This window comes from Osmerus mordax, chromosome 9 (assembly GCF_038355195.1).
Source record: "Osmerus mordax isolate fOsmMor3 chromosome 9, fOsmMor3.pri, whole genome shotgun sequence".
NCBI classification, from domain to species: Eukaryota; Metazoa; Chordata; class Actinopteri; order Osmeriformes; family Osmeridae; genus Osmerus; species Osmerus mordax.
The window spans coordinates 11,689,863-11,761,951 of NC_090058.1; the positions used below are offsets into that span (position 1 = coordinate 11,689,863).

At 39.6% G+C, this 72,089-nt stretch overlaps 1 pseudogene; it reads left to right on the plus strand.

Annotated features, from left to right (window-relative positions):
• The first annotated feature begins 30,781 nt into the window (after nucleotides 1-30,781).
• On the plus strand, nucleotides 30,782-57,300 carry LOC136949119 (uncharacterized; annotated as a pseudogene).
• Nucleotides 57,301-72,089: the final 14,789 nt, after the last annotated feature.

Here is a 72,089-nt window from a genome sequence, read left to right on the forward strand (position 1 = left end):
GTCAGGAGAAAGTAGGCCTACTGTGTAAACGTCTCTTGTGATGACGATGGGGAGAGCTCCACCTATGATCTCTCTCTGCCCTGAGAGTGGTCACGGGCTGGGAGCTGTGAATCTCTTTTTCCGTGACTGTTGTGAGACCATTTCTGCCTGGCTGTCACTATCTATGTTTACATTCTTGTGCCCTATAATAGATGGTCCTCCGGCCTTCAGATCTGAGAAAGACACGATTGAGACCTAAGCCTGGTGTTGTGTTGTCATTTCTTGTTAGAGGTCTGGATTTCTCTCCCAATTTGCAGATTGAACTAAGTCACTCCATTAATGAAGAGACGGACAAAACACTTTTTTCTTCAATACATAGACACAGAAAGAGAGAGAGAGAGAAAGAGAGAGAGAGAGGGAGTAGGGGGGTTGTAGGAGGATTCTTGCAATATGAAGAGAACCCTCAAAGTGCCTCGTTTATCCATCAGTCATAACATATTTTCTGTGTATGGCAATTGTATGGTTAAATAGGCTTTTATGTGACACAGCAGATGGCCAAAGTGTATTTCTAACAGCTTAAGAAGAGACAACTTTGCATCAATTGAGGTTGACACCCACTGTTTGTTTAGTGCACAATTGCCAGTCAAATGTGTCTGTTCTTCTGTGTGTTCACAATGTCCACATACAGTCTTTTAGGTTACATTAACACAAATGGGAAGAGCTGGGAATAGATGTGTTATATTTTTTTTGATTAACTGATAAATATGGACATTGTAAGGACTCAATATGTCACTGCAGGTGAAAATCCAAGGATAATATCAACATCTATTTAGAGTCTGAACACGGCATACACCAGGACTCCTTTCACATTTTATGCTACAAGATACAAGTCATGTATCTCTGCGTGTTGCTTGAGCAAAGAGCGGGCCTCCTGTTGCTACATAAACAGGAGGTGGTATCAGCATTTAGAGCCCCAAGAATCATCTAGCATCACTTGCTGAACAGACACAACTCTGCTGTATATCCTGGGGTTTGAGCTATTCTGCACTCAGAGAGATCATGCATGGGTTGTACAGACATTTATTTAACATTGAACATAGAAACTATAAATTTATATGTTTAATTCATTCAACCAATGAACCAAGGTCCTTCAAGGACCAACTATATATTTATCATGTTCACAATTGTGGCACAGTGTCTGCAAAGTCTGCTTATTTCCAGATACTAAACCGTCTTGTGTTTAATTTGTTATAAAAAAGTAAACTTTGGTTTAAAAGCATTTTCCATTGTACTATTATGTAATGCAATCAATGTCACACTGTATTTTTTATATACAATATTCAAACATGAATTTTATATTTTCTCTTATTGAAACAAAAACATAAACTACTACACAACACAATGTGTTGTGAATTGGCATATTTTATCTTCAAGAAGCACTCAAATCTTTTTCTCAAATCTATTGTTATGTTGTTATCACAGAACCTGCATACCTGCCTTCAACAATACGTTCTTTAGTTGTCAGTTAATCTTTTGTCTACATATGCACATTGCCAACGAGACTATGGTTTGAAGGCGCTTTTCCAGATAATGTTTAAATTTTTATTTATAAGAATTTCATTTCCTTCATGCTGCAGTAATTACTTCTTCAGGTTCGGAGGCAAACATTGCTGACATAGACATTGTGCAATGGGCGTAGGTGACAAATATTTCATATGCATGGATATCAAACAGCCGTTATTGAGGAATGCAGGAAATGTAATGAGCATTGAACATCTGTGTTTCGTTGGTGATAAGACTTTGTAACCACTGGCGGGTGAGTTGTAGAGTAGTAAACGGTTAATTGATGAGGAGGTATTTTATTGTTGCCAGTATGAGCCTCTCCGATAAGACGGCAAAAGTGTTTTAAATTGAATATATACAGAGTATAATACTAAAGGCCACTGGTAAGAGTGATATAAGGTACATTGGAAAACATGTTTAAATTGAACTAACTGTTTTATTTTAGCACTGGCCACATCTGAACTTAACATTTACATTTAGTCATTTTGCAGACGCACTTATCCAGAGCAACTTACAGTAAGTACAGGGACATTCCCCTTGAGGCAAGTAAGGTGAAGTACCTTGCCCAAGGACAAAACGTATTTTTGCACGGCCGGGAATCAAACTGGCAACCTTCTGATTAATACCCGATTCCCTAACTGCTCAGCCATCTGACCCCTCTAATTAAAATTACAAAAATAATTTTGTCTGTGGAACACAGTGTGGACAAGGCCAGGTCATTAACATAAAATATTTTGGGATTTTGGACAGTGATGGTGTTCTGTCAGATCAATACTGTCCATTATTATTGGACTTTACTCCTTGCTCTTGAGGATTCAGCTCAGCCCACTGTCCTTGCTCTCCCCTAAAAAAACATTCTCAAACAAACTAGGAAAAGTGAAAGACTGTAATGGAAAATGTTAAATGGCCATTGGGGTTGCCATTACTAGACTAGAAACAATTACATCATGTAATCACTGTTTATGCTGAGCAGCGGTGTAATGATACACTCAGCTTGTGATTCAATACAAATCATGATATCGGTTTCACAATATGATATGTATTACAATGTTTTTGACAGCATTTTTTAATTAAACAGAAATTCAAATATGAGATTTATTTCTAAACCATTAACAATATTCAATAACTTTCCTTGTTGTACATACAACTTAGTTAACTCATTTGCATCTTCAGCAGACCCTGCTGATTCAGACAAGCTTAGATATCAGTATATATGTCAGAACATAAATAGGAGATAGATAAACTGTAAATACAAAGCACACACACACCCCAATCCCTAAATTGCATGAAACGTTCTCTCTCACACACACTGATGCACAACGCAAGTTCACTGACAATCCATACCGATTCAACACCTGCCGACACCGTTGACAATCCTTAAACTTTTGATCAATACATAATTACCAGGCAATTAATTGCCCATTTTAAGTGTGGATCAGCTTCCTTTTAAGCAGTAATCAATATGCATGCTTTATGTATGTGGGTACTTGTGAGGATATTCAAAGCAAAGTGTAATTGCATTAAATGCCATCATGAACTTTTAAATGGTCTTTTATCATGCTGAAAGGGAAAGTTGTGTTTCTTGCTATGAAATTGTTTTCTTATGCTGTTACACAACTGAGCCAAATGACTTGATGTGTGTAAAGAACAACGCATTTGGACCAGCTTTCTAAACAAAGTGCAGGTAAATGTGGTTTGATTTTAGAAGATTGTACTGGCTCTCTATGGTATATAAAGTACAGTATACCATTTGGATTTTGCATAAATTATGGCATTGGGGGCCAGTGACATGGACAGCTTTGGACTCCAATATTCACACTCACTTCAACTAAATCAAATGTTGTTGACATAAGAAAGTCTTCCTATGTAACAGACTTCCGTTTCTTGGTGGTGAGAAGGAGACAAATTTTTCTGTGAACCCTCTGTCTCAATTTTTATCCTGCACTTTCACTCAAGGGAGTTTTGAAATGACTTCATCTGGGCTCTGGAATTGGTTCATGATGGCACAATGATGACGGGATCCCAGAGGGACCAAAAGATGTTGAACGTGGCTTAAAGTCCCAGACCAATTTCAGCTGGCACTCGTCCCCAACCCTCGCCCCGTCGCCGTCCCCTCCCCCTCCCCCTCCCCCCTCTGCCAGTCCATCAGGCTTTTAGGTAAAATTAGAGCCGGCAGCCACCATTTTTTCGGATCACTTATGTCCACCAATGACCACCTTTTTTTAACCATAACATTTTAATACGTAGTTCCCTACAGCTAGAAGAAGCTTTCATAGAAAAGGATTTTGATCTAATGTGTGCATGAGCACCAATCTGTTTTTAAGTAAGAGTAACAATCAAGATTGTTAGTGTCCTATAATCACGCTTTTTCCTTACTTTGCCTTTACTTTGTGTTTTAAATGTCTGTCGTTGCTTTTTTGTTGATTGTTTTCTTTTGTTTTTTTCATGGTCTTATTTATCACTATTTTATTAAATGTTTTGTGAAATACCTGTGACAGTGACCTGTTTCTACGAAAGGTGCTACACCACATAAGCTTTAGTTATTCAAGAAAACCGATAGAGCTTGCGAAACGGAGAAGCCTGATAAGGTGGAATTTTCACATGACTAAATACCACTCGCCCCTTGAGAAGGATCTCCGTCTAACAACACTGTGATCAAAGTATAATTGGGTGTGTAATATCAGAGCTTAAAGGGTCTTTAATTCGATCACAATCTTTAATCACGAGGGTTTGTGCAAGTTATCACTAGCTTGTTATTCTTGATGGTGATGGATGGAAAAGGTTTGAGGTATTTCAGAGAGCTGGTGGTAATGACTAGAGCTGGCAAAGGTTGTGGTCTGGTCATGGGGGGAGGGGTTGGAAGGGTTGCCTGAGTGAATCAAAATGCATTAGGTCTCGTGTTGCTTTTCTCAGATGTTCAGTTGAAAGCCAGAGTGACAGGGTCTTGTAGGAGCACTTTAGATGAAAGAGAGATTAGCTGGGATGTTGGGATGTAAGGTGGCCAGCAAGGTCTGAGAAGATCACAGGATCAAAGCTTGATCCTTTCAAGGTGATTCAGGTTATGTGCTCTGTATGCATGGCACCTCCTTGTGAGGGTGTTGTGACACTCAGAAAGTGAAGACAACACAGACACCAGATACAACTGTTAAGTCTATAAAATAAGATGATACATTTTGTATACCTGAGAACACTAGCCCATTGAATTCACTTGCCCTGTATAAAAGCATGTTTAATTTATCCACGTGATAATTATTACTACACTTTATGACACTCCATGTGTGTCCCACTGTGCTGCATGAATAATTCCCAAGTAAACCATCAATCCGACTGTGAGGTTGTGTTCAAACTATATGTCGGCGTTGTTTTCCAACAGTCCCTCGGTCAACAAATATGCGGCACTTGACAAACAGCACTTGATGGTGCACGGAGCAGCAATTCACTGCACTGTCATGTTCTTAAGGGTTCAGTTTTGATGTTACTGGAAAACATGAGTTTTTACACTTTTGCTGGTGCACTGCTTCAAAGAGTCAATCTACCGTGTTGCATGCCTTAGATACACTAGACTTTTGAGACATCTCTGTGACAAATGATGCAGTTTTGTAGAGCAACTGTATCATGTGTGTGTGCTGAGGGTTTAGAGCTTGGATCAAAGAACTTTGTTGTCCCATCACTGTTGTTTTCTTTGACAGATATATATATATATAAAAAAACTCTGACACTGACATCAGTATACAAAAGCACTTTAGTCTGTATTCTAGCATGTAGTTTTGGCACTGGGCAAAAACTGCCCTGTGGGCATAGGGCTGTCCCCTATGTTACCATAACTGCTTGGGTGTTCAAAACAGGAGTGTTGATCTATCTATTAGTACCAATCAACCAAACCCCTCATTAGAAATTCTAAAAGGGAGCAAAACATAGGGAAATTAGATTCAAATGAAATGAATGATGAACAGCCATATGAAAGTAATTTGACCCATGACAAGGTGATTCTTAGCAACGTGTCACACAAGGTTATTTAGACCATATAACTTGCATAACAAGGTGTTTTTGACTTCAGGCATTGGACACTGGAGTTTAAAATAGGAAAGAATGCAGGTGTGTGACTTGGCATCCATGGGGAATCCTGACCGCTGTGGAAGAAATTGGGATTTCCTGTGTGCTTACATTAATCCCTAATCAATAGAAATAGTCATTGGATACTAGTTAGTACGTTTATCATGTAAGCTTGCTATTAATAACAGTATATTGTGTCTATGTGTCAGGTTAATAGATGTTCGGGGTCAGGAGAAAGTACTGGCTAAACGGTCCTTGTCATGACTACAAGGAGAGCTCCAACTATGAACTCTCTAGTGTGAGAGTTGTCATGTGTTGGGAGCAGTGAATCTTTTTCTCTGAGACTGTTGTAACGTCATTCCTGCCTGACTGTCACAATCTATGTTTACATTCTTGTGCCCTATAAAAGATGGTCCTCCGGCTTTCGGAGCGGAGAGAGACCTGGTTGAGACCTAAACTTGGTGTTGTGTTGTCATTTATGGTCAGAAGACTGGTTTTCTCTCCCAATCTGCAGATTGATAAATACGTATTAAAATCCAGAACTTAACTGAACTTAGTCACTCCGTTTATGAAGAGACAGACAAAACACTTTCTTCATCACCGCCACACTTATGCTTCTGGTCATGCTTTCTTGGTGTAACACAAGTATAACAGACTAAACCACAGCCATAGCAAGACTACAAATGAAATATACGTCATGCGCATCCCCAGGTTGATTATCTTTGCAGTGTAATCAAGTGTATTCTCATTAACAGCTAATCAACACATCATTGACCTAAATAATATCACAGAGATGTAAACAGAACTTTGATCTCATAGTCTCCACCCCACTCCGAAAACAATTGGAACACAGCCCTGAGTTTACGGGCCCCTGCAAGTCAAACTTCAGATAAGGTGAATGGACAAAAGCCAAATCAACATGCCAGTGCACGCCATGGAAAACATAGAGTCACATTTGCGTCTTCCTCTCCCTCGGCCCAGTCTCCTCGATAATGGGGCAGAAATGTGCCGAGGCACTTGTGAGTGCACTGTGCGCATCTCGGGCTCCTTGAACACTTTACTTGAAACTTATTGACAATCAAGAGTGCTGCTCGCTCTGCGCTGGAAGCTCAGCAGAGGGTGTGAGGGAAAAAAAGACTTACACGCAAAGAGGCAAAGAGAGAGAAAAGGAGTGGAAGAGGGGGTCATCTTTGTGAATGCTAATGCTCCTGCACTCCAGTTAACCTGACAAAGGACCGTTTTCTGTTCTGGCTCCATCTCCAGCTGTTTCTCGACTGCTACAACTCTCGTGTCCCTTTTAAATACCATTCAAAATGCATGCTTGCCTCATTATGAATTACATTTGAAGCTTCCACTATAGATCTACCTCTGTGCTTATCAGAGCAATACAAATATACTACACTCATGAGTTGCAATGCAGTGCACATTAATAGCACTAGCATATGAGTCACTATACAGCTACTCTGTGTGTCACTAGACATGAAATTGCTACGTATGAATTTCATGGGCATTTATGAAGAAGTAAACTGTTAAATATAATCAATGATTTATTCAGTTATGTCCTTATGGTGATCATTATGTTTACTAATGCAATAGCAAGAACATGTCAAGGTGTTAGAATCTTTTTCCTGGACCCATGAATTATGGCATGTCTTTAATGTATCCCTTGTTAAATATGAGGATATTCTCAGATTTTCCTTGTACTGTCCAACATAATTAATTTATCCTATTTAAATGTTGTTAGCTATCTCTGGTTGGCCAGGACGTTTTTTCCAGGACACATTGTGACAGTTATTGCACAGTGCCTGTTTTCTGTTGTTCGCTTTCTTGTCGCGTAGGCTTTAATTTCAATTCAAGGCTGCCGGGGTTCACATTGAATATGAATAATGAATAATCCATTACACAGACAGTGTGTTGTGTAATTGTTTTCAGAAGGGTTCCCGGAGCAGAGACAACTCTGTTTTGTTATCTTGTTACTCTTTGTGTGGCCAAAGGAAAAGAGCAAGGAGCATGATGAGTCGTGAATACAGAATGACTCTCTGGTGCCTTCTCGTAATACAGATTGACTCTAATGGCAAAGTGAGGCAGATGGATGGGAGGGCAGGTGGTAAAGGTAAATCTGCACATCCTTGTGTACCCTTTTCAGGTCACATTTGGGGTCAAAGTTTAAATAATACAGTAAGTAAATGTTGATGCAGAGTATGGCAGTCTGTTTCATTGAACACCTAAGTTGTGCGACAGTAGAATGAAACGTCATGTTCTGAATCATACAGTTTGTTACTGTCAATATACACTTATGATGTGTGCAAACATTTTGTTTACCATTTAACTATATTTGATACCGCTTAAATGGCAGGGTCAAGAAACACTACTGATCTCTACTACCACTGCTAAGTTATTAGTGACACCATGTGCAACCTAACAGCAAACAGCAAAGAAAGCAGTAATCTGGTGTATACTTGAGCAGAAGTTATCAGTCTCTATTAACTCAAACAACTGCAACCAAAACAAACTAAAAGTCTTCATTCCATTGAACTTGATCCTCTTTGTATAACAAAACACACTAGAGCTACAGATTTAGATCAGACGGACTCAAAAATGACATTACTCACTTTTTCACCCTTCCAACATGCATGGTAACCAATGCTACAACAACAAATGTTTTCAGGTGTAATTCTGTAATTCATAGTAAAAGGTGACTTAATTTTTGTCAAACTCTGTGAATTGCCTAGACTGTAGGACTATTCGGTAAGATGACAATGTGGAGTCCTAGGCCACTAATAGCAGGTGTTGAAGGTTAAGAGTCACATTTAACTTGATCTTTATCATGCTGTGAAGTAGCACAGATGGCAGTCTATTCCCTTTTAACCTCTCTAATGAGTACAGGTGACCTAATGACTTTTACCATCCTCGGAGAGGCCAACATTTGTAATGAGGTTCCTGTGTTTAGGACCTTTACTTCAACACAACATAACCTCATGATTTTATGACCAATTTTGGGTTCAGACCGACTGGAGTGTTAAACAAATCAATAACATTAAGAGGACTATGTAATATATAGCTTTGTATTTTATGTTTTTATGATTCAACATACATGTATTTGTTTGTTTTGCAGTTATACAGTAGTAAATCAGTACTTTTGTATTTGAATGACTCAAAAGCACCTAAATAATCCTGTCAGTCAGATAGTTCATTGTTTAATGAAAGATATTTTAAGGGTGACAATTTCAACATGCAGTACAACTTAAACAAGGTTTTTGTTTACTGAATGTTTTTGTTTTGTTTCCAACCTACTATAGTTTGGAAATCAGAAACAAGGAGGACAAAGCAACATACTGGAAACTGGAAACTGGAAAAAAATAAAAATAATATGAATGTAGTCAGAAGGATTAGAGTGTGGATTTCTATCTTATTTTGTTTTTAGATGGTATCACAGAATCACTGTCAAATCCCATGCCAGATGGTGCATCCACCACACTGTTCATCTGAAACCACTCAGACACAGGGGGTGGCAAACAGTTCACCTTAAACAATTATTTGAAGAGACAACCCATTGTGACCTGAAATACACACTGCTTTATTCTTAGAATAAAACTTGACATCAGGTTCAAACTGAACAATGTCTTGTATTTCCTTCAGCAAGTGTTTTCCAAAAGAAGACATATCTGGAATTTATTTGTAAATTTATTAGTTATTAACAGACAAAAAAAAATGGTGTGTGTAATGTTGTTATGTTGAAGAACTGATCCAACAATTACAGTACTTTTAAAACGTTCCAGCTTTACCATGTGGAATCTTGCAGTTCAGCTCATGGTATGCATTAACCATAGACACTTCCAGAAATAAATAATGTGCTGTGGGCACATGTCTGAATGTCACATTGTCATTCCCTACAAATAGTCATTGGCATGTTCCTTCTGCCAAGGGGCCAGTGAATATGCTAAACATGGATTATGTATTAATTTACACATGTGTTTATTTCCACATTCTGCAAGCACTGGCAAATTAAAAGGCAGAGAGGGGGGACAGACTAAATAATATCAAATGCAACGGGGCTGGCTGTGGGGGAGGGGGAGAGAGAGAGAGAGAGAGAGAGAGAGAGAGAGAGAGAGAGAGAGAGAGAGAGAGAGAGAGAGAGAGAGAGAGAGAGAGAGAGAAAGAAAAAGAAAGAAAGAAAGAAAGAAAGAATGGAAAGGAGGTATAGAGAGACAGTCACATAAGCAAAGAATAATATAATTGTATCTAATGATCCTGATCAGGTAATGTTGTGTCCACCATGGATGCATGTGGTTGACCTGTGGTTGTGCCAGGCTTTGCTGAAGCCAGTCCATACCACACACCATGTCAGCTGAAGTCAGTCCACACCACACACCATGTCAGCTGAAGCTAGTCCAAACCACTCACCATGTCAGCTGAAGCTAGTCCAAACCACACACCATGTCAGCTGAAGCTAGTCCATACCACACACCATGTCAGCTGAAGCTAGTCCACACCACACACCATGTGTGCTGAAGCTAGTCCATACCACACACCATGTCAGCTGAAGTCAGTCCACACCACACACCATGTGTGCTGAAGCTAGTCCATACCACACACCATGTCAGCTGAAGTCAGTCCACACCACACACCATGTCAGCTGAAGCTAGTCCAAACCACACACCATGTCAGCTGAAGCTAGTCCACACCACACACCATGTGTGCTGAAGCTAGTCCATACCACACACCATGTCAGCTGAAGTCAGTCCACACCACACACCATGTGTGCTGAAGCTAGTCCATACCACACACCATGTCAGCTGAAGTCAGTCCAAACCACACACCATGTCAGCTGAAGCTAGTCCACACCACACACCATGTCTGCTGAAGCTAGTCCATACCACACACCATGTCTGCGGAAGAAAACAACTAATCAACACGACAACAAATGAAGTTGCTTTTGAAACATACTGGGGAGCAGTGGGACTATTTATATGCAAATGTTAACCTTTACAGTAACAGAATGTATGCTCAATGTATCAGAACAACGCAGCAGAACGTAATTTCAAAGAGTGTTTTCTTCTGGATAATCATGTTTGCTCATGGACCAACATATCTTTCTGTCTCAGAATAGTTTTCATTATCTAGTCATAGAGATACAGTTTTGACATTGTAGAATATGTGATCAGATTACAAGTTAACGAATAATTACTATATCAAATATTTACTTTATTTCTTACTCAGTCTTTAAGTTATATGTAACATGCACTGTCCAAAAACAACGTTCACATTTTTGGCAACTTTGACACTAGTTACATCTCTCTGCAACCAATGAATCATTTTACATAATAAATTCCGTAAAGCCAGTACCCCCTTGCCAACATGAAGGTTGGACACTCACTGAATAGTTACCCCACAAACATATTCTGCCAAACCTGTATTCCTCCACAACTGTGTCCCACCAAGGATAACATCAAATCATTGCGTTCATCTTTGAGATGAACGCAAGCCGCTCAGCAAGCCGCTCTGTTTCCAGCCCTTTCTTTTGCTTAAACCGCAATTATGTGTTCACAAACCACAATTATCGACTCTGCTTCCAGCAGTGTTTGACCTAACACTAATTGGACAAAACAAAGTGTAGGCTCGAAAAGTTTTTGCAAAGAAGGACAAAGGAAATCTTACTTACATAACATGTTTAGGGGATGTTAATAGTATAAATATTGGTTAGAAGGTTTCTGATGTTTGTATTGCCTATTCTTAACATCATCTATAGACTCATCTCCCACTGTTGTCAGGATTTGGACAGTGCAAGTTGCGTGGGAATACATGAGTGGGTACTCAGCTGCAATTCATTCTGTCTTGGGCTTGAGAGAGATAAAGAGAGATAGAGATAGAATCAATAGCTTCAAACATTACACCATTAGAGCTGTGCCAAGACACACTTGCAATTATTTTGTCTCTTAATTATCCGTTCTAAAACAGCAATTCTTCGTTAAGAAACTGACTAAAAGTAGGTATTTCATTTTTGTTCAAGGGAATGCATCACACTCAGTTGTGTGGAATTGTATTTACGTTTCAGTGAAAGACCCTTAGACTTTCATGTGTCTTTTCATCATATTTTGATCCTACCCTGATAACTCAATTCCAGTTCAGACTTTCTCCAATCCAATCACTTATTTTCACACAACCCCATTTTGTACCGTCCTTATTGAGCCACCTACTCAATTATGCAATGGTTCCACCCACATGGTGGAGCCGTTCTCACTGACTACCCTATTAATTGCGTGAGAATGATATCAATTACTTCAGTTCCCATTGTAAGGCAATACAATTAGACTAAACATCATTGCCTTAGCTGTTTCCCCGGAGCTAGACTGGTAACCCCGAGCCTTTGGGGTTCCTTGTTTGCAGTCATATTCTTTAAATTATGGCAATTCCCTCAATGCATGCTGTTTTATTCAGTGTCACTCACTACAGAGGCCAGCTTGTAAAAGGGGGCAACTGACACCCATGTGGAATAAAAAGGCTCAACCTCCTGCACAACAACCACAACACATACTTCTAAAACCAAAGAGGATTTTCTTTAAAGGTTTAATGGCAATACTTGGACACATCTCAATGGGGGCTATTTATAAACCCCCATTATAATATGTTTTGTTTTGGAATATATTAGACAGTGATGGATCAAAAGGACTCAAACATCATGTTCACAAAGATTTCAGTTCACAAGTTAGTTTTCAAATTGAGTATAGAAATGACTCATGGTGTTGATTCACAACATAACACCCTAACATATATGCTCACCTTCTATTCCACTGGAGAACATTGCAGAACTCAACCAATCCATTTTGGTGACAACAAAAGTTAACAGTAGGTCTCATTAGTGTGGATGGGAAGGCACTTACTAAGCATGGCATGGAGGATAGGGTGACCCATATTCCTGTCCTGTTATCTCTGATTGCTACACAGTGGCAGAGCTTGATTAAGTGTTTCAGCATCCATGCTCCACTTGAAGTAGGGAAAAAAGCAAAGGGGGAACATTTGACTTTTAAATCAGGCTGAGCTAAACTTGGAAGCCTCATATAGGAATCCTATTCTAGAATGCTGGAAAAGGAAGATAGGATGTTGAAAGGGGTGATGTAAACAAAAGAACAAGAAGTTGGAAGGAAAAAGACACTTGAACATCCAAATCTTGGATTGCCTTGAGAAAACTTTTTGTTGTGGTTTTAGTCAACAAGGAATTGAGGTTTTACTCCTACGGGGTAAAACAAAGTCTGGAGGTGAGAGCTGAACTTACAGGCTTGGTGGGTCATTTATCGGTATTATGTCAAACTTTTTTGTTCACAGACTTGTAACAAGAGAAATCATATTTACAATGATTCTAGACAAACATGTCTGAATCTGTGTGTAAGCATACAGATGTCAGCCCTGTCTATCAGGTATTATGTTAATATTCAAGCGTTAAAAAAACACCACTATGTTAATTTCCAACAAATTGATGATCTCTTAAGAAAAAATGCATTCTTTGAATATTTGTAAACTGTATGGTGAAACAGGAGTATAGCATGATGGGACTAGTAGACTATTTCAAGCATTTGCCTTTGGAGACCTCTGCAAAATGACATCAATAAAAAAAAATCTAATTTGTAAGCTTCGCCCTCACTCTAACCTAAACCATTTGGCCATGTGTTTTCATAAACATAATTAGTTGCAGTAGCATAGGTTTTTCTCTTGCAGTGGAAACATACTAACACCAGTTTTCCCTTGGTTAATACCTGTCTGTTAAGACGCCAAAGCGCACTTTAACTTGAGATTTGACTCTGGCATTCTACTATTGCAGATATTACTGCTCCCTAGGCTGCCCATGTTAGATGGATCAGCCATGCAGCTTTCATTACAGACATTCTTAGTTTTAAGGAAACGTGACTCTGAATATGTTATGTTTACTGAACATTGGCTTGGATAGGGGGTTCTGATGGAGTTCATTTGTAAGTCAAAGCGAGCGATCTGCCATGTATCAATTAACATCCTAGTTGTCCTAACTGTCCCTAAATGTTTATCAGCAGACTATAATCCTTCTTCTAATTGAATCTTATGAGACTTTGTGAACTTTTCACATTGTGTGATTTCTACCTGTTTGATAGTCAAACAAAGCCGAACAACCATGTCAACAAAATCCTAAATGTGAATACTGACTGCTATTATAAACAGAGATGCAATGGAACCACTACAACAATTTGAATCAGTAACACTACATGCTGCTATTATGCAATAATGCAATAATTCTGCTTTTAAACAATAGCCAAGTTGCCCATTTCCCAAACATGTGTGTTTCAGTCCATATTGCCATAAAATAATTGTTTTACGTACAGAGACATCTCAAAGGAAACTATGGTGTTCATGTTACAACATCTTCAGGCTCAGGTTCCAGACATTGTGAAACAGTGAGCCACAGTCATTCATGTTTGGGTCAAGCAGGACTATGCACAGTTGTGTCAAGCACATGGGGAGAAGCATCAATACTGAGAGTTTCAAATGAGGTCATCAATTGCTAAGAGATAGTGATAGAAAAAGCAAGAGAAAAAGAAATAGAGAGAGGGAAAGAGAGACCTTGAAGCCACCTTAGAGGTTTTGTTCGTCATCTCCGCAACGGTGTACAACACATCACCAACAAGTTCTAAGTGTCTCTATGTATAAAGGCTGCTGAAACAAGCGGAAATGCACTTTTGCATGTCTGTTCCATTATGGATTGAACCCTTCTTTATAGCGGGTGAAGCCCTTCAGTGGAAGAGAGCTTTCAAATCAGAGAACAGTATTTCAATCAGTGGGATGGCAATCCTTCCCATCCTGATGTCAAGTGATCATGAAGCTACACTTACTTCTGCTTCTTCTTCAAGAACCATCTGATCTTAGGTTAGATTGGTTGTGACTGAGACTGAGGTACAAAAGTTTTGAGGGGGAACGGTTTGACCCTAAAGCATTGTACATCTACAATACTTTCTCATAACTTTAGAATCTTCTTTACTTTCCTTTTCTTAATTAGATTTGTAGATAACTTCATATGTTTAATTTTAAACATTAATCATCAACATTAATCCTTCATTTGTCAACACTAGTGGATATTTAGACAGAACCATTCCTACACAAATGTCATTAAAGTGATATGCAGAGAATGCTCCTTTAGTAGACAACTACATTTGGGATATTTTGATTTGAATCATAAACAATGTAAATCTATTCAATAAACAGTCTGGAAGGATTTTAGTTTAATCTGTTATTGTCTGATTGATTTTTAATTATCCTTTGGACATGGGTTCATGTATTGTTATTGCTGATAGTGGCAAAGGGGGGGGTCAGTTGGCTGAGCGGTGAGGGAGTCGGGCTAGTAATCCGAAGGTTGCCAGTTCGATTCCCGGTCATGCAAACTGACGTTGTGTCCTTGGGCAAGGCACTTCACCCTACTTGCCTCGGGGGAATGTCCCTGTACTTACTGTAAGTCGCTCTGGATAAGAGCGTCTGCTAAATGACTAAATGTAAATGTAAAATAGTGGTATGAATTCAATAAAACATGTCATATTAGTTTAATACATTAAATCTAAGCTAAATAATCGAAATTATTAGCTCTTATGCATGGTCCCTTTGCTTATTTGATAGCAACAGACTCTGCTGCTATCCAAGAGGGACAGAAATGCAAGGTGTATGTAGGTGTATGTGTGCGTCAACTGACACACAGACTTGTGCCAAACACCTGGCTTCCAGCAGTCCACCTGGCCCAGCCTCTGCTAGCATCTGACAGCTTGCTAAGAAATACAAGCTCTCACAACAACGGTGTTCCTGATATGCCATGAACACCTTCCAAATTGTATTTATTATCAGTTTGTTCCTGTTTCTATACACAAGAACAATGATATTTGGTAGAGCCCACTCATTTTATTCTTGTATTATTTGTTGCGGTTGTTCTTTCTGATTGTGTTAAGCATTGACATGCATTCATTAACTTGGTAAAGCTCTGTACAGGTTCTGATAAACAAATCATTTGAAAACCAAGTAAGTTTAGTTGTTAGTTACACACAGCAATATCAACAAAACTACACAAATGATATGGCAAGCCATTTGAGCTTGTGTAAAATGTATTCACTTCAAATGTATTTTAAAATAGGAATATTGTATCCAAATGATAATGCAAAAAAACTATAATAATGATAAAAAACTGAAATACTGTGGTTGATTTTTCGCTTTTCATTAGCATAAAGTAAAACAAAGGTGAAATTGAAATATCCAATTATCAATTTGAATCTGTATCTCCGAAATATTTTTAACCCTCTGTTGGTAATTTTGCATAATTTCTTTAACATGAGAGTTTTACTCGTAAAGTTGCCCTTTGGACTCTGGTTTACAATGATCAGACTCATCTGTTTTTTGAATATTCCAATCCCCAGACCCTTTGAGCTACGCTGGAGATCACTGACAAGGATGAAAGGCAAAAAGATAAGCAGTCTCAAATTCTTCAAAGACTGAATGTTTTTTGAGCCCCCCCCCCCCCCTCCCAAATCAAGACAGCCTATGACAGTTGGCTATGGGAAAAGATAACAGAGAGAAGCAGAAAAAATCATCTCGTAACGACATAAGCAGACACTGTTGAATAGACCAAATTCAGCCCCACTGGATATCAAATTCTATGTCTGACAGAGAGATGAAAGACACACAACAATACCAAAACTCTCACCGAATGTAGCTTCACACCAACACAAAGACAAGGATTTAATCAACACCACCTTCCTCACTCTGCATCCAACGTACTTGAAAGATTAGTCTTGGCTGCTTGCACAAGTGATTGGTCCACAGGGCACAAACAGCTTTGTTTTCATACAAAAGACCATATTTTCATAATCTCTTGATGGCACTGTTACTAAGCAATACAAATATAATAAGTTTCACCAAAGACAAGAGTGACTAATCATCACTAATCAAAGAAACAGTGTCACTTATGCAAAGGTTTAATCTTCAATTTGAAGGGACATGTAGCAATGACAGTTTATTGACATTTATTGGGACACAATGCATTGAAGGGGTTCCCATACTTAAGGTTATGAGCTCTGTGAGATTATTGTATCTATGGTAGATTTACATTTACATTTAGTAATTTAGCAGACGCTCTTATCCAGAGCGACTTACAGTAAGTACAGGGACATTCCCCGAGGCAAGTAGGGCGAAGTGCCTTGCCCAAGGACACAACTTCATTTTGCACGGCCGGGAATCGAACCATTGGATGACTAGCCCAATTCCCTAACCGCTCAGCCACCTGACTCCCTTATAGATAAATTAGACACAGATATCCAGCAAAGTACACTTGAGATATTTAGTTGTGTGGAGCCAGGGATGGCTAACGTGTTTTTCATCGAAATGTGGACGAGAGTTAAGATTGGCAGTGAGAGCCGAAATCCATTAATAAATGGAGGTACTTTTGGTTTAGAGATTGGCAGGTAAATGTTTAAAATGCTGATGAAAACACTGACAGTATAACATGCATCATTTACAAGGCAGGCCAGCTGGCACGTGATATTTGATGAATTGAGGAATGTCTATTGGAGCCAGATTTGTCATACCCTTGCCTTTTTATTAAAATTGTTGTATTCCATTTGTTCCTGTCCAGTCTACAGGTAAAGATTATGCAAAATATTGACCATAATGCACTTATATTTACAGTGAGACAGATACAGAAAGGTGTACCTTACTTACGCTTACTCGCTGTGTTTTACTGTACGGAATCAAATTGATAGCGTTCTAATCGAATAGTTTAGTTAGTTTGTGCCTCCTTAAATCAAAAAATCAAAAAAACAAAGCATTTTTTTAGATGAAGTTACATCCATAAAAGTATGAGTAGGTTTGTGGCAAACAGACAAACAATACCTCACAATGGACAGGGTGTGAACGAGCAGTTAAAATAGTGGTAATAAGTGGCAGAGGGATAACAGGTGAGTGGAATTAGTCATCGGTAACCTGGGGTTACCGATGACTGTGAGGGGTGCTGTGAAGGGTGCGTTCATTAAGTCCGGTGTCGGGGGTACCTTTCCCAGCCCTTTAGGAAGGTTGCGGGAGAGGGGCAGGGACAGGCCTTACAATTAGAGACACAGGCTCTTTTTTTTACATAGGCTACTGTTTGGGCATCAGCATCCTCAATCCTAATCAACTCTCACTCCAGACTTTTTGGATGGCTTGTCCGAAAAATGATAAACAGTTAAATCCCAGATATGTCTTTATACAATTTATACTTGCCTGACCACATTTACAGGCATGGCAAGTAGTAAAAAGCTTTACCGCCATATGTATATTTAATTTAAAAAAACACAGTTACAGTTGTACAGAAATCAAACCTTGTAATGTACAGAATGTACATGTTTTTGTATGTTCATGTATAAAAAAATGGCTGCAGGTTTCTTTTTAGGCATCAAAATCCTTTTGATCTTGTTCCTGAAAAGAGAAGTTGAATTGATGTCAGGGAATATTCAACCATTGCAAATTGAATGAGTCAGACCAACAATTATTTTGAGAATGCTCCCATTGTAATGTAAACAGTGTTATTTGTTGACATAGCCACAAGGAACAACTTTAAATGAAAGTTGAACTTTCATGAAGCAGAAAAGACATCATTAAGTAAAGAGTGTACTAAGAAATTACATAGCACACTCAGAAGACACAGAGTGCTTTCATAGTTTCATGTCACGTAACCAATATTTCCCTAATAAGTGAATCTTCCACAATTGCTGCTCCACGTGTGTACGGACATTAGCTGCCAGCATGCTTTTCTGTTTGTTTCCAGCTGGCTCACACCAAAGACAAATAAATGTATGAATGAAGACATGCCCAATGAAGTGTAACACAAAAGACTGAACCTGATGTTCGTTTGCAATTCCAGAGTGTAAACAGTTGGTTTCCCCAACCGTTCAACCTTGTAGAATCCCACAGCGGAAGAGTGATACATGATTGATGAATCAGGGCAGAAGATCAGCCTAGACCTTCTGACATTTGTTTCTTTATATTTTCATGCATCTATCTGTTCAGAGTATGCGTGTAGAGTACAATTGTTTTGTTCTGCATTTAATGCCATGTCTTGCGCTACACAGAAGACTTTTGAGTCACTGGGTGGGCAATTGCGAATTGGCCTTTATTGGTTGACTAAGTTAGATGGTTATGCTTTATAGACGTTTAATAAGTAGGTTTGTGGAGATCAGAGATCGAGGTCCCTGTTGTTTTTCTTCCTAGTTTGGGGCAGAAGTGATAAATAAACCTTTATTAGGCTTGCCAAGGTGATGCTGTATTGCCTAAGGTGTGGTTTACATTGAGAGTGTGTGTCAAAAAGATAAAGATTTTGAGAGACAAATGTCTCAACATAAATCAAGCCCTAAGATAGTTCTGACGCTTAAAATAACTTTATCCCAGCAAAAATTAACAGGTTATGTTATCGAGAGCAAGTGAGAAATTGCAATGTTCAAAATACAAAAGAAGTCCTGGCTTTAAAGTGACACTGACCATGATAACTGAAAATGTTTGGAAAAAAGTAATCAGGCTTCAGATAAGGTAGACCCTTAAAACATGCTGTTTCACATAAAACAACAATATGCACCCTGAGGTAATATTTGAGCATTTGAACCATATGTACTGTGTCCATAAAAAAAGAAGAAAAAAAGCCTCCCAGTAGATCAGGTTCAAGAGAAACAATCTACAAATTCCTTGGCAAATATTTACTAGTTGTGTACCAGGAAGTAATGGCAGGTCATTTGTCTTCACATTTGTTTTTTATACTTGAATTAATTGGCTTCAGTTTATGTGACAGAATAGTGAAAGACCTTGGCTAACACTACATTTGTTATCATTATTATGCATAATAAAACAAAAGGGAACACAGTCGGTTTTGTAGGATAATGGAAACCATTACTCAGTGCTTTATGTGGTTAAACTGCTTGGCATAACCAATAAACTCTAAGCTGTAGAAAACCAGAATCTGGTTTTAGCATATTATATATGCGCTGTACACAGACTAATTCCAGGGGTTTGTTTAGATAATATTTTGAACATGTGTTGTTGTGTTATTGAATGCACTCACTATCTTTTACTTGTTGTTCATATTGTCTCAATGCTATATATTGTAGTACTTGTTTCTAGTTTTTCCAACAGTAGCATTGAGAGTTAATAGTTTAAGGTGTATTTATGAAAGAACAGAAGTACTACCGTACTCTGTACATGCTTACATATACTTCACTCAAGGGTTATTAATTTTGTAGGACAAGCAGAGCAAGCAACCAAGAATCTATGTTTTCCTGCATTTAATATCACTGACATTGGTTTTGCAGCAGGTTGGCAATTTCTGGACGATTCTTGGAGTCATGTTTATTTCACCTTCATTTAACTTTGACAATTAAAACAACAATGCTGTTTAAAATGCTCTCTGGCTGCAAACTGTAGAACTATCACCATGTGAGTTTAATCTCTACAATTATATTGACACCCAAAGACGATACAACAATGATCAAACAATTACCTACACTACACAAAATCCTCTCAAATACTCAAAATAAATGAAATATTATTTTTTTCAAAAGTTTCAAGCAAAGTTTCGCTGTGTTTGTGGAGACGGAAGAATAACATACTGAACTGCATTCAGGAAGGTAAACGGGTTGTTATGGTTAGGGTTAGGTATTAATATTATCTGGTTTGGGTCTTACTTAGCCATGTTTACATTGACAATCTATTGTTGAACGTTTCACTCTCTGTTTCCCCTTGCTCTCTTGTTTATTTATTTCTTGAACAAGGTCATCTGTCTCAGTGAGAACTTGCCATGGTGCACTGACCTTTCTCTTTGAGCGAAGGCAAAACTGGCACATGTATCCTGTGGTGACGACTGCACATCTAGGATGAAGGGCACAGAGAAGCCTTCTTGGAAAAGGTCAGAGCACAGTACACCTTTCACAGACACACTTGAGTCTCGTCCACTCTTTTCTCCCTCACCCCATTCTACACAAAGAGTAGTGTTGTGTGTGCAAATACTGTTTCCATGATCATACTGTGTCCATGCAAAACCAAGTTTGTGTGTTTAAGCTCAACATGCACCACCATGACCTACCATTGCAGTTCTTTTCACTGTTATTTACATTTGCATTTTGCACCAGACACTGTGAACGATAATATGATCTATAGCTACAGTGCAAAAACAACATCTTAGTGCAGCACAATGTTATATCCGAAGTGCAACATCAAACTATTTATTTTGCTCAGTCATAAAAATATCTCAAATACAACCGAAACAGAAAAGACACAATAAAAAATGTACTACCCTTAGGTCAAGAAAAGAGCAATTAGTTGAGGTGAAGTTTGAAATGGTGCGTCTTGAGACCTCATTGGAGCGACAGTACAAACGGAGAGGTGTGCAGTTGAAACGGTGGAGCATGGAAAAAGAAGCTCTTCAGTCTGAGAGTGCAAGGACCCGACTTTCTTTGCAGTGGGGTCACAAGATGACCCGATGTGGCACACAAATCAATTTGTATGGCTGGATGATTTCCTGTGAGCCGCGGCTTAAGTAAGGGTCAGGGTTTTCTGATCCTCGTGGTGATCAGCAGCTAGTGGAACAACCTCTGCAGGGGAGTTGTGTGAGCGTGTGGTGCACTTGAATATTAGGCAGGCGGCTGTAGTCTGGATGATCTGCAGAGGGTTTATTGCACACTCTGGTAGGCCGGCAAAGGAGGACCGCACAGTAGACAAGACTACTGTGGACTGTGGCCCAGGGTTGACTACTCTGTCAGAAACAGATGGATCCTCTTGATGTTGCGTAGAAAGACCAGCAACTCAGTGGCTTGCACGTTACTTGAGAGGCTGCCACAGAGATGTATTAATGTGTTGTAATAATGTAATAATGTGAGAATGTCATATCTAAGGCATGATTACTTGGTAACACTTGATACAGTGGGGACAGTACCAATTATATATAAAACATTACTTTGAATGTTAAACACATTTATTATCTATTAGCTAGACATATGCACATGTTTCAACGTCTATGGCATGATTTATACACTCAATTTCAATAACATGGGTAAAAAAGTGAATAACTAGATAACTAAATCATTCTTGTTACATGCTTTGTTGGGTTTACTTAGTACTTTGGCAAATGTTTTATACATATTAAATATAGAATACTCAGTGTAACTGTGGGTTAGTATTACTCCGTTTTATTAAAAGAAATATGGCATTGAACTTGTAACATAGAGTAGTATTATATCAAGTGTCAACCCTAACCCTAGTTTATCACAGTACATTATGTGTGTGTACTTGTGTATGTATCTGCGCAATACAGTGACCATTGAGGTAGTATAAACATTGAATGATAATCAGATTGTTGAAACCAAACAATGGCAAAAAAGTTTAGTTGCAAATAACTAAAAGCAAGGCTCTGTTTTCTCAGACTTTTCTTCATGGTCGGCAAGTTCTATTGAAGAGGGCTCCATCTAAAGAAGGATGAAACCTGAGGATGAAATACAGTCCTCTCAATTATAACGTAAATTACGTTCTCAAAAGCTTAAATGTATATCATGACACTAATTGGGTGTTACATGCATCATTGTATCAATCTGGAAGACACATTTTATAACGATGCTCAGAATATATCAGTAATACCTTCCTTCAATCATATTTCCCCTGTCACAATTTCACTATTCTGTCACAGTGGTTAAACACATGAAATTAAACTGCTGTACCATGACAACCCTGTCAAATGCAATGCATTTGCTAATAATTCAATGTAGCAAGACATGTATACGTCAGCATTAATATATCGTCCAGGTATTCTAATACATACAGCTGTCTCACATTTAATCTGCTGACCCTTCATCGTAATAACAGTAACATCTTCTGACGAAAGTTTTGTAAGCAATGTTGTGTGAGGCTGTTTTAGGAAAATGCATTTCTTACATTAGCTCTTTTGCTGCTTGTTGTAAAAAAAAGAAATGTTCCATATCCAGTTCAATGTGTGGAACATATCAGACTGCTAATTAACGTAATAAAGTATTGCTCACCTCCTTTCCAACAAAAGCTCAGTCATCCTGTTATCGTCATTGACGTCTCATTATAAGTTTAATGACCTTCACAGAGGTGTTATTTCACCTGATGATTACAAACATTATCTTGTGAGTGATGATGTGTAAAAGGCCACAAATAGGCAGAAGTTCTTGATTCACCCTAAAGACAAAATTATGGATTCTCATTTAAATATGAGTGTGAAGCAGCAGTAACAGCATGAATACCAAGAGCAACTATTCCTATAATATACAGTAAGTACAGTACATATTGATGTAAAGAAAAACATGTCAGCACATAACATTCTACATGACACAAAAGGTCAAACATGAAAACAGGATGGGGAGCTGTGTGAGGCTTCATTATTGATTGAACCTTCTGTTGTTAATCAACATTTTAGGTTTTGTGGTTTTGTGGTTTTTAGTTATGGTGTTGTTTTAGGTTATAGTTTAGCTCCATCCGAAGGAAAGGTAGCCAGGACTCCACAAGCCTCTTGTTCAAAGTCAGCAGAATCCCTGTTTGATATTCCTCTCCATTGTTTGCCATTTGCTTCATTATACTCCTCATTATGAACTGTTTGAGCAGGAACAACATTGTAACTCATTCATGTTCATGCAGCGTATCCAGGAAGACAACGAGCCAATGGGATCCAATCCAAGAAAAGAATGGTATGCTCACAGATTTTTCCAATGTCTCTAAGACAACTGACAGCCTTTCAGTTACATTGAATGGCATTGTTAGTGTTCGTCAAAGATTGATACCAGGTACCTGATTTGAAGAAAGTGTCAGTGCCTATAAGGAGTTTTCTATTCACTACCCTTGGAAAAAGTCATACAAATGAGAACCCAAATAATGAAGTAAAACCATCCTTAAAGAGCCATGTCAGTCAATCATTTGACTATCTCTCTGACTCTCTTTAAAACATTATTTTAAACAATCTTAATTGTTTTAAACACATAGAACATAGAAAATAACATGATCATTAAGGAAACCTTTCCTTCTACTAAAAAAGGTTTTGTTGAACAACTGAACCGTCCAAAGTTTATTCGGCCCCGAAGGGGTTTGTGCTTGTGGACGTGGCCTGGTCAAATAGACCTCTCCCAGAATAAAAGCCAAAAGCGGCTTCAGATGGTGTGGCTCATTGTTAGTGCTGACCAACACACCCACATTTCCCTCAATGGGTACCATGGAGCCCTCAAGGATTCTGATCCTGTGTTGATAGAGTCCACATCACTGACTTAGGCATTATTGTGATGACTGCGTGGACATGTGCCCTCATGACCTTTCCAGATGGAACGCTCCAGTTCACTTACTCAGCAGTGTGCTTATTCGTTTGACCCAAAGTCACCCTTTGTGCTTGTCAAAATACCATACCATGAGTCTTGAAGATTGTATGATACTCACACGTCAGATACTGGGACAAGTATCTATTAACTGGAAAACAAGCCAAGTGTAGATTCAAGGTTAAAATGTGACATGCTGTTTGCTTTTGTTTGAATAGTAAGTGGACAGTCACTTTTACAAAAATTGTCATGAACTTGTAGCAAGACCAAGAGTTCCATTCCGTTAAACAGTATAGCCCTTTTTATTGTGTTTTTGCGTTTTGATGCATAACCCTATCCATGTCAGCCTAACTCGACCACAAGAGAGTAATACTTAAGCTTAAGCATAGTTGCAAATTTGAATGTGTCTGCAAGGCAAATTATTTAAGTATTTAAAGCATGTAACAATTAATAATTCGATTTTGAAAGGTGAAATCCTCTATTTACCAAACATTAGTAATGCCTTTTAGGTACAGCAATGTTCAGTTTTACTGCCAAATGTTTTGGGGATAAAAGCCTTAGTTTTTGAATAAATTGTACTGTAGGCCTAAACTGTAACTGTCTAAGAGCTTGGCTGTTGAAATGTTCAGTTGAAGGTTAAGTTACGTTGGTCCTTTTGAATGGAATGGATCGTGGGAGGCCTAAGTTGATGGATGGAATTTATGTATGCTGTCAGTTATCATCAGATATAAACAGACAGTACTTTTCACTTAATAAACAGACATGGACTTGAAAGGGTTCATGAAGGCTTTGGATGTTTCTTAAGTTAGAGGAGAGGAAATTGAAGCCTTAGCTGCAGTGATACCCAGACTGGTAGGCTATTTTGTACATGTCTGGTTTCTATGAAGGTGCTCAAGCTGTTTTCTTTCAACTCAATATTGGGATGTGTAAGCCTAGTAAATATTGACTTTGTTTGTGTTTACAGAAAAAGCATGAGCTTGAAGCACACAGCAACCAAACATTGCTAATTTTAATTCATTTATCTGGCACAAAATGTGCCCGAGGTCAATTTGTTTGCAAGACTTTAACATTTTTATTTAGATTTATTGATGTTCACATTATGGGAATAATAAAAATAAAATAAAATATCAACACAAATATGTAAATAAAGTAAACAATGAATTTTTACTAATCTCAATTGATTGGATCACAACTGATTGAATCACGTTCCCGGTCTCATTTGTCAATTGATTTAATAAGCAATGAAAAAATGCCTCTGAAAGCATTTAGTGTCTGAACTGTATTGATGGGAATAATTGCAAGCAACTTTTTTGTCTTGTTTGTCTTGCTATTTCAGAGGCTTGGTGTTCATTTGTGCCAGAGAAGCCAGTTCATGTGAGAAAAAGTCTAAGTTACTAAGCTCCATGGTCCTGAAATTCTCTTCTGAAATTCTTTTAACTGGATTATAGAGTTTACATTTTACATTTAGTCATTTAGCAGACGCTCTTATCCAGAGCGACTTACAGTAAGTACAGGGACAATCCCCCGAAGCAAGTAGGGTGAAGTGTCTTGCCCAAGGACACAACGTCAGTTTGCATGACCGGGAATCGAACTGGCAACCTTCGGATTACTAGCCTGATTCCCTCACCGCTCAGCCACCTGACTCCCCGAGTAGTGCAGAGTTACGTTTGTAAAGTTCAAACAGTTGATGAACGTTAACATTATGCAAGAATGTAATTGCCATCACAGCGGCTGTTTTGTCTCGTTCAAATTTGTGTAAATGTAAATTTGTGTTGTCTAAAGAATTGTTCCCCCTGCTGTGGTTGAACAGGTCTCTTTGAAAATAGATTTATCTCAAGGAGAATAAACTGTGTGAATAAGGATTATATAAAAATACATTTGCAATGTAGTGTGTTGTTTGATCGGAGTAAGATGATTATTGTTTTGTTTAAGCTTGGATGGTAGAAGGTTTGGGTTGGGCGTTGAGGTGGTCTAAAATAGAGGGAAAAAATGCATAATACTAATTAAACACATTTGTACACCAAGCCAATAAAAAATCATTGGACCCACCTATGGAGCTCAGCATGCATCACAATGCTTAATGGCTTTGACATGCATTTGTCAGCCTTGATAGCATTCACATTTGATTACATACACTCTCCTGTCAACTGTCTTGTAGGGGAGGTGGATAGTCATTAATCATGTAATTCCTACATTTGTAATAGACTTCTACCCCACTGTGAATTAACTCACAGGCGGTTGTTGGTGTCATACAGTAGCATCTCTGGAGACAAAAAAATAAGAAAATCAGCACTTAAAAGGATGTTCTTACTTCAAATCATATGTTTAGGTTGGCATTGTAGTTGATAACAGCAACTTGTTGGTGTTGCTTGAGCAGTTGATCTTCATAATCATGAATCAACACTGTAATGAAGACGTTATTGTTGCTGTGGTTGCACTATTGAAGCATTGTAGTAGGATTGTTGTACACAGTAGTATTATTTTCGTTCACTGCTCCTTAGCTGAGATATGGTTACTTTACATTTTATGACATTTGTACACTTCGTGAAGGTGGTAAGCTTGACAGAAAAAGACAAAAAATAAATAAACGTTCAAATATGTGGATGGTATAGCTATTATTGTAAGCAGAGATTTTTAAGGGCATGCTGTAAAACGTGCATACTGTAAAGTATGTGGCTATGAACCATCACAAATGGCAGATAATAGTTCTCCATTCAAGTGTGCATTTTGGGTTATTTTTATCAAAAGTGCTTGGATCATCACTGGATATAAAAGACACTACCCATCAGGTCTGTTGTAATACCTGACTGTCAAATACTGATGTGTCACACCGAGGTCTTCTACACCAGCTGATTGGCTGCTGCTCTCTGCATCACCAGAGTATTAAAGGAATTGGTGGCACCTGTGTCTTTTTTATTGATTTAGTATTTAACTCATTGCTCATTCTTTTGTAAGTTCAGACAGAGCGTTATTCAACCACTCTAAAGTTAATGCCAAACCGTGTCTCAACCTTAACCTGTCTTTACTCTCCTGTGTTAAGATCACTCGTCTCTCCTAGTCTGCCTGTTTATACCGACTGTTGCCTGTATCTTGACCAACACTCTTGGATTTTCTGTAATGCCCTGTTAGCCTGTGAAACAACCTCTTCCTGTCCCTGTGCTTGGATTTACTGCAGGCTAAATTTACTCCACACTGAGAGAAATGTGTCATGGTCTAACCTGGGAAATAGGGAGTTAGCAGGGGCAATGTTTGCGGAGCCAGCTGTGGCTGCGCTCGTGTAGTATTTCAAAGATAATTAGTGTTCCATTTCTTTTGCATTGTTGAGCTTCAGAAGGTCACCGCAAATTGCAAATGATGTCCGTTTGTCGTTCTCCCTCAATTAGTCAAATGAATCATCGTCATCAGAGCACAGATCTACAGAGACTCAGTTTCTTATCAGTAGTTGGAATTATGTGGTTATTTCCCCACATTGGTAACCGTGCAGGAGATAAATGGTTGCATTAGATTTTCCACAACAAGTGAAAAGATTACTCCACAGTGTTTTCATCAAATTGCCATAATTACTTCAAGCTTGTAGAGACTTTATGAATACACACCCACTGACTGAGGAAACTGAAACTGAATTTCATTTATCATTCACATGAGAGATATTGATTACAAAATAACTTTTGCAATGTAATTTAACATGCAATGTTCATATGTATTACTCATTCAATGTCCGCGCGTCTGATGGACCCATGCATATGGCATGACAATTGTGCCTATGGCCGTGCCTTGACACCAACGGCTGTACCTGACCCCGACAAAGTTCCAGTTTTCCCTGCCTTCGTGTCTGTCTCCAGGGGTGATTTCCGGTCCTGGTCTTGTCTCTCTCTCCTCTAGCTCCCTGCACCTCCTGTCTCTGTTCCAATCACCCAGCTGTTGTCCATCTGTGATTACCCGGCCCTGTATATATGTGTGTTCCCCCTTGTCAATCCTTGTGGGTTCCTTGTCGTGTTACATGTGAGTATTCCCACCAGATACCTGTTTTGAGAAATAAATGTTTTGTTTCTGGAAGATGCTACCTTGGCTGCCTCTCTCCTCCTGCACTTACCCTGACAATAATATCCTTAGGGTAACTATACAGCCATACCCATTTCTGTAGACTGTATGTGGCATTCAAAGTCTTACTTTGTCTTTGTCATCCCTGTTGGAGATAAAGATAACGAGGTGAACAGATCTTTCTTTGAGGTTCTCTCCCGCTGGTCTCATTGGGTATCCTTCAGCTTGAGCTTTAGCTTTCCATGGGGAAGAACATCTTCAGGGATACATTTAGCTTTAACCTTACACAGTGATACAAGAATAGTATGGTCTTTAGAAGGTACAACCTCGTGGTCCTCAGCCCCTGCCAGCAAGCACATGTTGCACAAGATGTATCCTCAAGGTGCAGAAGTCGAAAGTCAAAGAGTTAGAAAGTGTGAGTTTGTTGAGAACCCTTTTTGAGAGCCCAACATGTCGTCTTCCATGTATACTGTCTAGACATTTATTTGAAAAGTGTATCTTTTCCACTTTATCTCTCAACTCATCCTGGCTAATAGAACTGTTTCATTTATAAGAAATGGCAAATACTGTCTCATCATAAAAAAATAAATAATAAAATTATGATATTTAACTTGGCAACAAATGTTGCTTTCGAGTACACTGTTGTTGCCTACGCCACTCGACCTCTGGCCTCGTGGCTACGGCCGAACACCACCCATGGGAATATCCCTTACCTACCCCACTCGCATGAGTACTATATTGCTTAAATATACACTGTGTGTATTGTGTATAACATTTAGTAGTGGTGGGTTAGTGCAGTGTTTTTTTTTTTTAAGGGGAATCCATCATATTTAAGAGATGCAAATAAACAAGTAGGGTCTGCATGAATACAAAAACATGCATTTGACTAATTGGCGTACTTGTTTGGTATTTTGGGTGAAAACAAATGTTTATTTTTTGGGGGGACAATAATCAACTACCTATGCCAGCCAGATTCAACAGTTTGAATTAATGATAAGAAATAATCCATCTCCCTTCTTACAAGACTAAGACCTCGCATTCTGTCACAGGGCAACTGCAATGCATATTAATACATTTCCAAGCCAATAAATGTATTATTCAGGCAATATTATGAATGAAGTAATAAGAGTTCTCTAACATTGAACTCCATATTCCCTCCAGACACTTACTGCACAATGAATTATATGATGATGAATAACCGTGGGACTTGCTGAACTAACATTTCTTAATTATCTAAAAAATTGGTCAAATGGGACCAGGTTAAATTGTTTGCCTCATGACATTTTCTATTATTATATTTTCCTAGTCTTCTACATGTGGAACCTGTAGAAATTAACAATTGAACAATCCCTTTTTTATAAATCTTGATACATTCCCAAAGTATTTGGGTCATGGCAAATTTAGCAATAAAAAGTTAGGAAGTACCTGAACTGCACTTCAGAATTGAAATATAATTTTAAAATTACTGCATTTTTATTTGTTGTGCATTGACTTACTAATTAAACCACACACTCAACTAATACACAAGCTGAGCCATGGTTATTCTTTGGTCTTCAGACGGTCAACCAAGGTGCTTAGTCCTCAGGAAAAACAAACAGCAAAGACATTTCACCATGTGTCATCAAAGGTGGAATCTGGTTGATGTGACAAGAAATCAAATAGCCTTGGAGAAATTGAGATAGAGGACCAAAGAGCACATCACCCTTTTTGGAAGAGGTTTCATAAGTCACCTGTCCATCCACACACCTCACACACATACACTGGAGGAGATGTGAAGAAGATGAACATGTAAGACACTGGTCATAGGGAGATCTTGCTTCTAAGAAAGTATGCTTGCACTTTACATTTTGTTCTTAGAAAAAAACTAATAGTGTTTATGGTTAACTGGTTAAATGGTTGACAGTTTCATTCATAGTGACATGAAAAAAGGGAATATAGTAAGTACAGCAGATAATCAATGACAAAAAGTGTGCAATTCTAACAGTTTTTCAGTGGTTAGTGCCAAGGAACAGTCTGTATTGAACCAGACACAGTACAACAATAACAAACTCAAATTAGAAATTACTAAATTCAGATGATGGGACAGTGAATTCAGTATTTCAGTTTTCCAATACCTTTTTAAACAATCGTTAAAGAGTGGGAAACACTTTCCAAGGTACCTTTGTTGCATGTCAATGCAAAGAGCTTTAGTGATCCCTAAAGACCTGCCTTTTCCAATTCCATTTCATTAGTTTGCTTCAGAAGATCACAACCATATTAAACAGGCTAATTAAATCCATGCTTTGTATTCCACTTTAGACCTAGCAAAAAACAGACAAGCAGGTAATTGGAAATAGAGCAGCCTTGTATGGTTGACTAGCTTTGGCATGCCTTTACTAGTGTATTTAATTTTAAACAGAAGTTATTTGTCAACAGACAACAGAACCATTTAAAAGTTGTTGAGAATAAAATATTTTAAGGAGAGTGCATGAACATTTTTATGATTAGAACACCATCCATCCATCCATTTTCTTTCCGCTCATCCAGAGTCGGGGGGCAGGGGCAGCAGGGTAAGCTTCCCTCTCCCCAGCAACGCATTCCAGCTCCTCCTGGGGCATCCCAAGGCATTCTCAGATGAGATGTATAATCCCTCTGGTGATTTCTGGCTTTCGACACAAAGGAATAACGGCTCTGCTCCTTGCTCCCTCTGGACGTCCGAGTTTCCCAACCTGTGTCTAAGGCTGAGCCCAGCCACCCTTTGGAGGAAACTCATTTCAGCCGCTTCTATTTGTGATCTCGTTCTTGACCATAGGTGAGGGTGGGAACGTAGATCCACTGGTATGGAAAGCTTGGCCTTCCAGCTCAGCCTCCTCTTCACCACAACAGACCGGCGTGACACCTGCATCACTGCAGATGCCTCACCAATCCACCTGTGGATCTCACGCTCCTTTCTACTGTCGCTCGGGAGGTACTTCAGCTCTGCTTGGGGCAGCAACTCACTCTCAATTCGGAGGGAGCGTTCCACCGTTCTCCAGCAGAGAACCATGGCCTCAGACATGCTGGTGCTGACCCTCCACCCGGTCCAGTGCATACTGAAGATCATGGTCAGATGAAGCAAACAGAACCAAGATTAGAACACATTCAGTCAACGTTCATCTTCCATTTTGTTATCTTCATATCTTCAAACATTTTAGACTGAAAGTTTAATCACAAATAACAAGACGTTCAATAACTCAAGGTCTCCTCAATAACATTGGCTAACATTTTTCATATTGAAACGACAGGCTATTAGTAACTCCCACACCTCAAATGCTCTGGACAGGTTGCTGATAGGACATAGTGATAATCCTTGAAAGACTTGGCTCATCAGTCATCACGTCATACTGTACATAGTTGCCCTGTTAGACATACTAACATAAAACAATAATAAGATAAGAATGTAATGTGCCATGGGAGGGAGCTCACTGGTGCAGCTCTGTCCCTGATGGCTTGAGTTGCAGGCCGAAACCATAGTGCCTATGGGATCTAAATATAATTTGAGTTTGATTTGAAGTGTTTTCATTATACAGGCAGACTAATTGGCCAATATATCTCATCAGTTGAAGACTTAGTAGACAATTATTGGTGGTTTTGCATATGATCGACTACTGGTTTCACATTGACAGAATATTTACAACATCAAAAATATAATGCCTGCAATACATACCTAAGGTACTTGACGTTCCTCTCTGTGTGAGGTCATTCTACCTAAACCTTGTGAAACAGTTGAATTTGTGAGATCATGACCACTGAGAATCCATTTAACAAAGTTTTTGCCCGAACCAAAGTGGTTTGAACTCATCAGCATTATATGAGGAAGTACTGGCAGCTGTGGGCGTGGTTGATGTTAGCCTGTGATACAGAAATAGACAGATGGTTCACACAATCACCTGCCAAGTATTTCCAAGCACGACTTCCCAGATGGTCATCTGTAACAAATCATCTGGCAAGTGAGGTTTTTTCAACCTGCTTTGCATTGTTGAGGTGTTCTTGAGACCAAGGACTAAGATGCAATGACAGGCGCTGTACGTGGTTCTAGACGAAGTTTGTATGAGCAGTTTGCAAGAAATAAATATGAATGTGTTTGCCATCATGTTGAGCTGCACTAACCGATGGAGCCTTGGATCCCTTCAATATGGTATCCTAGTGGTCTCCACGCCAACTGAGTAACATCTGTATCTGAACTTCAAAGCCCTTTGACTTTGTGCTACAATGTAAACCTAGCTATTGACTTTGACTTTTTCAATGTCACTATCTCGCAATGTGCCACAAACAGTTATGGCATTTTGATCTCTTGATTTGAAGGAACCCTTCAACCCCAGTCATATCAGATTACTGTAATTTTAATAGGTCTCCTTTTCTTACTGACATTACAATAGGGCTAATTTCTATTTAAATACAGGAGCCAGGTGTCCCTCCATTTTAGTCTTAATTATTCATTCAATTTGTCAAGTCAAAACGCAAATTGAGATCATTTTGACCCTCATTACGCTACTGAACTCATGTAATTGCTTAAATAAGATGTATTTAATTACATGCTCAAGTAGTTATATTGTGGATCCAATATGCAATATGTTGAAAAGTACGGGACGTGAAAACTCCATACAGATAAATTCACTAAGAGAAGTGATGTGGTGAACAGCATATTGCAGAATATTGCTGTTCAGTACAAAAGAAACGTTGTTCTTCAAAAAGATAAAGTGACATAAACTTAAGCCTCTATATCTTCACTAGATGTCGAATGCTTGCAAAAATGTTGTCTTTGACAGGAGTGTGTACATTACATTTACATTTATTCATTTAGCAGACGCTTTTATCCAAAGCGACTTCCAAGAGAGAGCTTTACAAAGTGCACAGGTCACTGATCATAACAACGAGATAGCCACAAAACATTGCGAGTAGCCAAAACATGAAGCACACATTGTGAACAACCAAAGTAAGTGCCAAAGGGAAGAACCATAAGAGCATGTAGTTAAACAAGTTACAATTAAACAACATGAACTGCTATAAGTGCAAGTGTACCTGTGGAAAAAAAAGACAAGCAACAATAATAAAAAACAATATATCACAGCGAGTACAAACAATTTGAAATCAGTTACAACTAACCACAAGAGCAACAAGTCTCTGAGCAAGAGTCATTGTGATCCTTGAGGGAACTAACATCGGGTCAAGCGAACCATTCCTAAGTACCGTTGTACTCCCGGAACAAGTGCGTCTTGAGCCTTTTCTTGAAGGTGGAGAGACAGTCAGTGTCATAATTATTTTATCGTTGTCTTTATTGTAAAAGATGTATTTTGCAACCTGTCTCCAATCATCTCTAATCTGTTTGAAATCATACGTGGATACAGTAACATCTTCTGCATAATTAATTATCATAATGGAGATTAGATTTCGCACCACAAATATTTGTGTGTATGTAACAGAGTTTAAAAGGTCAAACAAGCGGTTTTCCATAAAATTCTATCCACACAATAGGATTTTTTATTGTTTTCCAGGTACAGCTTTTATACAGCCATTCAAACGAGGAATCCAATCTCTATTAATCGAAAATGTAAAATGCAAAAAAAAGAGCAAACTTTCATATCTTTGTTGTCAAAAGGTGAACGGGAAGCATTATTTTAAGTGGTTTATTATTATGCTTGCTACTAGTGTTATTAGAGATGCACCCATCCACCACTTCTGCTGGTTACCATGGCGATGAAAATGAACTGCCGTTGTCTCATGAAGGCTGAACTTCTGCGTTGTGGGGACGCCATTTCCTCACGTGATATATTCAGCCTAGTTAACTGGTAATAGTTGTCTTCTGGAATAAATCTAAGATCTTAGCTTTGTGATTTCAGTGTTTCATAATTCCATGCCAAACTAATGCACTCAACTTTACAGTTACACCACTTATGTTTAAATTCTAACTTGTTTACAATGTAAATTGATTAGTTTAAAAACTCTGATGCCTTCAATATGTAAGGCACAATGGTTAATCTTTAGGTCAATTTAGTTTAAAGTAATAGAGCATTATCTGCATAAGCTAAATTGTATATATAATTAGATCATAGCAATATAATTCTTTTTTACATGGCAATGACTATGAATAAAATATTGGTATTTCAAAAATATAATGAAAAGTGGTGGGAGTGTCAAAAAGATACTTTTTATTAGCCTTTTTTTTTATTAAACATCACTTCATTAAGAAATATAGCCACTTAAACAGTCAACGTGTAATTTAACAACTGTTATGAATTCAGCATTGTGCTCATAGATACAGGCTTTCATGTCCAATTTCACATCTCCATTCGAAGCTCTGAAAACGACTCTGAAGATATAATTCTGATGAATTAATGATGACTGGATGCCAAAAATGTCAAATAGGCCACACCAAAGCAAACACATTGATATCAATGGTCTCAAATGGAGATCTAAAACACTGTTACATAACAAGATGACATTCAGATTGCACTGCGTAATTTTCCCCCTATCCGCAATGGGGGCAGAGGGAGCCACCAATTGGATGCATCAAAGTCAAAAGACCTTTAAAAGCTAATTAGTTTGTCCTTTCAGGAAGGATTATGTGCTTGGGTTATTATGTGCTTGGATCTAATATTTGAAGGATTATGAAACAACTTTTGGGGCATGATTCATAGCACATTCTCAGATGGCTGTGATTAACCAATAGTGTGTATGTAATGTTGAGAGTCTTAGATATACCACAAAGCACCAAAACATTATGCAATCACTGTGAATGAGCAGAGACAAAGCATGGATTTAATACAAATAGCTTGACATTTGTTGCTGTTCATTCAAGATAATTTACACACACACATGTACATTTTCAAGTGTGCCTAGCGTTCAGTGAAAGGTACTGTAACGAGTGATTAGGATAACAAATGTCACCAAATTGTTTTAAAGTACAAATATAATACAAAAATTGGTGATTAGAAGTACACTTGTGACAATGGGGTGCAACATGAGAGTTGCGTCCACTCTTGAAAGCAATTCAACAAGGTGAATAAAGCTGATGTGTTTAAAAAAAAATCTATGTGGGCCAAGGCACTCAGTTAAAACACCTAGAAGTGTAAATAGTAGTCTGGTTTAAATGTATGCAGGTACTGAATCTGATTCATCCTTCCCCTTAGGACCAGTTTTCATCAGAGGTTTGTGTTTGACTCGTTCAACACATACAGACAGACCCACCCAAAAAGGTCAGAGGTCAGGAAAGTCAGAGAACAGAGTTTATAGTCGAAAGAAAAAACAAAGATAACATACAGTCACAGATGTTTGTCATTCAATCAGGCGGACACTACATCATAGACACTTGACTGTCATCAGTACATAATACAGGTTACAGTAGGAACACACATGAACGAACAATAAGACAGAATACATGAACAGATAAAAAGGCAATAGCTGGTCTACTGAATTAACATAGGCACATAAGAAATCCCTGATTTCTCCTACACCACTTAGAGATAATGTAACACAGGGGTGGCAACTCTCCTGCTGCTAAATTGGGCTGTGATTTTATCACAGAGCCATTGCATTGTGGGACTGCAACAATGCAGAAAACAGCAATCGCCCTGATTGGTTCTCTCTGTGTGTGTTCATTTGTGGGTCGCCCAGGATTTATGACCTTGCATGCATTCGAGCGTAATGAGCCTTCTGTGAGTCATAACTGTAAGACAGCCAATCAGAAGAGAGAAGGAAGGTGAGTTTGCATAATGAGTTTGATTCCAATTTACTGAAATTGACATCCACATGAACGAAAAAAATTAAGAATTTGAAAGAGGAATTCTTTCTTTTCCAATCTGATGATGAAAAGTTCAACCATCAATATTGACTTTAGTAGGACCAATTCATTTCGGCACAAATTCAATACGATTGAATGGTATTGAGGATTGAGGATACTTTTTGCCAGAATTACTGTAATTACAGGATTCATTATATCAGAAATCAAAATGAACAAATTCCCTTCTGCATTTTTTCTTGTTTCAGAACGCAACTTGTCAGTTAAGATCACAAATGCAGACGTTCAATGTACAGAAACTGACAAAAGAGTCTTGTAATTCAAGATCACATTTTGACATCCAATTAATTCAAATTGGTCTACTCATGAATTAGTTTGAATTGAAGATATTTAATAGGCAAACATGCTTTGATGTTATGGTTCTGCTACGGTTATGTTAGGGTCCTGCTTCAGAACAGCTCTCTGCCTGAGAAGCCTGTCTGTAAGTTTAGGTATAAAGCTACATTATATTTTGTATGTAATTTTGGTGACATTGTCAGATGAGCATATGAGGTTATTCCTCTTAGTCTGCCCTGTTAAGTCTTGGTGAGTGTGATCAAACATTAAATAAATAAAAAAGTGTGGTGCTTCAGCCAATTGTGTAACTGTAGTATTACATACGTGAAAACGCCATTTTAGACAAGTAAAATGTCTAAATGACTATTGTGCGATTGTGTTGCCACTCACACACAACCTCATTTCACCCGAATGTAAAGCAAAAGAGAAAAAAAAGAGAAATATCCTTGGCTATTTTTTAGTCCTGTCTCGTACTTCCCTGGCACAATGTCAGAACAAAATATGATGAATGGATCGAATAAAAACCTTGCCGGGCCCCTGCTCACATCTCTTCTTTGATTTGTACACACTGCTCGAGCTTTCACAGCTGGTTTGCAACTGGGTATCTATATATGTATCTGGGGTGTGTGTCTGTGTGTGGTTTGAGGGACTGCTCTCCCTGGGTTTGGTAGATAATGGCATTTGTGATGGCTGGGGACCACCTGAAGCCCCCCCAACAGAGAGAAGAGCTGCCAAAGCTGGAGTGTGGTGGTGGCCATAGTCCTGTCAGGAAGGAACTGTCTACTCTAGAATTACGACAAGGCATCCACGACGAGAGGGAAATAGCATGCAAAAGTGAGTCGTAAAGAATGAGATAGATTGAAATAGATAGGGGAGAGAGGAAAGAGAGAAATATCAATATTGATTGGGGGCAGAAATGGAGGGCTAAAAAATAGATAGAGAATCCTGTGAAAATAAAAGAGAATACAGTGATGAAAGCCAAGACGTGGATTCGGTTGGGCCAGCTTACAGAGGAGATGCACAGAGGCGCACTGTGCACTCGTTTCTCTAAAGCCTCCATTTTTTACGCCACAGCCATCCATCCCTCTCTCTTCCCAAGATTCTAGAAAAAAGCCCCTCCTTTCTCAGCCTGTCAATCCTAAACATGGTAAGTAGCACTCATAACATCCATCTGCAGCATGAGTACACAGATAAGCCTGATGACTGGGCATTCAAGGCATGTTTTTGTGGTGATACCCAGTTGTTGTGGTGATGCCTTGGCACACAGTAACCTGGCAAAAACTGGTGTGGCATGTAGTGGTCCAGCAGAAATTTCTCTCGCTTGTGTCAACCACAATAGAGCTCCTTTTTGGAGGATAATGATTTTGTGGAAGAAGAGCCTTAGAGAGAAAAAAAATTGCTACCAGTATTATGTAATCGAGAATAAAGGTTTTGAGAAGAGAACATATTGGTTTTTAATGATAAAATACTTGATTGCACTAAAACATATTGAAAACCAACATATAAAGTATGTAACGTTATATGGAGAACAAGTGCTAAAAGTGATCAGTGCCAAGGAATGGTCTGCATTTTACATGCCCCAACAATCCCAACTAAGTTTTTTCTTTGTTTCCCCTGCAGATAAGACTACGAAAACATTGTTTCAAGTATTATATTATAGGGTTAGGATTAGGAGTTAATAATATAAAGCACTGAAAAAATGCAACACGTTTGATATAGAAAGGCTTGACATGTAGAGACCTTGTAATGTTATACCAAAACCTTTGACCTTGGCGACGGCTCATGAGATATTCATCTCCACAACAGTCTTTTTAGGATCTGCAGTATGTCGGTTGTGAACAATGACGGATATATCTTTCCTCCAAAAGGCTATGCTGTCACCTTTCTGAAGGGAGGCTCTTTGTCTTCTAATGACTTCTATCTCAGGATTTCCTCTCTAGGAGAAGGGAGTTGAGGAGACTTTCCATAGTAAATGAGTGCATGGATGACAGTTGACATCTTAATAAAGAAAAGGGGAGGGGTACCATTTGACACGATTAAGGCTAACCTTTAATATTATGGCATTGAGACGAGCACTTTCAACAGTCGTAGGAGGTACTGTAGGTTAGAATCTTTTTATTTCATATTTTCTGCTGAATCACTGATTCTGAATAACTGCCACAATAAAAAAAAAAACAGAATAACCTTCACCTTCACCAGCAGAAGAAAAATGTAACCCTAGGGTTGGATTGAAAAGATATTGACAAAGAAAGAATCAAAGCCCTGCAGAGACTATTTAAGGAAATATCCCCAGACATCCCTCATGTACTTAATAGCCTCACCCAACTCTGGGGAGTGGAAAAACACTGACTAAACCATTCATTAAACTACTATACTGTGGTAGTGAATTTTTAAGCATCATCCACATTTAGGAGGTACACGATTAGTGTCTTAAAACCATCACGGAAAATTGTAACTGCCATTTTTTCTTTTTTTTTTTCTTTTTTTTTGGGGGGGGGGGGGGGGGGGTAATTAACAAAGGGTGCTCCTATGTCCACAGTATTTTATAAATACATTATTTTGTCTTTGACTATACTTCTGTCTGGGTGAGATAATTGCATGAGGGAACAGTACAGTTTAAGGATGAATGTTTCATTCCATTATTTTGGCCAGTGGTGAGGCTAGAAAGCAAGCGCTGAATTTACAATCTCATGCTCAATTTGTAGAGAGACGTCCAGGTTACTGCTCGGAGCCTTGGTAAACTAAAAAGTACGTTTCCATCATACACTACACTTGTTCAGACTAAACCGCACACATTATGTCAGATAGATATGATCTAAACCACTGGTGTGTCGTTTCTCAGACAGAGCAGTCAAACCCCAGTCACAGCAAGTCTGGTTGAGTGACAAGTGGTAGGGATAGTGATTACAACAATATCACAGCCCATTTGACCTTTATTTAGTAGTTAAGTAGTGTTCCTGAAATACATTGGAATTTTGAAATCAAACCAAAGTGATTTGTGATAAACTAAAGGTATGGGTCCAACACATGACATTGTTAATGTTAATGCAGCCAGAGTTTGAGTCCTGATGGGAACTTGTGGTGTCCATCTCAGGGTCATCTCACTAGGCTCTCATAAATGTTTTGGCAGGTCTGGTCAGGCTCGAGGTCGCTGTCACAGAGTAGAGTCTCCAGAGAAACAGACTTGTCTTGCGGGAGCAGCATGAAGAGAATTTATTCCCGCCCTTCCCTGATGATTTGACATGCTGACTTTTCAAAACTGCCAAGATTTCAGAAAGCCCAAAGTATATAAAAAAGATACGTTTGACCTCCAGTTCCCTTTTCAAATTCAAGTTGGTAACATTACAAATGCTCTACCTGATGATACTGTATGTGACATCTGCTGCGGACCATCATTTCAAATGCAATTCGTGGAAGGGTAGGTGCTGCATGCTAGGTATAGATACTTAATCTATGTCATCAAGCTGTGTAAGCATTCTATTAAAAGACTATAATGGATTTTCTTCCCTAAAAACTTTACCTCTCATCACAACACTGACCACTTTGTTCTGTTTTTTTGTTGTTGATTTTTCTGACTATAAAGAGACTCTCCTAGCCACTGTAATTCGGAATTTCTGTCAGTCCCTGGTTTCAATGAATAAAAAAAATAGACGATGCATCAAGATTTCTGGCCCTAGGATAAACACTGCATTACTCCTTGGTTGAAGTGGACTACGTTGGGTCAGGAAACCAAATTTAAATATAATTCTGTCAGCTTATGATAAATGAAGTATTCTGAGCGTCCCACCCATTTCCTTCTGCCAGAAACATTTTTAAAATCTCCTGCAATGTCCTCCATTTACCCTTTTGAAAAGGTAACTGTTGTTGGAGCCATCCAGACTGTCACCCAGTTTATTCAGGAAATACGACCACATGAGTGATGTGGCATTTCAAAATGCTACCAAGCCGGCTGTTTGTAAGAAAGGCACAGGCGAAAACCCTTGTGAAGATTTAACATTATCAGTTGCTTTTTTAACAAGTCGGTACAGAGTATGTCAATTTACCGCCACAGTCGAAACTTTACTGTGAGTGATATGATGTCAGAGCGAAGAAAAAACATATTAGGAGATGAAAAAACACAGCACTGATGTTTCCAGAGCTTTGGGACAGCAACATTTGAAGGAAAAAAGTTACGCAAAAAAGTACATTTGTCCTTAAGTAGAGCCAACTTAATTTCTTTATAAAAAAGATTTTTGAGGTTTTATTTACTATATTAGGACTGAACAGTACAATTCAAAGTACATTAACAATAACATGTGAAGGACAACCAATATGTGCATGCATGTCCACAGTATGTGTGAGTAAGAAACAAAAAGTGGTTTGCATTATGTGTGTGTGCTTTGAGAGTGTGGGGTGGTTCTGGCAGATACTGCCAAAGCTGAATTATGTAAGGACATGAACATGTTTCAAAGCTGACAAATCATACATTATTTAGGTAGGAGAATTACCTTTGTCGGTACCCACATTTTTACAATTTCATTGTTTACAGCTCCCAATAGAAATTGTGACCAATACATTTGTCTTTTCACAGTAGCACACAGTAGTAAATGTGCTCCAATGGACAGAAAAATTTGCATGCAGCAGTTTAGCAGACTCCTGCAGTAGTCCCTCAGAGAAGAAGTGACAAGGGACGTCTTTCGGACGCCATCCCTTTCAAATGCTCCCACTTGAGACTACTGTACCTTTAAAAGGCTCCGCTGGAGATAACGACATTGCGAAGGAACCCGTAAATGTCTCGCTTAACCTGAGGGACGAGCATACCATTACCCAGCAATTCCAAGGGGGCTTCTCACTGTAGAACACCTACCACACTTTACTGTTGTCTAAGATGTTAGCAGTTACCCATTTGCCCTCACTTACTTCACTTTCCTCATCAGTGCCTCTTCATAGTAGCAATATTACATGTTGGCCTGCTGGGAACACAGTGCATAGGAGAAATAAGGGGGCTAACAGCAATTTTTGCTTCATGCAGATGCACAACAATAAGTCAGCAACACAATTTCTGATGGGCAAGGAGAGAGAGAACAGCATGGGTAGCCACCTGTGTTTTTATTGATAGAATCAAACGGTTTATTATAAAGATGAATGATGATGCATAATGTTGCAAACAGCAGGAGATTTGTGGGTACCCTATCCTTTTTAAAGACTATATCTTGGTAAACATTACCTTCTTTCGCACCCAGATTCCTTACAGTTTCTTCAGCAACTTACTATCAATATTTAGGAAATAATGCGTCATTATAAAAAATATTATCAATTTTCTTACAATACCCCTTCAGCAATTGTAAATATATTATAGTATGAGGTACATTGAGCAATGGCATTGCTACAGCGGTGATGTGATCTAGGAAATAATTGATTTGACTCCTCCACAACATTTCTCCATCTCACTCATAACGCAGTTCTTTTAACTAAGTAAGTTTAATTTCTTAACCCTGTACAGCACAGTATCTATGCCATTGTGATAGGCTACATTAAATCACTTTTTCAACCTAATGTAAACTTCCATGATGTGTAGAACACATCGAATGTTTAACAGTGTTGCTCTTATGAACCACCATAGCCACTGAGATAAGGACAAATCAATTAAAGGTGTGTACATATGTGCATCATGACAACTTACCAAACACTATTGACTTTAAAGAGTTCAGGATTTCCATCCCTCCTACACAATATACTTTATTTATTCCTTTCACAACCCTTAATTGGTGTAGCGTTGTATGGGTGCTAAGAATAAGAAGGCACCACCTGAATATTACTTTATGGCAGATCAAGGAAAACATATTAGAAGATCTTGCCAAAGACTGAACATCCAAAGTCCTGTAAAGCAGGGGTCTGTGAGATTCGTAGTTTGTAATGAGAAGTGTATTTTGGAATATCTTGGTAAACAGTCCTTGCACGCATCTATCATTCCTGACTGGAGTCATGTCTAGGAAAACCCTTTGAAACATTTTGGGAAAGATAAGGATGCCATAAAATGCAAAGTGGAGAGGTCCCCCTCTCATATTTTCCAATGTACAGCCTTGGCCAAAAGTATTGGGAGCGACATGCATTTTGTGTTTGCAAAGCTTGCTGGGCCTTGGCATAAAATGACTGCTAACATAATTTCAGTAAGTCATATCATCAGCACAGGGGAAAGTGTGAACTAGTTCTAGCCACGTGAAATCACTATCATTCTGATTGGATTTTAAGAGCAGATTGACTGCTGTAAAAGAGGGGACTATTTGCATATATTGAACATTTTCGCCCCAAAAAAGCTTGAAAAATATTAAATGTGCCTTATTGTATTTCAGTATTCTTTAAAAATGTGAAAACATTTTCCTCAAATACTGAACCAGCAAACTTTGCAAAACACAACATTTGTCACTGCCAAAACTTATGGCAGTGACAAAACTTTTTGATGATTTACTGTGGTTCCTGTTGAAGAAGGCAACCTTGCATTCATGATGATTCTTACCATAGTGTCAGTCAATAGGTTTTGGTAATGGGTTTAGAGCGGATAGGATGGTGGTGAGAATGCTGTCTTACTGGTGTGGTGTTGGAAGACACTGCTACATTGGGTTTACTGTGGTTCCTGTTGAAGAAGGCAACCTTGCATTCATGATGATTCTTACCATAGTGTCAGTCAATCATGAAATACTTACAGTATACTAATGTGACCTTGAGTAACCTGACTCTACCACTTAGTTGTTGAGTTTCAACCTAAAAATGATTAATTCAGTGTATTGGGGTTAATGTAAGGACTGTATATTATTACTTGTGCCAATCTGCACCCTCATGCCACACAGCTGAACATAGCAGAGAAAGGCCAGGGGTCATTTGAGTCTATAGTGGAGTAGAGATTCCTCTGCAAGAGGTGAGGAGGACATTCATTCGTTTAGTCTTTGTCAGCCATTATCTACCGCCACCCTGCCACCATACACACACACACACACCTTCCTCACTCCATGCCCTAGGCACAGTGACAGCAAGCTCCCTTCATCGCCTTGAATTTACACGTCCAGGGGCATTACCATAATGACCGTGCTGTCAAAAACATGGCGAGAGACACATCAGCCATTATTTTCCCACCCTCGATCGCTGACCTGACCTTTTCACTGTGGTCCTCGCCAATGGACATTAAACCATATTACCACACTGTCAGACAGTAGGTGCAGGTGAAGTAATAGCATGACAGTTGTTGTTAATCTCATTGAAAGGGGAGTAGCAAGACCTCCACCTCAAGTGAAGGGATGGTTTACACTGCTGGTTTCTAAAGTACAGTATATTCTGCAAAATAATAAAACTGTTTTCACATAAAATTTTGCAGCCTACATTAGTGTAGGTTGAGTCTGATTCTAGCAAAGTATGCGGAGCGACCTGTTTTTTCAATGTGAGAATCTTGACATTGTGATAATTTCTTTTGAGTAAGCAACGCCAGTTTGCCGACCGCTCTGTCTGCACACATTCTTGCTCAATTCAGTTTGTAATCAAACCGTTGCTGGTCTTGTGTTTTGGCTTGCCCTCCCGGATATGGACCCCTGGCAGCAATGAATATACGGCATCAGCTATTATTAATAAGGGAACGCTAACCTCCTGGACGTCCTGTGTTCACAGTGAGAAAAGTCTATCAGACTGGCCTTTATGGAATATTGTGGAGTTTGCAAACATTCTCTCATCATGTACCAGAACAACCTACATTAAGATCCCCAAACTGTATTTTATGGTCTACTACAACCTGTAATATTACTGATTTCTTTTTTCTTTTTTTTTCTACAGGTACACTCTTGCACTCTTGTGGGGAGTTTCATGTTGTTCAATTGTAACTTATTTAACTGCCATGCAGGTTCTTCCCTTTGGCACTTATTTGGTTTTCCACAATGTATGCTTCATGTTTTGGCTGCTCGCAATGTTTGGGGCTATCTCGTTGTTATGATCAGTGACCTATGCTCTTTTGTAAAGCTCTCTCTTGGAAGTCGCTTTAGATAAAAGCGTCTGCTAAATGCATAAATGTAAATGTAACAGTCCTCCACTGTCGAACATATCCTGTACCAAGTTATGTGCTGGTCAAGGTAAGGTCTCAACTATTGGCAGAGGTAGAGAAATGTGTTCCTGCCATTTCTGAAATTGCAAAGCCATTCATTGTCAGTCCAAGTGTCATGGTCATGCCCCAGTTTTTCCCTAGAGGGTTGTTTTTGAGTTGGTATCCCTTAGTGTGACTGTGCTGTGGTTCGGTCTCTCTCTCCATTTCCCCTGGTTACTGGTTACCAACACACCTGTGTCTCGTTCCCAATCACCCAGCTGTAGTATATTCAATCACCCTGCCCTATGTCTTTCTATTGGAGACCCTAATCACCCTTCCCTATGTCTTCCTATTGGAGACCCTAATCACCCTGCCCTGTGTCTTTCTATTGGAGACCCTAATCATCCTGCCCTATGTCTGCTCCTCCTGTCCTGTCAAGCAGGTGCAGAACAGAGTGGACCCAAACACAGGCGAGCATCAGAAGAACTTAAGTTAATTACTTTAACTCAAAATATATAATAAATGCAAAAAATTTACACAGTTGAAAACCAGGAGGAGAAACAGGCGAAAATTAAGGAGAAAATTGGGACTGAAATAGATTAATCACACAAAGACCATGACCAAAGGGATTAACAATGTGGCCGTGGCTGGGATACCAGGCCCTTGTGCTTTCCCATCAAGTGCGAAACCTTGGTTCTGTCCAGCATGATCTGTTAACATAAACAGAATCACAGTCACGACTGGCTTTTGGACCGTGGCAAAAAGGGGAGTCCACACATGGGGCTCAAAGTTGAACAATGATTTATTCACCTAAAAAGGTTGTCACAACAAGCTATGGGATAAAAACACAAAGGTCCCCCAAACCACAAAAAGGCAGCAAACAAGCTCACAGGTCAAGGGGAGTCCAAGTCCAGGGTCCACAACACTTCCATTTCTTTACCAGTGTGCATGTTCTGTTTAGGAAGGTCTGGAATACAAACTCAAATAACCAGTTTTGTATGAGACACCACATTGACTCAAATACACTAATACTACTTGGAAAAGCAAGAATTAAGAGGTGAAATGACTGAGAATGGACATCAGTGAGCATTTATCTGTATACTATTTTCTTGTGATTATAATTTTTAAGATTACCTTATCAAAGGTATTGGGTCTGACGTAAACTAGTTTATGGAATATTTTTTAATAGTCTTGGTGTCAGAAGTTTCACCATGACCTTCAAAGTACATAACATTTACATAACATTTGCATTTATTCATTTAACAGACACTTTTATCCAAAGCGACTTCCAAGAGAGAGCTTTACAAAAAGTACATAGGCCAATGATCATAAACAACGAGATAGCCCCAAAAACATTGCGGGTAGCAAAAACATGAAGCATACATTCTGAAAAGCAAATAAATTCCAATAGGAAGAAATATAAGAGCAGTAAGTAGTTAAACAAATGACAAATTCAACAACATGGACCTCAAAAGTGTAAGATTGTAGCTGTAGAAAAGCAAGCAACAATAATATAACTTACAGCGAGTACAAGTACTAAAATCAGTTAAAACTAACCAACAAGTGCAACAAGTCCCTCAATAAGTGTCATTGTGTTCCTGGAGGAAATAACCTAACATCGGATCCAACATATCTTTCTTAAGTACCGTTGTACTCCCGAACAAGTGCGTCTTTAGCCTTTTCTTGAAGTCAGTGTCTCTGATGGAGGTGGGGAGATGATTCCACCATTAGGGGGCAGAAAGGAGAAGAGCTTGGGTTGGGAGCGGGCGCTCTCGAGAGGTGGGACCACCAGACGGTTGTCAGAAGACCGAAGGTGGCGGGTGGGGGTGTAAGGCTGGAGGAGAGACTGGATGTAGGCAGTTGCAGTCCTGTTCACCGATCAGAAGGTCACTACCAGGGTCTTGAATCTGATACGGGCCGTGATGGGTAGCCAGTGAAGGGAGATGAGGAGCGGGGTAACATGGGAATGTCTGGGTAGGTTGAAGAACAGGCGGGCTGCTGCGTTCTGAATCCTCTGGAGAGGGCGGGTGGCACATGCTGGGAGACTGGCGAGAAGCGAGTTGCAGTAGTCCAACTTGGAGAGGGCAAGTACTTGGACAAGCAGCTGGGTGGAATGCTCAGATAGGTATCTCCTGATCTTCCGGATGTTGTAGAGGGTGAATCTACATGACCGGGAGACTGCAGCAATGTGGGCTGTGAGGGAGAGCTTGGTAACCCTGAGGTTCCTGGCAGAGGATGAGGGGGTCACCATCGCAATTACATAACTATCATTTTTCACCTCTTCTCTATTTCTATGATACTGTACAATGATTTATTTCTCAGTATTCTTTGGGCTTTACACTCTGAGCAGTGCTCTTGGACAGAATTGAATGAGAATGGGTTTAGCCTTTTATGCACAATGTTTGCAAGGCAAAGTGATTTGGTGATGAAGTGTATTAGTATTACCTGACATGTCTGTACAGCTTTGACATTTTATTAAAAGTATCTCAATTATTTGTATTATGCTTCTATTATTATGAGGCATCAATTGCACCTCCGTTAAGCCTAAAATCATTGTTTGTAACCGTTGTTTGGGTCTGTTGGTTTGCCTTGATCTTCACAGTGAATTACTATGTGCTATTGCACATAATAACAAACATTTACATGTAGTCATTTAGCAGACGCTTTTATCCAGAGCGACTTACAATAAGTACAGGGACATTCCCCCAAGACAAACATCTTTTAGTCCCACAAATGGCTCAATATAGTATTTCCAAAATTCTTTCTAATAAAATTGTTTTTCGTTAGCCCTGAAAGGACAGATTTGAGTCTCAATGACGTTCTGAGTAGATTGTGTGGTGGATAGTTGCCTGGTCAATCATGGGCTTTTGAGGATTGGAAGCTTCTCAAATCAAGTGTTTCTGTATGCAAGAGGCAACGCATAGCTCAGGGCTAGTATGAAATCAGATGTTGTTTGTATAACCCTTTTTACAAGCTTTGTCACAGAGGGAGAGAGAGAGAGAGAGAGAGAGAGCGAGAGAGTGAGAGAGCGAGAGAGCGAGAGAGCGAGAGAGAGAGAGAGAGAGAGAGAGAGAGAGAGAGAGAGAGAGAGAGAGAATGTGAGGATGTGGAAGAGCAAATAAGTTACAGTAACTGTAATTGCGATGAGGTGATATCCCAACATGGTTCATAAGTATGAACTACCAGACTAACTAACTTTGAATTTCACATTTCTTTTGGAAACCGTGCAGGACAGCAGACATTTGGCACTCTCGTGCTTCTTAACCTTGTTGAACTGAATATCGGTGACGATTACCTTCGATATCCACAGGGAATATCTCTTTAACTTTTTGTCTTCCTCTCTTAATTTTTGGAGCATCTCAATTGTCCAATTACAAGGTGAATTAATTTGATTGCGGTATGAGAAACCCTCTGGCTAGATTAGCCCTCAAGCCCTGCACACCTGCTTTTCTCATCAATGATCTCCATTCCCCTAGATGTTTTAATTAGTCTGAGACAAGGTTCAGGCTTTGGGATGTTGATGAGGCAGATGTTAAGGGATTGTAGGCCCCCCGCCAGTTGGGCATGACCGTACTCAGCACCCTCCCTGAACTACATTTTTATTTTATTTTACGGCATTTCTGTTGTATTAGGATAGAGACGGTGTACAGCTACTTGAAGTGTAAGGGAGAGATAGGAAAGGACATGCAGGAAATGGCTTGGGCTGGAATCAAACCTGGGCCCTTGCGGTCAGGCCTTAGCCTATGAGATACCTGCACTTATCCGTTGAGCCACAGTGTCGATTGTCCTATGATTGTGAGGGGTGAGGTTTTTTCGTACTGAGTTCCCTGCAGCATGGTGGCGATGCATCACTACATCACTTACTGCATCGGTCAGAACAAAAGACAGTCACTTGTCTCGCCTCCTGGCCTTTACTCTTGGTTTTGTGAATTTGTGTGTATCACGGATTAAGTGAGTATCAGGTTATGCCGTAGTTTTGAACATAGAACAAGCATATTCCTTCCTGTATCAGTCTGTTTTGCTTCAACAAAACTTGGCTGGCTGTGCACTTATTTCAAAATCATAATCAGGATTGTGTTTATTTGCCAAGTAAGTGTTTGCAAACAAGGTATTTGCTGTGGTGGGCAGGTGCATACAATATATTGATTTACATTATATTGATTCATATTATCTTAAATATTATCAAGCATGCCTCAAGTTTACATATAAATTATGTGACCAAGTGTTGCCCAACTGCTAGATCCTCCGAGCTGAGCTCCCTGGCGTTCTGACAGCAACTAGCACCCTTCTGGTCATGTGAGGTAGCAAGATCAGGCTGTTACAAAATACTGGGTTTATGGTCCACCTGTTAATAGAGCATGTCAAAACAAGGACCAATCGATGAAGTCCAAAGGACTCTGTAGACCTCAGAGAGCATAAAAAGTTCCCAGGAGCATCGTAGGCTCTTTAATTGTGAAATTGATTAAGGAACTAACAGGCCAAGAAAGGCCTTGCTCAGGGATGTAAACAAAACCCAATGGCCGCTCTTAAAGATTGAGATTTCAGATAATTCCTGCTGAAAGGACACCCAACTCTGAGGCACTCTAGGCCTTCATGGTATATTGTAGATGTAATAAAGGATTTAAGACCACCTACCTGGGGTTGACGTGTGTGTGTTTCTACACTGAGTTGAATCTGTCCAGAACTACTTAATGCGAGAAAATGCGTCCTTTACACCGTTTAGACACTGTGTACGCAATGTTTTCAGTCAGAGTGATGTGTGGGGTTGCCGCAACACTCTGAAGTGTCATTTAAATCACAACAGACTTTGACAAGTGAGAATGATAATACCTGAAAAGATTTAATACCAACCTTTCCTTTACCAACTATTTCAAGATCATAAACAAAAGACTTTGGGTGTTGGTCAGTGCTATATCAGTGTGAAAGAAACTTTGGAAGCATCATGCATCTACAGATAGAAAATTATCAAAATAATCAGTTCAACCAGTTAAATCCATATTAAAGCACAAGCAATCTATTTTAGTCCAGGGATTTATCGGGGCCTTCATAATCACACATTTTATATTCCTTTAGCTTCAATTTTTGTGTGTGTGTGGCCTTGGGAGCCGTTTGGCTGTGAAAGGATTTATCTTAAATGTTTCTTTTGACTGACTGCAATTATGATTTCCAATCGAGTTGCAAAGCACAGCAGGTACGGAAAACACTGTGTGAGTCCACTGGAAAAAAAACACTTCTCTAAGCTGTCAAATGTAGACTGCTGTGTGGGGAAAAAGTATTTGATACACTCCATGAATACTAATTCCCTTAAGGAGAAGGATAAAAAACTTGAAGCAAGATTGTGTGCAAGAATGGCAAGGCCTGTCAAGGGGTAGATGGAAAAAAACGTGTGCGGGAGACGTATGGCACTCTTCCAAATTGCCAATAAAAAACATACATTTATACACCAAGCAAATATATATTCCTAGCTGTATAAATTGGATGACGGTAATTGTCTTCATGTTCACACCGACCAGCTAACAGCAGGTTTAGTAATTGAGAAAATTATCAACTCGTGAGACAGACTTTGGTGTTAATCTGGGCGGACAGCCAAATGCCAGAGCATCAATTAATTGAATAGTTAATGTCATGGCAACAGCTGGGTGTGTGTTGAAAAGTGGCAAGGTTTCCTGGTTTTCCGAGTCAGGCCACAATGGTTGTAGCTGCGAATGCCAGGACAGATGTCAAATTCCTCATTGAAATTCCTCGTTTATTTTCTGTGAGTAGTGAGCAGTTGCAGGAGCCGTGGATCTCTTCCACTCCATGGACATGGAATTGAAAATGTTTTGTTCTGATGATCTGAAAAGGTTGAGTTGTTGCCATGGTTAATTCAAATATTTCTCAGCCTCAATGACAAAATCCCACATTACCACATTTACCAACGTTGTTGTATTCCTAATTTATACCTATTGCTTCCTATTTACACATTTCAGATAGATTTGTGCAGTGACAGCACACCGCATACTTGAGCATTGACAACGAATAAGAACATGTACTCTGTGTTGAGTCTGTAACCATCTGACCAACTGACCCTTATGCGAACCAACTTCTCTACTTTCTATAAGATGTTAAAGCTAGGAGGAGTTAGCCACATAAAGTATCCCATGCTAAAGAATGAAATAAACAATTATTTTCAATGTAAGAAACTGTGTGAAGACTGAGTGAACACTGAATTTGTATCCACACTTCATAGGTAAAGTATGTGTTCATACAACTTGTTCAATTCTAATAACATTTAGAATAAATAAATGTTGGTCCATCCATTTGAAATGTTATTAAATATTATGCAGATATCTATTTCAAATATTATTGAGATATTACACAGCTCAATTGCACATATTTTGAAAAGGGTGGAACATGTATTCAGTATAAAGGCCTCTAATACTCTAAACTTTGTCACCTTGTTCACACTTTCCCAATCTCATCTGTTTCCTCGAATGAAAGATAATCCATTACTAAGATATCCATTCATAACAGTCAATGCAATTTCCATTCCCACACCATACAATCTAAAAGGTAATACTCTTGTCACGCACACCCATCCACAAGGCTGAACTCCCTCACTCAACACGGTACCAATCAATTGTGTATAATGTCCTTGGCATAATCCAATTGGCTCAAGGACCCTTATGATCCTGGAGATAAAGGAGTGTAATGTCTTTCCAATTCTCCGTCTCTGACGCCCTCGGACGCCAACAAGCCTCCTTGACCAAATGCCTGTCATGCGCAACCCCCTGGCACAATCATTAGTGTGTTATTATTTATTATTATTCATTAACCTGCGGTCAACTGTCGAGCAGAGAGAAACAGGGAACTGACTGTGCTACCTAATGAGGGCCATAACTCAGACTAAGTAGAAAACTCTTTGTCAAGGCACAATAAGTGAAGGGAGAATCAGTTTTAGAAGACTCAACCCCCTGATTTTAAACTTTGTGTTGAAAATAGGCCCCTTAAAAGTTACAAATGAAACAGATAACTATTAATTTCTAAACTAGTACTGTTTAGACTATTTCATTGTACAGTTACCTATAATAGTTTATTTCGGAACTTAATAAATCCAACACATTGTTTAGGTGGGACTGAAACATATACAGTATGTAGGCCCTCTTGAAAGGTACTGCGAAAAGGCATGCCATTTCAAAGTGTTACATAGTAGACAGATGTCAGATTTACTGTTGTTAAAACTAACACCTATGGCTTCGGCTCTGAATCTCATTTTATCTCATTTTATACTAATCTTTTTAAAATCCAATAATAATTGTGTAAACGTTTCAGATACGTGAATGAAATAATTTTGACAATAACTAATGAAATAAGGACATAAAGTTGTGTTATTATAAAAAACAAAAAAACAATTGAGGTTAATTGTTCAGGAAAATGTCCCTCTTTTTACTGTCAGTTTACATACTGAAAAATATTGAAACAAACCTAATGCAACACATAAAACACTGATTCTTAACGCCTGTGTCTTTTACATGATAAAGAACCTTAATCTAAATAACAGGCAGCCTTCACAATTTGTTCCTAACTGATAGCAAGTGCCTATTCAATATTGATTATTTTGGATATGTGCTAAATTAGGCCTACTAGCACAAACTCAGACTGCCTCGTCCCAGTGGTCATGACGTGGGTGAAATACTCATACCGTGTGCTCTTCCTCTCTGCACATGTTCTGAGATCCCCTTCAGTAAATCTACGTTGTTAGATTCTCAGGATGCCCTTTCCTTCGGAATAACTAATTGTCACCCTAGGTCGAATTACGTTTCTCTCTAAGCCACCTACCTTTCTTTGCAGCTTGTTGAGTTTTAGCTGACGCTGAGGCTGCTTTAACACCTATCTGGATTTAGCATTAACCAAGTGCATCCTGCACACACCCGCAACACATCAGCTTTATCAGTTGCTGCGGTGTGATAATTACTTTAGCTCCTATGGGCAGGATATCATCACCCTGGTGGGTGTTACGCATTGACTGTGGATAAGGTTAGAAACCTAGCCAAACCCCCCTTCACAGTCCCCCATAGCAGTTTCAACATCTGAGAAAAGCACCATATCATTCACTGTATTTGAATTGTTCTATTTGATCAGCTGCACTGAACAGAAGATTCCTCTGGATATAATCCCTTTATTAATGATATAGTCTAGAAGAGTTCCACAAAACAATCTAATTAACTACCGCTACCGCTTCCGCTTGCATATCTTTGTGGGGCCTGCATGGTTGTGCAAGTCATTATCATGCATAAACCGTGATAGAAATGACTACACAGTAACTAATCACTGTTCTGATGTGTAAAAATTCTGGCTGACTTGTGATCTCAGACGAGATGACAACAACATGATAATCATGATAGTCAGATAACAGAAATTGAACTGTTAAATATAAACTCTGTTTGGGAATTGTAACAGATGATGGTGAAGAAGGTCACGCAGACTTTGTTTTACATGCTGCAGTCAATTAAAGACTGCAACTCAATGCAAAGATGGAATTGCAGTGAGAGCAAAATCAATTCACTAAAAAAATATTTATTGTCACTCACACAAGTATGTGTGTATGTATATATATGTGGGAGGGCGGTTTCAGTAATGACATAAAACAGCTCAAATGCTGTCCAGTGCAGTCTGGGCAATAAAGCAGCTTCAAAGTGCCAGATTGCTCACTGTGCCCACACTAATCCCCATTCTAATCACTCAAAATTAACTGCCAGAGGACACAATTATGTGTGTGTGTCTGTGTGTGTGCGTGTGTGTGTGTCTGTGTGTGTGTGTGTGCGTGTGTGTGTGTCTGTGTGTGTGTGTGTGTGTGTGTGTGTGTGTGTGTGTGTGTGTGTGTGTGAAGAGAAAAAAAGGAAGAGGGTAACAATTAGAAAGAATTCCAAAGGTCTTTTTAATTAGAGACATATTTCACACTTTATGCAGTTGAGCAAAAATGTGGCAAACATTCTCTGCAGTTAGCATGAGACTACAAGGAAAAAGAGTAGAAGTGTTGTTGGACGTGTAAACAGTGCATTGTACTTCAGATGACTACTTGACATCGTTATCGTTCTTTCTGTATGCAACGAGCAATATTGTACTATTCAAACCCCCAAAAATGTCATCAAGCATTTTGCATTGAATGTCTGGATGTGTGATCTTGGATAGCACATAGCAAAATGTGAAAGCTAAATGTTTTCAATTGAAGCATTTGTAATGAATGCTATGTTCAAGCTTTAAAAACAGAATGGTTAGGGTTAGGGCCAGTGTTACAAAACAGGAAAGCAGGAAAGTTAATAAAAAGGTATTTTCTTCTCAACAAGACATACAGTGTTGCATCATGACAAATGTGTAAAGACACTATACTATAAAGTTGCGGGATATTGTCAGAGATGTTGAACGTGTGACCAGTGATTTACTGACTGCCATTAAAGACAGGTTCGGTGGACTGGTGTTGGCAAACAGTAAGTGCCAACTGTAAGGGTTTTTATTGGCACTAGGAAAATAATAGCAGGCCTTGAAGGGCACTCTGTGTGTCCATGATTGCTGCTGACTGCCACAGCAGTCTCGCCAACCTTCAACCTTGTCACGAACACATACACACATACATGGAGAACACACGCACACAAACAAGAACACACGCACACGCTTAGGGATGGGCTTTTATATGGGATGTGCCCACCAGGTGTGATAGTCTGTGGCCTATATGTCCGACAGAGAATAGTTAATATGTTGTCAGTGCTCCAGCCTGCTGGTTGATTGGCATTATGTCATTTTCTATGGGGGCATCTGGGAAAGGCCAGTGCACTTGCACAGGAAGAGGCATATATGAAAGCTTCCTTTGAAAAGTATGACTGGACACTGGTACTTACCCGTCTTTTTGGGTTAGGGTTGGGGGTAGTTGCTGTACCTTTTTTTTTTAAGCAAATTGTGGCATGGGCAATAAAGAATGTAAAAGTATCATGTGAGTAAAGATGACTACAAACAATGTTTGTAAATAAATATTAATGCCAAACAGAAGCAGCATGATTCAAAAGATTAAAAAAACACCTCAGGCTCAAAGTATGGATCCCATATAGTAATGGCTAGAGCCCAGAAGTCATATAGAATTTGCACTCAACATGTTCAAAACATTTAACGAATGATGGTTCGGAAAAGCAATAAAATATATGCTCCAGAGGACTTTTGGCTGAAACAGGAAAGAAAACAATTATCCTCAGTGGCAAAGAAGACCTTGCCTGGAGCATAGCTTACATTGCTTACTTACATTGCAGTTTCCCCAAACATACGTACATATCGGTTGCCCACAGTTTTTCATAGATGTGATGACATCCGATTAAACTGACTTTCAAATCCCTAGACTTTATTGTAGAGAGTTAGGGAGGATTGGGGATTGTGAAACATATTTTTTGTTTAAAGTGTTGGGCTAGCTTGATTATTCATAATGTTATTTTGCACTACAGACTTCTTCTAAAAGGACATGGGAGGGTTGGAGGGGTTTAAATCACAGATAACATTGATCAGATTTGCAATATGAAATACATTGAGCCCCTGTCTTAATTCTAAATGTCCTTCCCCCCGACTGTCTCACTCTCCCCTTTTGTAACAGTGCGCTCAGCAGGGACTCCCACTGTGCCCACTTCCCAGAGGCTACACTTGTATGCATAAAACATCATGACTATGAATCTTATTCTGATAGGTAATTGAGTTACAACACTGGCCAATGCCTAGAAAAAGCGAATGTGCAAACTTAAAGTAGGCTTATGCCAAAGATAAAAAAAAAAGAAAAAGGTATTTAATAGTATGCATAAATGTGCAATTTATTTGATACTCAACCTATTTTTTGCAGGCTATTTCAGGTGGATTATGTTAGATATGTAATTCTACTTCGACTTTAATGTCAGTGTTGCCAATTGTAGGTGGGATCATGCACATACAGTATAATGTCTGCACAATATGGTTTGCAGTGCACAACATACTGACTAAAATTAATAACTAAAGATGGAATCAATGAACTAACAGAAAAACAGCCCCTATGCAGCCCCAAGAACCGTTGTGAAATTTGGCACATTCCTCTGGGACAGTCCCCTGAGTCTTGTCAGCAACAATTTAAAAAAATGAGGTTGGCCATATTGGATTTTCCATTATATTGGACTTTATGAAAAAGTTTACTTTTTTTCCACAGGTCACAAATGTTGTCCAATCTTGGCGTAAGATTGGCACGGATGATCTTCAGACGAAGCCTCATAAATCTGATAGATTTTTTATTTGTGTCCGTTACAACTAATCAAACTAATCCACCAAACAGGAAGTTAGGTTATATATTTGATGCAGTAACACCAAACTTGGTTTAGGTACTCGTAACTCTGTTCTGAAGTTGTCCAAAATGTTTGTTTGTGTCTTTTCACCTGCTAGACTGCTAGGCCCCCTCAACGTTGCTTGATGCTATATTTTTACTTAATGTTATTTGAAAGTGTTGGATTTTACATGGTGTTCGGTTTCCATGTCTTGGCTTCTGTTTGTAATAAATGAATGAACAGACCTCAGATGACTTTGCTCAAGTTCCAATATTGTGTTACATGAATAAAAGGAATAATCATATCTAATTTTGCCATCATGTTACTGTTATTTTAAGATTTTAAATGTGTAAACAGGTCTAATTGAAGAATGTGTGTGAACTACGACTATGCTGTTTCTCGCTGTAAAACACTTAGTGTTTCACTAACTTACCTTAACCAATATAAAATCAAAAAAGGCATTGTGTTTGTGTGTTAGGGAGGTCTAAGGAGTAAAATGCATATACTCAAACTAGAAGGGAAAAAGTGGGATTCAATTAAATTAGGTATATCTACATGGATTGTGGTGTGTGTGCACTCCACTTATCTAGTTACCATACACGGCATCAGATATTCGTTCATACTGTATATAGTTCAAATACATCTGGTTCTAATTCATGTGTTGAACTGTTTCTGTCAGTGACTGCAAAAAAGCTGAGCTAGCAGGCCATAGTGGTAACAGGGTCAAGGTCAGTGCTAAAGCAATGGAAAACATGGCTGCCCAGGCTGACCTGGAAGAGCTGCCTATTAATTCCACTCATTAGGCGATGTCTAGGCTGCAGTGTGCATTGGGACGGTAATTACTGAAGAAAAGTAATGATATTGCTATCTGACTAATCCTCAGCTATGAGAGGAGAATATTGAATATTGATCCTTCTGTTGGGGGAGTTCCTTCTGAGAATCCAAGGCAAGCCTTGCTTGGTGTTTTAAGATTAAATGTTTTAAAATGCAGTTGATATCCTCTCAAGTGTTCTCCCTTCGTTTCTCTCTCTCTCTTTCTCTCTTACTCAGAAATTTAAACTGGATTTAGGAGGGACTATCTCATGTGCAATAGGTCATACATTAAATAGTGGTTACATGTTTCATGGTGGTCAAAAGCAGGTTTATTCCAGTCTAGTCGACTCTATTGTCATGTATACAAGTATGTCCAGCTGAACCTTGCCAAAACAGAACTCCTCATCATCCCGGTCAAACCCTCCATCTCCCATGATCTCTCAATCACCCTGAGATCTGCGACGGTGACCCCTTCATCCTCTACCAGCAACCTTGGGATGATGAGCTCTCCCTCACAGCCCACGTTGCTGCGGTCTCCCGATCGTGTAGATTCACCCTCTACAACATCCGGAAGATCAGGAGATACCTGTCTGAGCATTCCACCCAGCTGCTAGTCCAAGCACTTGTCCTCTCAAAGTTGGACTACTGCAACTTGCTGCTCGCCGGTCTCCAAGCATGCGCAACCCATCCCCTCCAGAGGATTCAGAATGCGGCAGCCCGCCTGGTCTTCAAACTACCCAGACGCTTCCATGTTACCCCGCTCCTCATCTCCCTCCACTGGCTTCCCATCACGGCCCGTATCAGATTCAAGACCCTGGTACAGACCTTCCGAGCGGTAGGAAGGTCAGTACCTTCGGGACTGCACCCAACTACATCAAGTCTATGCTCCAGCCTTACACCCCCACCCGCCACCTACGGTCTTCTTCTGACAACCGTCTGATGGTCCCACCGCGCAAGAGCGCCCGGTCCCGACACAAGCTCTTCTCCTGTCTGGCCCCCCAATGGTGGAATCAACTCCCCACCTCCATCAGAGACACTGACTGTCTCCCCACCTTCAGGAAAAGGCTCAAGACGCACTTGTTCAGGGAGTACAACGGTACTTAGGAATGATTGGCTGGACCTGATGTTTCCTCCAGGATCACAATGACTCATATTGAGAGACTTGTTGCTCTTGTTGGTTAGTTGTGACTGACTTAAAACTTTTGTACTTGCGGTGTAATATATTTTTGTTGCTTGCTTTTTTCCACAGGTACACCCTTGCACTTGTTGAGGTTCTTGTTGTTTAATTGTTTAACTGTAACTTGTTCAACTACATGCTCTTATGGTTCTTCCCTTTGGGACTTATTTAGTTTTCACAATGTATGCTTCATGTTTTGGCCACCCGCAATGTTTGGGGCTTCTCGTTGTTATGATCAGTGACCTATGCACTTTAGTAAAGCTCTCTCTTGGAAGTCGCTTTGGATAAAAGCGTCTGCTAAATGAAAATGTCTAAGCCTCGCATGCTGAAGCAGCAGCAATGTTTACTCCATTTTCATTACTTTTCCATTTGTCTTGATACTGTTATCCAAGGACGTATTTGGTTCCCTTGCCCAGGAATACGTCTCAATAACTGTCCAGGGGGGCAGAAACTAAAGTTGAGATTTTCTGGCAGTACAATTATCTTCATTATACAGCAATGTGACATCACCAGGAAACAGACAGACACACTGAGAGCCGAACCATTGTCGTATGTTTTCCTGTTGTGTCCCTTGTAACTACAACCATCTAAAATGGTAGAATGTAATCAAAGACCACTGCTCCATTGTTGAAAAACAAAGAGGCTGTAGTGAGTGTGATCTGTTTCAGAAGGTTCTGGAAGACTGTTGTTAGGGGCACTAAATGTGTGCATGATTTCGATTAAAAAGAAAGAAGAAATCAATCTGTCTACGTATTATGCATGCTTTTTTTTTATTGTGCAAGGAAAATCCCCCCATTAAGCTATTCTCCACATTAGGTTCAGTTTAACTTTTATTAAATTTGGATAATATTTCAGGATGTTTGGAAGTTTCTATGGTGCTACACAAACAAAAGAGAAAATAAAATCCTAAAATCCCTGAAGACAATGTTTGTAGTTTTATCTTGTTTCTGGAAATTTGACAGTGCAAAGCAGTCATTCATGTGGACCTTTAATAGGGGTGTTTTTGTGCTTTTATATTCGTTGGAAGATTGTCTCAGTACTTAACTGCTGTATAGAACACTTTCCCATGTCCACAGCATTCTTATGAGAAAATATCTAAATTGACTCATCTTCAGGAAGTCAATAACAAAGCAAAGATAGCCCTTGCCAGTTGGCATTCAAGTCACTAGTCACCTTCAGTTACATTCTGGAACCCATTTCCTATTTTCATTCAGTCTGCATTAAGAAAAAACATAGATTGTGAAGTAAAATAACTCTGTTTAATATGTCATGTTGAAGCACAAAACACTGTATATGGAGCTAATTTAAACTAAAGTTGCAAAAAGTTGCAGTTTTACTTTTATTGTACTGGTCAGTAAAAGTACTGGTCTCGTCACCTGCCAAGTGGTGTGATTGCATCAAAAGAATGTGAATCCAATGGAAAAAGGAATACAGCTTTGCAAAAATACAAATAGAAATACAAATATAGCTGAAAGCAGCAATGGCAGATTCCTCCAGAAGATTGCAGACCATTTCAAAACTGACCTTGTAGAGAAATGTATCCCACAGATGTATACAACATGTCAAGGGATTTAGACCGATGGGTGATTTAAAAATATTTTTTAAAGTTTTACACAAACAATCATTGGACCGGAACTTACATCACATGGGCATTATGGATTCTTGAGACTTTTTTGTTCCCCATGAGCAATAAGGCATGCAAACCAAACCTGTGTTTGGTTGATTAAACTTCATGGTTCTGTTTCTGTTAGTAGCATGACCTGTGGCAAAATTAGTCACAGAATATCTTCTTAATAGACAGTCAGCCTAGGCTAGGTCAGAAAGCCTTGGCTGTGTGCCATTCAGCCACACACTAACTGATGAGTAATTAATTGATGTTGTTAATTAAAAAGGCTTGTACCACTTGTGTATTAGCATGGGTCAGATTTGGACAAAGTTCAAATAGCTGTAATTCAGTAATGTTTTCCACTTTTCACATCTTGAGGCCACGTTTAAAAAACCATCCGTCAAAATAGCATTTGATTTATGGACACATAGATATTGAGACAATGTTCACATTTACACAAATATGCACCTTTCAGCCATTTTGTAGTATATTTGTTTCTGCTAAATATCAAATTGAATAACATGTATCCTACACATATATAACGAGTTTCAAGTCAATTGGAGTCATGGTTCCTAAGAATATATTTGTATGTTTTCCCAAATTGTATCTGTACATGGCGACCTGTATGGGTCACCAATATCTATCCCATTGCCCATGAGAAATAAGCGATGTATAACAATTTTCAGACATTTTGGACTTATTGGGTGGAAATGCCAAAATTAACAATTGGGGCAGGGCCTGGCACTATGCCATGGTGGGTGATTTGTAGTGTGCAAGTCACTCGTGGCCTATAGTTTCAATGTGCCCATTTTCCTTTTTTTTTTTTAAGTAAAAACCAATTTGTTCCTTTCTGACAGATTAATCCTAATGAATAGGCAGTGTCCAGAAGGCTGACATTTTGTCCAGATGCAGTATAAAATGAATTGGTGTTATCCACAAAGCTGACATTTTTTCTAAATGCAGTATCAAATGAATGACCAGTGTCCAGAAGGCTGACATTTTTCCAGATGCAGTATCAAATGAATTCAGCTTTATAGACCGTACAAGGGTAGAGATGATAAGTATCATTTTGAATAATGCATAGCTGTGGCCACCTCTTTCAGTAGCAATCAATTATTTAATGTTATTTTTCTCCCACTCAGCATGTACCCTAATAGCACTAACCACTGTCATATCAAGAGTGACACTTCCAAAAATATTATTTTCATTCCGGCTCATGAATAAAAAATGAAAGGGGCATAACAAATACAAGATATGAAGACAGAACTGGGACATTAATATTGTTATTTCTCATCTGTCTGTATCTGCATAGTGAACACTCTGCCAGCCAGACAAGTGGTGGATGGTTGCTTTTAAATTAAGCTTGTCTCAAGTTTGTAGTTTTCTGATGGTACACCAAATTGTCTGCACAATTTTCCTGTTCTTTTTTGGAGGCCACAGTTAATGTGGCCGTGAACAGGCTCCCTCGCGGAGCTGGTGTGGGAGTGTCGAGGGTGGTCTCATCATAAGGGTCTGTTGCTGACTTTGCTGCGTAAGCAAGTCCTACCCCCCCCGGAGTCAGGTGGCTGAGTGGTGAGGGAATCGGACTAGTAATCCGAAGGTTGCCAGTTCGATTCCCGGTCATGCCGACTGACGTTGTGTCCTTGGGCAAGGCACTTCACCCTACTTGCCTCGGGGGAATGTCCCTGTACTTACTGTAAGTCGCTCTGGATAAGAGCATCTGCTAAATGACTAAATGTAAATGTACCCCCACCCCCCGCACCCAACCCCCTGCCCCATAGTAGTGAACCCTATCACACCACTGGCTTTGGTGCACATCAAACCAAAGTATATCGCTACTGGATCCTTCTCATCGCCTCCACTGGAGGCCAGGGGCAAAGGTCATGGGCATCTGCATTTAAAACTGATTAAATTATACATTCATAACCCTCCAGCAGGCAGGTTTACTTGTTTTGTTTATTTATTTGCGTACATACTATGAATGCAGTGTGCGTGATACACATATAGATCTGATATAAAGCCTTGTAGAGAGATTTGCCGTGTTGAATTGGGTTTCTTAGTTCCCGAAGGAGAAAACGTGAACAATTAGATTGTTGTTGATTTAGGCTTCGTTTCCAGCTTTAGTTCTTCAAAGTGCGATGGAAGAAATGCTTGTGAGATGTGAATGGCTTACAAAGCGAAGGGATATTACACAGAGCTCAACAATTCGTTTTGTTTGAGCAAGTGTGTGCTTCGGATCCCCTGTTGTGTTTCTGGAATAACTTCAAAGATTGCTTCTTGTACAAATACTTGCTGCGTTACCGCACTTCCAAAATTAATATTCATCGAGGAGTCCAACTGTATTAAAAGGGTCACAGCTAAGTTCATTTTCGTCCTTCCTTTTCCTAATTTTAATTAAGAATGGTTAAAAACACCAGCCATCATCTTTTAAACTATCATATCGTTTTTCCTCATTTGTCTTCAACTTAAAACCCCATTTACTTTCGATATGACCCCCAAACCTTTGTGTCGTGTTTTATTATCTGGCTATCCACTGAACTACTAGTTCATTGTTATATCAGTGGTGACAGTCTTGCCCTAAGTTCAAGATCCTTTCACTCATAGAGTATATCGAAAAGCAGTGGAAATCTAAAGGCCACTGCCTACTATTCTGGAGTTGGCTCAACTGACATTTAGCCTGTCTTCTTTTTCATACACAAAAACAAGGAACACACTTTAGAGTTTTCAGTGATAACCCTCTTTGCCTTGGGTTGGCCTTTGGTGGCCTCTGTAGTGGTCATGCTGAGCAGATACAGCTAATGGTGGAACTTTCAATGATGGGGTCACTGAGAGGTGAAACCTCTCTTACAGAAACCCAAAAATGTTTCGGCACAAAATATTTTTCAAGCTGTACTGAGCACCTCTCAGTACAGCTTGCCTAATGCCAGGTCGACAGCTATCTTTAGATTACTCTCCACGGCCTCAAGTCGCATTTGCAGCTCAAACATGAGCTGTGGAGAAAAACAAAGAGTGTGTGGACTATGGACAACTACTAGTTGCACCTGTGTTCTAAATACATATTATTTGTAAAACCACGAGAATACCAATCTCCACTAAAAGCCTTAATATCCGGTATTAATGTACATAAACTTTGTAGGCAAACAAAGAGTAGGTCTGATCACTCATCAAGATTGTTATTGGTTAGATTGAAAGTTAATGGGCAGTTAACTAAACATTGCCAGAATTTATTCTCAAGAAACTCGAGAACACGAAAGGAATACTTATACTTTTAGACAAGACAAAGCGACAAGGACTGACAAAGGGAGAAGACATGAGGCAGGGTAATCACAATGGACAACAATAGCTGAGTGATTGCAATGAGACACAGGAGTGCAGGAAGCCAGGAGATAGAGAGACAAAGCCAGGACCGGAACACACTCCCAGAGAGAAAACACTAGGGGCAGAGTAAACCAGGAGAACCAAAGTATAAACAGGGCACGGCCGATCTACTTATCATCCTGGACAGATAAATCTGCCACTGGCGTGACTGCCTTCCTCACACCACAACATCAAATAAAACATAAAAATGTACAGTTGAAGTGTACTCCTATGTCGTAATTATGTCTGCCTAAACTACTGTCTAATTGGCTACCCAGATTGCCCACATTACAACCTCTTGAAAGCAACCATGGCACAAATCCAATACATGTATAGAAATTCCTTGTAACCCTCCATTGGTAAAGTAGCAAAATGCCTAGACACTTGTGGCTTCTTGTTAGCATCTTCCCTCCCTCTTTTTTTCATGCCGAGTTTCCCATTCCTCATCTCCGCCCACTGTGTTGAGCAGTGTGAGGATATCAACTGGCTGTGGCAGTCAGGGCTTGCTACTTACTGCCCAATTCTAATCACAGCTGGCCTCGGTTGAGGCCTGGTGGCTGGTGCCTGCCTGAAGGCTAAACTGAGGCCTCCCAGATCTCCCTACACTGTGTTTGGTACAGATACACTTGTATCTCTGAAAGATCTGTTCGCTGCTCCCTGTGAGTCTTCGACTAATTTCTTGAAACACTTAATAAGTGTAATCCATTTTTCTGTGTCAAGGGAAATAAAATATGATTTGTTTAATTTTTACTTGGTGCAATGTGAGATTATCTGGGATTCTCATTTACACTTTCTCAAGTCATGCTTCTTCAATTAAAATGTGCTGTTGTTTTTTTCAAAGAATTTAACCTTGGCTCCTCAGTGTACAACAAAGACCCAGGGGTGTTAGCGGTTTTGAACCGTGCAAAGCTAAATAAGATAAATCTTCTCTTTTTGTTGCATTTTTTAAGCCTACATATTTATCAAATGAATGCATTTAATCCTGAATTATATTCAGAGTTAAATGTATCCTATGACAGTTTGAAGAATCTTTCATTGTATTTGATCAATATGATGTTCAAGAGAGCCACTTTCATTCATCAAAAAGGACCATTTAGGAGGTCTCATGCCCATGGAATAGATAGGAACAATGTTTAAGGAAATATAACAAATACTGTGAAAGTCCAAGAAGGGTGTAAAGTTTGAATGGTTTAGCCAATTCAAATGATTTAGAGCTGCCACGTTTTTGTACCAACTTCAATGCTATCCTGGGTCAGATGGCTGAGCGGTTAGGGAGTCGGGCTATTAATCAGAAGGTTGCTGGTTCGATTCCTGGCCGTTCTAAATGACGTTGTGTCCTTGGGCAAGGCACTTCACCCTACTTGCCTCAGGGAGAATGTCCCTGTACTTTCTGTAAGTTGCTCTGGATAAGAGCGTCTGCTAAATGACTAAATGTAAAACATAAATGTATCTTAAAAGACTGAGAATTATCTGAACAGTTTTATCAAGTACGTAGTGCTGGAGCGGAATCATTTCTTCAGCTCTACAAATCTGAAGTTACATATCCATAGTATTGCCATAGTCATCATCGATTCTCAATGCCTGACTATTCACCATTTACACTGGGGTATAAATGGTGCCTCACGGAAATTATTTGCCACACTCCCTCAATAGGTATCTGAACACCAAACCTTCTGTTGCTCAAGTTTGCTTCCTAAACTGTCAGTCATGTGCTGGCGCAATAACTCTCCTCATTCATTTGGAATCTTTATGATCTGAGCCAACCATAGTCTCTAGTGTGCCCATACTCTAGTCACTCTCCCTCCTGCAAATCTCCAAAAGTGAGATGATGAGTGGGGAATGCAGTATGGCTGGCTTGGCTATGCAAAGAGGACTCACAACCTTGCAGTTATAGAATAGTAATCTTTCTCTCGTTGTGTCCATAGAGAGGATGAACGGATAGACACAAAAAAGTATCAGCTACAGCTGTGGATATCCCCTCCCCCTTTCCCTTCCCACCGTTCCCCAGGTGCCCCACAATGCCTTGCATGTATACAGAGAGAGGCATCAAAGGAACACGCTCCACTGCACTGTTTTCTGTGTGCGGTCTTGCACACTGATGAAGTACAGTGCACCAGGGTGCACCAGAGCTGTGTAGGAGTCCAGCACCGTGAAACATTTGAAACATTCCTACGCCTGCGATAACGCCTATTTGCTCCATCGTATCCCTATAGCACCGGCACCTTTGGTTCTATATTTCATGAACTTTGACAGGTGCACACCGATGTAATTTTGTCCTTGGAGAGATCCACAAGGCCTCGCACGCAATTTATCTGTGGGTCACCACGGGGTTCCCTCTCAGAGGAGATGGATGAAGTAGTAACTGATGATGGTCTGCATGGTTTTGAAGGCCTGAGTTATGGCCACATGTGTCAATGTATTCCTACAACAGTAACACTGCAACTTGTAAACAGGCTGGGTCACTCACCATAAAAAGACCATTACTGACTATAAATGGTCACGTTCCAATAGTGGGAAACCCTACCTTTGGCAGGTAGATTGAGATAAAGAAAGATTTACTCCTGGCTTTAGTGAATAGGGTGGCTGTAACCAAGTAACTAGGTTCAGTGAGACTGCTCTTGAATGGAATGTGAAATAAATACACAAAGCCTATTTGTCACTGATAAACTGCACCTTAGGAAGTTTAAAAAATATATATTTTCTTGGAAATGTACATTCAAGAATTGTGATTGTTTTCTAGGACATGTAAACTCACATGATGATCCTATGTGGCTCTAGGTTCCTCAGATTCTAAATAATAGAGCATGTTTGTCACTGAAAGGGATTGAGGTTGAGGTGTCTGATTGGTTTAATCCTAGGAGATGTATGTGCTCAGGATGACAAGAAAGGCCAAGCAGATGAATCTAGGATTATATCCTTCATGAGGCTTTAACCATAAAGATATTGCCATAGATCAGTATAATTTATTTGTACTGCTGGGATCCTCTTTGCTCATTGCAGAAGCAAAGGTTGCCCCAAGTTATTATGTTGATTTCACCAAATGTACTGCTGAACTGAGAGCAATCAATAGTGTGTAACATACATTGAGGATAATCAGTTGGTTGAATTTCAATTAACATCCCCAAGGCTTTGATTACTCGTGCAAATTGGATTAAAGTAATTTGACCAGTTATACAAACATGCCTACTCTCAAAGAAGATGAAGCCTTCTAATCAATTGAAAAACGCTTTGTTCTTAATTGTTTTTTGAAGTGGAGGTACCTGCCACATGTTGTCCCCCATGACAAAGGAGGATTATCAAGTGATACGGTTTTCAAAATCAAATTATTCTCTATTCATGATTTTTGATTCAAAACATCAGTGTGATGTGTCTGGGGCGGCTCAGTGAAAACAGATACTTCTAAATAAAAGATAAGAAAGCCATTTAAATCGGGATTATCCCCCTAATCCTGTTTGTACTGGTCAGTGAGTGCAATGCCCTTTCAGATATAAAGAACACTCACTCAGCACTGCCACCTAGTCTCTGAGTTTAGAACTTTTTCTGTCTGAACAGGAAAAGGAGGCTGTCTAGGTCTGTATTCATTCAAAATGGTGCAGAGGCTGCCATGAAAATACCATATGATCTGCTGTGTGTGGACTTGGTGTGATAGGTTAAGATAGACATGATGTTTTTTTTTTTTACACCAACGTAAGTCAGAAATCACACAGGCCAAGTAAAACGATCTCCTCTTGAAAAAAGAAGAAGAGATGTATTAAAGACGAGTCTATAAAGGAACAGTGCCCTCAAGGAAAGGGTCGATAGAAGTTGTTTCGGCAGTTAGTCACAGTTGTCAGATGCCAAATACTGCAGATTAGGGCGCCCTCCAATGCGTACAGCTGAAGAGTCTTTTGAATTGGTTGCAGGTCACAATGCATGTATCCACTACAAGGTGGAGAAATCCAGCAATCAATAACATGTCATGAAGATCATTTTCTCCAAGACATGTCCTCCAGCTAAAGTCGTAATTGCCTTTATACATCAATGGAGATAAATACAGACATGTATTCATTCTTAAGGTCTACATATTCTCTCTCTCTCACTCTTTGTCTCTGTCTTTCTATCTTGAACTCTCTCACTTTCTTAGCAGAAGAAAATCAACAATATTGACGAGAGGGTGGTGAAAGCGGGTGCATGTGTTATGGGTCATGTGGCTGGTTGCTTGCCACTAACTCCTGGGTGCTAGCAAGTTCAATTAGTAAAGCACAGAAGACTTGTATCTACGATATACAAAGAGACAAATTATGTTAGCATTAGCCATGGTAGGTGTTGAGCAAAATTGGAATAATATAAATATGCAAATATACATAAACCATCCTCAAGGTCACCTTTGTCTCACAGGACATGCAGTATGCATTAAACATGCATGAATAATTTTAAACGAAATACATGATTGCAGCACAAACAGTCAAACTCATTTCCCCTTGTGTTGTGAGACGTTACAGTGGGTAATGTACAATCATTTTATTATTCATACAAGCTTGTCTTTTTGACTTGGTACACGGTACATGGGAACTGTGTCTTCATAAGTACCTGTATCAAGGGGTAACTTTCCACTTTCCAAAGATTCAACTGTGTGGACTGCTGTAGTTTCCGTCTTACTAATGCTCCAGAGAATTTGGCCAAGTTTGTCATTCCAAGCACGTCTGTGTCTCTGCCTGGACTAGCTGACAGCAGGTAACAAATAGAGAAGCTTCCCCCTACCCAACACACAACTCCTTTTCACAGTGCTAGAGCCAGAGTATGTTTGTGTGAGTGTGTGTGTGTGTGTGTTGAGGGGGGGGGATCATGTACACTCACAGACATGGGTTCCGCTGCCTGAGAGCCGACACAGAGAGGATGAGGAGGAGTTCCTTCCTTCAGGCCATCCGTCTGCTCAACTCAAAGTGTTGAAATACTGCTGTGTGCTATTTTATTCTATTATATTTATTGTAATTTATCTATTTATATTTGTATAGTCTCTTTTGGTATGCTTTTATAATATTTTATTTAAGTGGTTGCAGGTACAACAGCACATAATCATGCATGTGACAAATAATCAAATCTTGATCTTGACATGTGTATGTGTAAATTATTGGACAACTCAATGCTTACTTTAACAACATTGCAATGTAATACCTCCCCATAGCTATCTGTTCCATGTCCATGTTCCAATAATGCATGCCTGTTCTTATGGACATATGCATTGTATGATTGAGCAAAGGCTTTTGTTTTCGGATTTCTATGCATGCATATGTACCGATTGGCTATGCGAATGTACACTGCGTGCTGTCAGAGGACTAAAGCACTGATGGTACTGTGAGCATAAGGGGAAACATAAAGCATGTGTTCCAGCCTCTTCAGATCAACATGTGCCAATTCAGCTGTAGGTATCATACACTGAACCATGCAAAGCATGGCGCTGAGAATGTGTGTCTCCCTCCCTCCCTCCCGCTCTCCCCTCCCCCTGAACACACACACACACACACACACACACACACACACACTGAGATGAAGGTTCCCCATTGGCGTCTCATTAGACCCACTGCTGAGGTTTGACTGAGCGGTCCACTGGAACTCTATTTCTCTATCCCTTCTTTCTCTTCATCTCTCTGTCACTCTCCCCCCTTAACCCCTTTGATCTACTATTTCCTCCATCTGTCTTTCTCCACCCTGCCGCGCGCTCGTCAGCTCGACCCATGTCTCCTGTTTGCCGCATTCTCTCCTTCGCACCATTCTCCCTGCTAATGTCGTTCTCGCATTGCCGTCTTTCTCTCTCTCTTTGCGCTCTTCCTCTTTTCCCAATCTCTTTCTCCGTAGGTCCCAGTTCTCCACAGCCAACATGACAAGTGCCTCTCTGAACCCCCGTGGCACGCACACATTCAGGGGGAGGTCCAGCACAGAGACCTCTGAGCACCGCAGCTCGTGGAGTGAGGCTTGCCACTTCTTGGAATAAGCCTCATCGCACTACTCCCCCGGTCATAAGGACATCTAGATACCAAGAGGGGTGTGTGTGTGTGTGTGGGGGGGGGGGGAGAGAGACAGTGGGTTCTGCTGAAACGTTTCGCCTATTTCACCCAATGTGAGTGGGATGGTTCTTTAATAGTTTAGCCAGCCACACACACACTCTGAACCCCTACACTCTCAAATGTACACTTGCTGGCTAGTTAACCATTAGCACTGATTCAGGGGATTGTGCCTCAGCCACTTGAGCGAGAAAGCCCGGTGATTGGAGAGTGTGTTTGAAATAGGTGGCTTACTGTTAAGGGTGTTGAAGTAATCATAGTTCACACTTGTGCACCTGGGTTTATATTCACTTCAGACAGCTCTTTCAGAGTAATCTGAGTCATTTGTATCGTGGTTGCTTTGGACTGGCTTTTATATTTAAACTAAAGAACAAAATGTGCTTGTTTGTCTATGCAAGATACATTCCATTGAATTCCAGAAGTTCTAAATTCATTGTATACATAAAATGTAACGTTTACTACTTGTCAATTTAATGACAATGTTGTCTTTCTGTGTCCTTATGTTATCCATGACACCCCTGTTTAAAGGTCAAAAGGTCAGCAATATTAACAAAACTGACTTACTGCCTCCAATTGCCAGTAAAATATTTAGTTCAGAAACGTGCCAAAATGTTTTACTTGCATACAAATTCAATTATCAAGACAATACACACAAAGGCCAACTATTTACAGTATAAAAGAAGAAGAGGACCAAACTTAAGGGGGGATTGGCTGGCGGAGAATGAGGGCAGGCGGCAAGGCTAGCAGACTGGAGGGATGAGGAGTGCTGAACAGGAGACAACCACAAGGTTCAAAATACAAACTCTAGGAATCTAATGCTATGAGCAGTCATGGCAAACAAACAGGTGTCAGAAGTGATGTAACAGACAGGCGCAGGGTGAAAACTGAAGATGAAAATGCAGTTGTGGATGAGCTGACGGGCCACAGGTGTGTAGGCTTAGTTAGAGAGGTGGAAGACATGGACTGGATGACTGGAGCCTAGAGCCATCCCCCTACACACAGACAGCACATAGACAGACAGAGACAAAAGGTGTGCTCGACTTCATGTGGTGCTGGCGGCGTCGAAGGGTGGCTGACTTGAAGTTTTTGTACAATTTGAGACATGCCGACACCACGTCACTGAGACAGACACTGTATCTCCACGTACACAATTTCAAATCAATATAAACCATTGCAAACATTTGAAGACGTATTTTAATTGGTCCTAGAGTAAAGTATACGTGACATTTATGAGTTGGGTTGGTCTTAAAAGGTCAACAAGCTCACCCACAAAATGTTAACATCATCAACTGCTTGTCTATTAACTGTCATAAACTTAGTGTAAAGTTTTCACAAAAGTAACATCACATTTTAAAGTTTTTTTTTCCTAAAGTTCCTTCCGTCTTACCGATATTTTCAGATTTGTCAGACTTCAGAGTTTGACACCAGTGGCTAGGCGCTAAGGAACGCGACATGAAACCCAGACAGGGAGACCCCTCACACAGACAGGGAGACCCCTCACACAGACAGGGGGACCCCTCACACAGACAGGGAGACCCCTCACACAGACAGAACTCCCACTGTGACTTTGTCAAAACAAGGCAGGCGAGAGTTCTTGTTTATCCTTTGAGTCTTCCTCCAATGCTTTAGATTTAAATTAAAGTAAAATCTCAGTACGCTACAATCTTAGTCAAGGTGCTGACATTTTTTATTCCCTAGCAACCCTTAGAATGCCATAGTGGTTATGACTCCTGTGGTTTGTAATGGAGTTTTAGCAAGATAACAGCAGTGGTTTAATAACAAGACCAACAAGGTTACTTGGTTTTAGTAGCCACATGTGTGATTGGTCGGCTGCATTATCTGGTTTCTTGATGGCAGGTGTGTAATGAACCAAACAATTTACACTGATATACTGAATAATAACATGCATCATGCCCATTTCATTTCAATCTGATTGTTAAATCCAGTACTGGGTACTTTGGAAATCCAGTACTGGGTACTTTGGAAACTCAGTTTCAGGTGACCTCCCTAGTAGTGTTTGAATGCATGTTAGAATATCTCTCCTGATATATGCAACCAAAGGGAAGTATCCATTGACTCTGGGGTTATAATATTTAAACTTATCAAACTTTTATGTATTTAAAACATTTTCTCCAAAATAACAGGGCCCGGGACTATGGTTCAATGGAGGCTCAACCTCCTTCAAAACAAACACCGACCAGAGCCTGAACCGTGAAGAGTGCAGTCATTATAATAACAGGGTGGACTTCTCAATGAAACAGCTAGTGGTTGCGAATAATAACAAAGCCTCCTTTTTCCTTTTACTGCAGATATCCTTATCAAGGTGTGGCGGGGTTCTTCCGACTACACCCCTTTCACAGATGGGGTGAGAGACCCCCAGTTCAGCATACTATAACTAAGGCTAGGTTCCCTACACGTGTCCTGTCCATTTAACATGAACTCGAAGCAGAGCAGTGGTATCAAAATATACAACGTTTATTTAATACACAGTATCAAATCAAAAGGTACTCTCTAATAAAAATAACAAACACTAAAGGGCAGGGGTGTAATTGTGGGCCTACTATGCTTGGGCCTTCGGCCTAGAACAGCCTGCCCCCAACCTGAGGAATACTAAGACACATGAGATCTAGGGATGCAAATATATATAGCCACATCTAAATATTACAGCAACCAGTAGACATTATAGAATAAACACTCACGATAACCTTACTCATCAGGGTAGCAAGCCCAACACAACCTAGGCTCAAAAGAGGTATAACCCCAAAACAATAAGCACAGAAAACAGCCCCTTAAACAAAGACTAAACTGATAACAGAAAGAAACCAAAACATGGGAAAAACAGTGGCAGTCGCTCCACACTACCTGTGGTAGAAATACCCGTATTGGTTACATACAACAGCATTAGTACATAAAAGTTCTTACTGACTTATTTAACCAAACATACAGAGGGCTGTTAAGTTTGTTACCCCACTACTCCACGCTTGTCCACCATCAACATTCAGCTTAGGAGACTGTCGCTGAATCACTTGGAGCTAAGCATTAGGTAAACCGCCCAGCAACTAATTGCCTCCGGTACACGCCAATTTAAACCATCGCGGGCCTCATTAAGGAAACAGCACGTCAGCTGTGGGCTGCCTAAAAGCTCCTGAGTCCTAAAGCTGCCCGGTTACAAAGGTGTTGTCCATTTCACATGGCGCTGTTTAGGTTTTTACAGTTAATATGTATAACTCGGTAAAGTAAGTGTTATTAAGTAAAGCATTGGGTCATTCAAAATATGCAGAGAAAATATTTTAGCATAGATTCCCAGGCAGCTAGCTTGACAATAACTGTTGTATTGTTTGTGATCACACATGTCTGTATGTTTAATGGCCTAAATTCTGACATAGAATGAGCACATCTCTCATCTGTCTGCACAAGCCTCAAGCATTTTGGACCAGTGCCTAAACAGGAAGTGTGCTCATTGCATTCCCCTGAGCACAGCACGTAATTTGTATGCAATCTGAGGCCTCTCAGTCCACGTTTTGACTCTGAGGCCTAGCTTTGGGACAAAGCTCATCCTCACCCATTTTCTGAAGGGATTTTTCAGGGCTAGTAAACAAGTCAGCTTGTTAGCGAAACTATCGCCTGTCAGAGAAAGCCAGAACAAAACTCAGAACTACGATTTTTCCTACCTGATCCCTCAGGCAATCCTTTATAGAAG